The 72,089-nt window shown below is 37.9% G+C and overlaps 5 protein-coding genes and 1 long non-coding RNA gene across 6 annotated transcripts in view; 1 reads left to right on the top strand and 5 right to left on the bottom strand.

Moving 5' to 3' along the window:
- Nucleotides 1-3,419, bottom strand: part of LOC104456110 (electron transfer flavoprotein subunit beta, mitochondrial) — a 3,498-nt gene extending 79 nt beyond the window's left edge. The window contains exons 1-5 of the mRNA XM_010070838.2: nucleotides 3,245-3,419; nucleotides 2,859-3,143; nucleotides 1,785-1,865; nucleotides 882-976; nucleotides 1-293 (exon numbers count right to left, since the gene is read on the bottom strand). The exon at nucleotides 1-293 is cut by the window's left edge and continues 79 nt beyond it. Of these exons, the coding sequence (XP_010069140.2) occupies nucleotides 68-293; nucleotides 882-976; nucleotides 1,785-1,865; nucleotides 2,859-3,143; nucleotides 3,245-3,313 (756 nt within the window). The 5' untranslated portion in view covers nucleotides 3,314-3,419 and the 3' untranslated portion in view covers nucleotides 1-67. The remainder of the gene's footprint in view (nucleotides 294-881; nucleotides 977-1,784; nucleotides 1,866-2,858; nucleotides 3,144-3,244) is intronic.
- Nucleotides 3,420-20,092: 16,673 nt separating this feature from the next.
- On the bottom strand, nucleotides 20,093-20,518 carry LOC104456109 (ethylene-responsive transcription factor ERF098). Its single transcript, XM_018860145.1, has one exon. The coding sequence runs from the start codon at nucleotides 20,516-20,518 to the stop codon at nucleotides 20,093-20,095; it is 426 nt and encodes a 141-aa protein (XP_018715690.1).
- Nucleotides 20,519-34,692: 14,174 nt separating this feature from the next.
- LOC104416101 (early nodulin-75-like) lies at nucleotides 34,693-35,298 on the bottom strand. Its single transcript, XM_039299544.1, has one exon. The coding sequence runs from the start codon at nucleotides 35,296-35,298 to the stop codon at nucleotides 34,693-34,695; it is 606 nt and encodes a 201-aa protein (XP_039155478.1).
- Nucleotides 35,299-38,406: 3,108 nt separating this feature from the next.
- LOC120286592 lies at nucleotides 38,407-43,101 on the top strand. Its single transcript, XR_005545230.1, has 2 exons — nucleotides 38,407-38,471; nucleotides 42,420-43,101. It is a non-coding gene; the product is annotated as an uncharacterized LOC120286592 (long non-coding RNA).
- Nucleotides 43,102-44,386: 1,285 nt separating this feature from the next.
- On the bottom strand, nucleotides 44,387-44,791 carry LOC104416100 (early nodulin-75-like). Its single transcript, XM_010027536.1, has one exon. The coding sequence runs from the start codon at nucleotides 44,789-44,791 to the stop codon at nucleotides 44,387-44,389; it is 405 nt and encodes a 134-aa protein (XP_010025838.1).
- Nucleotides 44,792-70,831: 26,040 nt separating this feature from the next.
- On the bottom strand, nucleotides 70,832-71,224 carry LOC104416098 (early nodulin-75-like). The gene has a single exon (XM_039299543.1). It carries the CDS (start codon nucleotides 71,222-71,224, stop codon nucleotides 70,832-70,834), a length of 393 nt encoding a protein of 130 aa, XP_039155477.1.
- Between the last annotated feature and the right edge of the window lie 865 nt (nucleotides 71,225-72,089).

The following is a 72,089-nucleotide window of genomic DNA, read 5'->3' as shown; positions in this document are numbered from 1 at the left end:
CATGAAGGGGTTTGCCATTTGGCTAGAATAATTACAGAAGCTGTTAAACTGGACATATGAGAAGGAATCAGATGACGCGAGCTTCGTCCTTCAACTTGTCAATTAGCTCATCGACGGAGGAGATGATGACCCCCGCTTTCCTCTTGGGTGGTTCCGTCACTTGAAGGACCTCCAAATCAGACTTCATCTCGACATTCAAATCTCCTGGGGTGTACTTCTTTATGACCTTGGATTTCGCTTTCATGATGTTGGGGAGCGTTGCATACCTTGGCTGGTTCAGTCTCAAGTCAGTGCTGCGTGAGACATATGATTCAAAGGCTGTCAGTGACGGAAGATTGAGCATACATAGGAAGGGCTAAAAAAGGCCAAAGACACAATCAAGAAGAAACCCACTGGTTCATAGAGTTGGAATTTACATACTGTAACTTCTATTGCAACAACAATCTAGCCCCAAAACTAGTAAAAGGTTTGCAACCCCTATCTTAATGAGTTAAGAGTTAAAAAAAAGGATATGTAGGTCCTTTCTTTCCTAAGGCTGTTTGGTTCTCATTGAAAGTGCAGAAACCAAACCGTTGTGTTGGTTAAATATATACTAAATGAAAAGTGACATTTAAATACTGTAGTTACCAAGCTAAATACACAATTGACAGAGACTTTTAGGGCTCCCAAAGCACGGAATTTTTCCATCCACCCAGAGTGATCTCCACACGGTGTTCTTTTTTTTTTTTTTTTTTTCATGTCTTGAAAGAAAACAAGGAAATTCATGATGCTAGGCACACAGTGATTGGTCAGGGTAGAGGAGGACACCTTGCTCAGAGAACACCTAGTAATTTCTAAAGATTCAGAAAGACTAAAAAGTACAAGAAAAACGTTGTTCTCACGTAATGACTGCTGGCAAGTCCAAAAGCACAGTCTCAATGCCACCATCCACTTCCCTATCCACAGTCGCAACTTGCTTTTCTTTGTCCAGGGTAACCTACTAAAAGGGCAGAAACAAATTATCAACCACAAAAAGCACCAAAATGCAAACACGAAAAGGACAGAGAGCAAGAGAATATAAAGAAAGATGTGATGAAATCTGCATAGACACAAATAGGAAATGTAGCTCGCCAGAAGTCAATTATCAGCATACTCAAGAAATCTGACAACTTTGATGTAAACTACACCAACTCCTGTATAACATTAGATATCTTTCTTCTTGCCAAACACCGAGATAGATACTTAACTGTCATCGGCTGAAAATTGGAGGATGGTATGAGCCACATATTTACAAAAGCAAAAGAAAAAAAAATCTCCCCAAACAACAAAATCAGTAGCAGAAGTTATAATAAGGACAACAAATGGGAACAATCAAAACAGAAGACAAATTAACCCCCTCTAGACATATAAGATTAACTGTCAAAGGCAAGTTTCAAGACAATGAAAAGATTCATATCCTGTGACCATACTTTGTTCAGTGGCAGGTTGCCCTTCAATTGGCTGATACATAATAACATAGAGTCATAGATCCCTCTAGACCTAAAAGATTGACCGGTGAAAGCACATTGCAAGAACTTGAAAAAGATGGATACATTAGTGACCTTAAACCACTCTCTCGCCGACACAAATTAAACATGTAAAGACAGCAGATGGGGGTTCACGAAAGGCAGTGTGGAAACAAGAGAAATGAGACTCTTACTAAAGAAAAAGACTATAGAGTCCTGAAGATTAATGTGTACTGAAGGGACAAAGTCCTAGGAATCTTACACAACCAAATGAAGGATCAGAATCATAGCAAATCTCACCTTAGAAGCAAAGGTTCCTTGTGGCCATTTCAGCAGCCCTGCAAGCATTTGCCCTGTTTGATTGCAGTCATCATCAATGGCCTACTCACAAATCAACATCATTAGCTCATACAGAATAGAAAGCATTATATACACAGTGAAGGAAGTATGTCAAATAGGTCAATGGCTTGAGACTTAACTCTAAATTGGTCATTTTAACAGATAATCTTATAAAATCAAATTTGGATCAAAAACAACATAAAGTACTTGATATCTCCAAATTTTTGCAACTTAGTCAAGATGAAGCAGTGAGAATTGCATCTCAATTTAAATTAATGCCCCAAGAAACATCATCATAATAGTTGTGGGGAACGCTTCATGACAATCATTCAGACAATTGAAAGCTGAACCTGACTCCCTTCTACATAACCTCTTCAAAAGCTGGAGGAAGATCTCAAATCCATGATGATATACAAATTTTAGGAACTAAAGCTAACAGCAACTCCAAACATCAAGGACCTCAGCAAAACCAAATAAGAGCCACGAAAGCCAAACAACATCCCATTCATAATCTTAGCCTCGATTTCTAGATAAAGCAAAGAACTTGTGAGTGGTTGAAAATGCTTTCCAAACATTATTTTGTCTTCTAAGACAGAAGATTGAAGCTTTCGCTTGCTAAGTTGTCTGTCAGACACCATTCCACGAACCGTGCTAAAAACTGTAGAATACCAACTGAGAGCCTCGGACTAATTTCCTTTCTCATGAACACCCTGCGCGAAACATGAAAGCAATCTCTCTCTCTCTCTATCTCTCTCTCTCACACACACACACACAGAATAAAGAACATTTGAAATGGACGTTAGACTTAGACCCATTCCTATCCAACGCATCATCATATCAAAGCATACCATCTTTCCTACCCAGAACCATGTCATTCTAGCAATCTATCAAAAAAATTTCTTAATTCAATACGATACAAGCTTTTAGCACAGTCGTTCATCTTCAACGAGCACCCTCCACCTCTCAATTTCCACTTCCTTTCGATCTCCAAAAAACAACAACAACAACATCAACAACAGGGCAAGAAACCCAAACCTGCTTGCCAAGAATGAAAAGCCCCGGCTTCTCGGCCTCCACGAGCGCCCTCAAGACCTTGGCGACGGACAGCGGGTTCAGACCGTCCTGGGACTCCACGTGGATCCCTCGGTCGGCGCCCATCGCGAGCCCCGTCCTCAGCGTGTCGACGCACTGGGCGGGCCCGATGCTGACGGCCACGACCTCCGAGGCCAGCCCGGATTCCCTGATCCGGAGCGCCTCCTCTAGCGCGATCTCGCAGAACGGGTTCATCGACATCTTCACGTTCTTGGTCTCCACGCCGGTCTGCGGAATCCACGGTATCAAGAAACCGGGTCGATCGAGAACAAAAACAAGAACGAGACCAAGAACACGAACAAGAACAAGAACAAACGGAGGGGGAGTACCTTGTCGGGTTTGACTCGGATTTTGACGGCGTAGTCGACCACGCGCTTGACGGCCACCATTATCTTCATGGGTCCTCCTCCGGCGGCGCTCCGGCGAGAGAGAGAGAGAGACTTGGAAGGAAGGAAGAGATGACTCGGAAGAGACAAGCACAGTATAAACAAAGAGCACAGTTTAGGTGAAATACGTGCATTTGGCGGATTTGCTTTGTTTTGATTTTTTTTTTTTGCCTTTTTCTTTTTCTTCAACAAAACTCCACGTGGCAATACAAGCGGGCTCCGTACATTTTTGGTGACTGGACACTATTATCTCAATGCTTAATATAAAAAAATTCCAAATAAAAATTCGACATCGTTTCCTCCGAAAATTATTCAAAGTGAATTTTATTTCGAATAAATATATGAAGTGATACTTAATGTTAAATAAGAGTTTAAGGGATATTTGATCTCAAATAAAGAATTGAACCCGCCAGTTGACCAATATTCACCCATCAGCGAGCACATGTATCTCATATGCTTACTGAGATTACAAGGCTGAGGGTATTTTCCTTCATAGGCATTTCTCTGTTCTTTTGCTTTTTTCTTTCTTCCTTTTTCACAATTTATCTTCTTCTTCTTGCCACCTCTGTACCAAGGCCCAGAGGTGCTCAACGCTCGCTCACTTCAGCCCATGTTGCGTAGAGTTCTCATTAAGTGGGCGGGATTTCCTTTCATTCAGTTGCACAACCTCAATTGTGCCTTTTGGAGAGATATGAAGGTAAATGAATTTTCTTCAATGCCCAAAATGCCCGTTATTGTCGATTGCATCTATTATGTTTTCTTTGGAGTAACCTTCTAGCCAATGGTGAAAATCCCTTTGAAGTTGTGGTAATTGAGATTTATAGTAGTGAGATCCCTTTGCTCCATATTTGTCCATTCTCTAAGTGTTATTTGGTAGTGCCGTGGATGAAGTTAACAATTAGGGGTATGCAAAGGAATTGGAAACTGCCCAGGTCACATAGAGTGGGAGTAGGAGCTAGTTTTGGTATTTCCCACGGAGGGCGGCTACTCTACTATAAGAGAGAATTGATCGAGAATCAGTAGTTTTTATGGAGACTGGTTTAGTTCTTGGTTCCAAGTGTGGAACCACTCCCTTGGACCAGATTGGGGTGTGTGTGTGTGATCCCTCTGCTCCATATTTGTCCATTCTCTAAGTGTTATTTGGTAGTGCTATGGATAAAGTTAACAATTAGGGGTATGCAAAGGAATTGAAAACTGTCTGAACCATATAAAATTGATCGAGAATTGACAGTTTCCATGGAGACCAGTTTAGTTTTTGGTTCCAAGTGTGAAACCACTCACCTGGACCGAATCGGGGTGGGGGAGGGTATGTGGGTGTGCGTGCGTGCATGCGTGCATGCGTGCATTACCTCTCCTCCTACTTCCTAGTCTGTCAATTAGTAACATGAGTCACTAGACTTGAAACATAAATCTAGCCGAAAGTGTAAATATTGGGCATAAATTGAGCCATGGAATCAACTCAAAACAAATAGTCATATGAAGAATGGACAAAGCATCCTTAGGTCCATCTTTTAAAATCCTCCACTTCTCTAAATAGTTGGGAAACGAACCGATAACCAACCATCACCTCATGACAAATATGGACTCCTTGTATGAAGAACAAAGCCACCAAAGACGAATCTTGCATTAACCTCAGCTTTGGTAGCATTGACACAATACATGTATAAAATGTCATGAAAGATGTAGGTGACATCTTTGAGAATTTAATTTTTTTTTTTTTTTTTGGTGCTACATGCCAGCATTTCCAACCATAGTTGATTTGTTCTTGTGTAGTGCTCTAATGCTAACCTCTTGGCATTTGCATGGACAGTATGATTTTGTTCCTATTTTGAAGAGGTCCTTTAGGATGCGAGTATCCTTGTTGACATGCCCGAAGATCCTTCAAGGCATTAAATTTTGTAGTAGTGGACTGGTTTTATAGACATACTTGGGAATTGAATCGAATTAACAGTTCTGTTCTAGAGTGGATCCATATAACCAATATGTGGTTTTCGATTCCAATTTTTAAGAACTAGTTCTGAGGGGGTAGTTCTCAAATTCATGGTGGAAACTGCCCACCTTGCAACTAAGCACCCATACTAACAACAATGACGAATTCATTTGCTGAGTTTGAGCGTCAAGACAACATTGACGAGGACAATGATGGCTTAAAGAGGAAGTGGCCATTGTTGTGAGCAAGATTGAGCGATGGTACAAAGGCTAGACAACGAAGAAGATGAATAGTGAGAAACAAAAAGAGGAACAAAAAGAAATGCCTCTATATTAAATTGTCCCTAGCCATGACGTCGGAATAAGCACCAGAGGTCCATGTGCTCATCAATTGGCATGGATGAAATTAGTTTTTTAGCAGGGATATGTTCATTGGAAATCCCAAAACTTATTATATTGGTTCAATCGAGTTTGTCCATTAATCTCATCCAATTTGACTAACGGCAAATGCTAAGTGACTTTTTTTTTTTTTATAAATATTATCTCTTTCCTACATGGCGATGAGGTGGCTAAATCACAAAATATAAGATAAAATGACGTTGTTTTGGTCTAAATTCGATTTTTAATACTACTTTTATTTAATAAACTAATTAAAAAAAAAAAGGTGGAGAAGTTAGGTGACTGGGGTTGCAAGCCCTCACCACCATTGCCCCCACCATTGTTGGGAGGGGCCGACGAGAGTGAGGGTGAGTCGGCAGGGGTCAAGGCCTGACCAGGGGTTGGGGACCCTCGTTGATGGCAAGTGAGGGCTTAAGGGCCCTCGCCCTATTTGGACAAGGGTTGGGGGAGGGCTGCCACCCTCGCTCGGCCCTCGCCTATCTCAACGAGGGTTGCTGGCCCTTAGTAACCCTTGTCAACTAAATTTCACACTCGCTGGCCCCTCCCAATGCTGGTGGGGGCGGCGGTGGCGAGGGCTTGCAACCCTACTTGTCTAACTTCTCATTTATTTTTTTTATTTTTTTTTTAGGAATTTATATTATTTTTTATAAATAAAATTAATATTAAAAATCGGATTTAGACCAAAATGATGTCGTTTTAGTCTTATATTTTATGATTTAGCTACCTCATTGCCACGTATGAGGGATATTATATTAAAAAAAAAAAGTTAGCATTTTCCTTTGGCCAAATTAGACGGAGCTAATGAAATGACTCGATTGAATCAATTTGAAAAATTTTTTTACTTGATTTTCTTGACAAATTTTAGTACTTCTAATGAACATATTCCTTTTTAGCAAGAGAGTAGAGATGGGGATTTCAACAAAACAGCATAGTTGCAATTTTCCATCATCTTCTAATTTACAACCTCTCAACTACGGTAAAATCATGAACAAAATGTTCGTGACGCCGATAAAGAAGTTGCTACATGGACTATCTGGAATTTTGGCCTCGGAACGACACGTTTACTGAGCGAAAATGAAATTGTTCTCAATTCATATTCAGAAATTCGAATAACATACTATAAGATGAACAATGCGGGAAAATTATCCGACAGCATACATATGTATCTTTGGATTTCTTTCCTCAAAATCAACCGGAGGGGACCTCCAAACAGCTTGTGTAGGAAAAATTTCCCATAAATGGAATAGAGTAAGTTCAATAAATTTAGGTCCACGCTTTTTCCACTCTTATTTTCACTTGAACACTCCCTTTCATTAATATTTTGACTATATTATCCCCCTACGAGGCCTACCATTTAGCATACTTCAATAGTCAAAATGATGTCCCTCCTTTTTTTCTTTTCTTGAGGTCCAATCTTCTTTTCTGTTGCAAGCAATTCTTTTCTTTCCACACCTTTATGTCTAGCAACAATAACAACTCTCTTGATGTCCAACTTACCAAATCAATAATAAAGTCAAAGCATAACCTATTCTTCCATCAAAACCACATATTGATACCGATGGCTTATCTTATAGTGATGTGGGGGCTTTTTGATCCAATGTAAATAAAAGGTGAGGTGGCCATGACACCAACAAATCAGCGACGATGACTTGATTTCAGATAGCGAAATAGGATCGTGGCTTGATTCAAACTAACCCACCAAACCTGAAAAGACAAAAATGAGAGAAGAAAAATCTGAATGGATGACTAACTAAAAAAATCAACGAGAATAGAAAAGACCTGGTGGCGGCTTTTGTGTATTGAAGATGGTAACAGAAAAAAATATCTAGGTGGGTGTTTTCTTGTCGTGAGCGTCTCTTGTTCGTATGCCATAATTTCTTCTTTGGCTATATTCTTGGTGAGCTCTCTCCGTCGTCCTCTTGTGTGGGTCCCCATTGACCAATCTCCGAGCATAAAATATATGTGGCTCTTCCTTCACTAAAAAAAAACTTTTGAATAATGGTTTCTTGTGCTGCGCAACAACAGCCATGCATTCCTCACTCATGACACAAGAGGCTCCAATAACCTACTTAGCATCGACACGGACACGCGACACACCGACACGTTATATATTAAATATATTTTTATATAATAATAATAATAATAATAATAATAATAATAATAATAATAATAATAATAGCGCAGAATTAATTTACACAAAAAATATTAAATAATATCATTCCTTATTTTAATTTGTTACAATAATACATAAAACTTAGAGGAAAAAAACATTGTTTAAAGAAAAATGCTGAAATGATATTTTTAAATTTATTTATTTATCCTATATAGCATTTTTTTTATTACTTCTTTCATAGTAAAAGACTTTTAAAAAAACTAAAACAATTTTAAAAAAAAACAAAACTGAAAAAAAAAAAAATTGACCTGTGCATGTATATTTATAGCAATTTTATTACTTCTTTTATTACCTCAAATATTAGAAATTTTTAAAATTGATCCCGTGCGTGTTGGAATCGCATGTTGGAATTCTGGACTCGTGTGTCGGAACGTGTCGGAGAGAGTTGACCACGTGTCGGATTTTTCGACACTCATTGACCGTGTGTCGGAGCGTGTCGGGATGTGTCGGGACGTGTCGGACACGTGTCGGAGTGTCAGACACGACACGAAAACTTTCGGAGAGTGTCTGTGCTACATAGCCAATGACTTGGTTGACTTCGGTGATGATAGTTGTATACTCGTGTGGGAGCAACCACTTAGTGAGGTCTTCGTGCCTGCAATTGTTGAATAAACACTAGCAGAATATCCACTTGTTTTTACCATAATGAGAACATTGCCCATATGATACTTCCAGTACCAAGATCAAACCTGTGTTTCCTTGCATAGTGATTAGGTTCTACCCACCAGACCCAATTTCATTTCACTCTTCTTCCTTAGCATCACAACCACACCAAAATGAGAAGACCTTTAACCATCCCTTGACTAACAATGCTATACCAAAAAGCATTGTTGTCGGTAGATGTCAAAGGCCTGAAAATAAGAGGATCACTCTTGAGAAGAGACTTGAATAAGAAAAAGTAAGGTGGGACCCATAAAGAAAGAAAAAAATAAATCAAACAAAAAGAGGGGAAACACTTTCTTTTCTTTGGTAGAGTTTAATTGAAACATGCTAAATGATAGTCACGCAAAAGGTAATATAATCAAAACATTTGTAAAAGAGAGTGTTTAAGTCAAATGAGGAGTGGAAAAATCGTGATCTAAATTTAACGTAACAATTCATGAAATTTTCAGATTTACTTTATTCTAGTACAATAAGATGTACCTGGCAAAACAAGTAATAAAAGTCACAGTAATTGCAAATAATCATTAGCTAGCTATGCGATTAGTAGTTGTAATTGTGTTTTTGTTGTAAAATTTCTTGACTATCCTTTTGCATTAATTCTTTTGGGTTTTATGGACAGACGTGGGGAGTGGTTATTCCTTAAGTTTGGCTTGATTTTCATTTTAGTGGACTTAGCATTCCTATCTTATGATATGTCTCATTTGATTATGTAATGATCCATCAACCCGATGAGCTCGTGCAAAAATGGCCGCGACAGCTGGATGTAGAGAGAGAAGTAACATTAACAATAGGATTTTCTTAATATAAATGGGACGGCACTTTGATTTGAACACATGATTTGCTAGATCCAAATCAAACACTTAATCACTTGGCTAACATTAAGGCCTTTCACGTTAACAGCTACTTAAGTTCTACATAAATTAAGATATAAGAGATAATAAGTACTATAATCTTTTAAACTTAATGACTCCACTTTTTGTCGATTATTATGTTCCTTTTCAATATGATTGTTTTATTATATACATATCCCGTGTAATAATCTGCTTTTTGGCACTAAATAAAATTTTCACTGCTATTTTATTTCGTGGCTTCTTTTATAAAGTCACCAGGTCAGGTATTTCTTTTGTATTTTTATTCTAAATATAGTGGGTTTGCCCTAGTGTAATGAAGGCCGTGAAATAAACAAGAACATTCATATTTTTAGGAAAATATTTTATAAATTATTTATATGCTTTAATGGTTCACTTTTTTTCTTTTTGGTCAGGAAATTGTTTCACTTTGGGACGGATGACATAAGCAAGAAGAAAAGAGAGACACAAATCATGATTAATGGTCCTAATCTCCATGGCATCATTAATGGAGGCATGCTGCTGAAAAGTCCAAACGATTTTACAGAATTGAGAGGACGCATTGGAATAGCGTCTTCAAAAAGCCAGTCGCCTTGACCACCCACAGCCACCTTTCGGGAGAGATCGCGCCTGACGACGACAAACAAGGCCGTCGATAGCTCCTTTTAACCTTTGCCAACGATCCTTTAGATGAATTTTCAGTTAAAATAATGTCATTATTATTTTACTTAAGTCACATGGGCGCAATATCATAATTATTTACTTTCTAACATCCATGTAGGTAAATTTTTAGTGATTTTCATTGACAAAACTTTGATGGAGAGTAAATACATCACATAAGTATATGTTTGTGATTTTTGATGTCATAGAAAAGTTTAGGATAGTGTATCACAATGAGCATAGTTTATAGTTTTCGATGGCTTTTGCTCTTTAATCTTTTGGGTTATGAATAGACCCAAGGAATGGTCATTCATTAAGTTTGGCTTGATTAATTAGCATTCCAATGTCATGATATGTCTCATTTGACTAAATAATTATCCATCATCATGACGAGCCCGTGTAGAGAGAGAAAGAGAGAGAAGTAAAATTAGCAATAAAAATTCGTTAATATAAATGGGTGGCACTTTGATTTGAACACATCATATGCTAGATCCAAATCAAATACTTAATTACTTTGTTTACATTAAGGTCTCTAATGTTAACAATTACTTAACTTCTATATAAATTAAGATATGGGGTTTTAATACAGCAAAAAACTCAAAACTAGTACATCTATGATAATTTTATCTCAGACTAATTGTTTGACCACAAAAAATCTTGAACTAATACTCTTGTGACCAATTTATCCAAAACTACTTAATTTTTTTATCAAAAAAATTACAAAACCGGTACATTTATGATAAATTTACTATCCATTATATCAGAAAAAACTCTAAATTGGTAGACTTATGTCAAACGGATGGCAAAATCCCAAATTGGTACACCTGTTAACTGCCACATGTCATCTGACCTAACAAATTGATGATAAAATTTAACGGAAAATGACAGAAAGTAAATTTGTCACAAGTGTACTAGTTTGAAGTTTTTCGTGGTATTAACCATAAGATATAAAAGATAAATAGTTGTGCTAACAAACTAATTATGATCTTTTAAACTTAATGACTCTGCTATTTATCAAATCTGATGTTCCTATCCAATATTATTGTATTAGTATATGCAAAGTTAGTGTAATAATCTGCCTGTTGGCACTAAGTAGAATTGTCAGTGCTATATTATTTAGTGGCTTATTTTACAAAGTCACAAGGTCAGGTTTTTTTTTTTTTTTTTTTTTTTTTGTACTTTTATTCTAAACATAGTGGGTTTTCCTAAGTGAAATAAAGGCCACGAAATAAACAAGAACATCTATATTTTAAGTAAATTATTTTACAAATCATCTATATGTTCTAATTGTTCACTTTTTCTTTTGGTCAGAAAATTGCTACACTTTGGGAGGGATGATATTAGCAAGAACAAAAAGAGAGAAAATCAGGATTAATCGTCCTAATCTCCATGGCATCATTAATGGAAACATGCTGCCGAAAAGTCCAAATGCTTTTACAGAAATGAAGGGAAAAATCGAAAGGTATTCGAAGGAGGGTCGTCAAAGAGCCGTCGCGTTGACCGCATACAGCCACCCTTCAGGGTGCATTGCACCTGACAGCGACCCAAAAAAGAGGCCGTCGTCGGCTCCTTTCTACCTCTTTCTAAGCATTAATGAGAAAAGCTTTAACAGTGAAGAAAGGATAAGTAAAGTGGGACCCACCATGAAAGAAAAAGGAAACCAAACAAAAAGAGGGAAACACATTTTTTTCTTTGGTATAGTTTAATGGAAACTTGCTAAATGATGGTTAAAAACACTTGTGGAAGGGAGTGTATAAACCAAATAAGGAGTGGAAAAGCGTGACCCTAAGTTTATTGTAATGGTCCATAAAATTTTCAGATTTACTTTATTCTAGTACAATTTCATTACAAATTAGTAATGAAATAATGTACTTGACAAAATATGTTATAAAAGTCACAGTAACTGCAAACAATCGTTTACTAACTATGTGATTAGTAGTTGTGATTGTATTATTGTTGTGAAATTTCTTGACTACGTTTTTGCATTTATTCTTTTGGGTTTTATGGATAGATCTAAGGAATGGTCATTCCTTAAATTTGGCTTGATTTTCATTTTAGTGGACTTAGCATTCCTATCTTATGATATGTCTCATTTGATTAAGTAATGATCCATCAACACGATGAGCCCGTGCAGAAATGACCACGACGGCTGGATATAGAGAGAGAGAAGTAAAATTAATAATAGGATTTTCTTAATCTAAGTGGGATGTCACTAGGATTTGAACACGGTATCTGCTAGATTCAAATCAAATGCTTAATCACTTAGTTAACATTAAGGGCTCTTTCGTTAAAAACTACTCAAGTTCTACACAAATTAAGATATAAGAGATGAAATGTATTATAATCTTCTAAAGTTAATGACTCCGTTATTTATCAGTTCTTATATTCCTATTCAATATAATTGTTTTAGTATATACAGATTCAGTGTAATAATCTGCTTTTGGCACTAAATAAAATTTTCAGTGCTATTTTATTTAGTGTCTTCTTTTATAAAGTCACCAAGTCAGTGTTTGTTTTGTACTTTTATTCTGAATATAGTGGGTTTGCCCGAGTGAAACAAAGGCTGTGAAATAAGCAAGAATATTCATATTTTTAGGAAAATATTTTATAAATTTTTTACATGGTCTAATGGTTCACTTTCTTTTTTTTTGGGTCAAGAAGTTTTTTTTTTTTTTTTTTTTTTTCACTTTGGGAGGGATGATATACTCAAGAAGAAAAGAGAGACACGAATCAGATGATATGGCCCTAATTTCCATGGCATCATTAATGGAGGCAGGCTGCTGAGAAGTCCAAACGATTGTACAGAATTGAGGGGACGAATTGGAAGAAATTCAAAGGAGGGTCTTGTCTTCAATAGCCGTCGCCTTGACCACCCACAGCCACCTTTCCGGGTAGATTGCACACGTAAGCGACAAACGAGCCCGGCAGCTCCTTTCACCTTCGTCAATGTTACATTAGATGAACTTTTAACAAAATAACATCGTTTTTATTTTATTTAAGTCACATGAGTGCCATTTCATAAGTATTTACTTTTTGACTTTTATTTAGATAGATTTTTAATGATTCTCATTGATAGACTTTCAATGAAGGACATATGTATCATACAGACATAGATTTGTGAATTTTGATGTCATAGAAAAAAAATTAAGATAAATGCGTCTTAATTGATATAAGTTAGGGTTCTTGGTAGCTTTTGCTCTTTATTCTTTTGGGTTATGGACAGACCCAAGGAATGGTCATTGCTTAAGTTTGGCTTGATTTTCATTTCAGTGGAATTGGCATTCCTTTCTCATGATGTGTTTCATTTGATTAAATAATGATCCATCATCACGATGAGAGAGAGAGAGAGAGAGAGAGAGAGAGAGAGAGAGAGAGAGAGTAAACTTAGCAATAAAATTTGGTTAATATAAATGGAAGGCACTTTGATTTGAACACATGATTTGCTTGGTCCAAATCAAATGCTTAATTACTTAGTTAACATTAAAGTCTCTTATGTTAATAATTATTTGAGTTCTATATAAATTAAGATATATGGTTAATACCATGAAAAACTCAAAACTGATAAACTTGTAATAAATTTATCTTAAACTAATTTTTGACCACAAATAGCCCTGAGCCAGTATTTATGACAATTTTACCTTAAGCTAATTTTTTGACCATCAATAATCTAAACATTGGTACATTGTGATAGATTTACCATTCGTTAATCTACATTAAATTGTATTAATACTACAAAAAAAATCACAAATTGGTACACTTATGACAAATGGAGTACAAAACTCTAAATTGATAATCCTGTCAATTATCGTGTGTAATCCAACTTAGTAATTTAGTAGTGAAATTTATATGAAACTAACGGATGGTAAATTTGTCATATGTATCAGTTTAGGGTTTTTTGTGATATTTAACCTAAGATATAAGAGATAAAAAGTTGTGACATTTAAACTTAATAACCCCACCATTTATCGATTCTTATATTCCTATTCAATATGATTGTTTTAGTATATGTAAATTCAGTAATCTGCATTTTCGCATAAATAGAATTTTCAGTGCTATTTTATTTAGTGGCTTCTTTTGTAAAGTCACCAGGTCAGGTATTTTCTTGTACTTTTATTCTAAACAAAGTGGGTTTGCTTGAGTGAAATGAAGGCCGTGAAATAAGCAAGAACATCTATATCTTTAGGAAAATAATTTTCAAATTATTTATATGCTCTGATTGTTCACTTTTTTTTATCAGAAAATTGTTTCACTTTGGGAGGGATGATATCAGCAAGAACATAAGAGAGACAAAATAGGGATTAATCGTCCTAATCTCCATGGCATCATTAATCGAGACATGAGGCTGAAAAGTCCAAATGATCTTGCAGAATTGAAGGGATGCATTGGAAGAAATTCAAAGCAGGGTCTTCAAACAGCCGTCGCCTTGACCACCCACAGCCATCTTTCCGGGTACATTGCACCCGACGGAGAGAACGAGGCCATCGATCGCTCCTTTTACTTTTTGACAAGGTTCTTTGGATGAGCTTTTAGTTAAAATAATATATATATATATATATATATATATATATATATATATATTTTTTTTTTTTTTTTTTACTTAAGTTATATGGGCATCATGTCACAGCTGTTTACTTCCTAATATCTATGTAAGTAGATTTTTAATGGTTCACATTTATAGAAGTTTGACGAGGGATAAATGTTTTAAATATCTATATATCTGCGTTATATCATAGAAAAAAAAGTTAGGATAAATTTGTCACGATAAACATACTTTAAGGTTCTTGATGGCTTTTGCCTTAACCCAAGGAATGGTCATTCCTTAAGTTTGGCTTGATTCTCATTTCAGTGGAATTAGTATTCCTATCTCATCACGGGTCTCATTTGATTAAATTATGATCCACCATCACGATGAGGCCGTGCACGAGAGAAAGAGAGATGATTAAATAATGATCCACCATCACGGTGAGGCCGTGCAGAGAGAGAGAGAGAGTGGCACTTTGATTTGAACACATAATTTGCTAGATCCAAATCAATGCTTAATTACTTAGTATACATTAAGGTCTCTTATGTTAATAATTACTCAAATTCTATGTGTGTGTCTATATATATAGGGTTAATACCACAGGAAACTAGTATATTTGTGATAATTTTATTTTAAACTAATTTTTTTACCACAAAAAATCTTGAATCGCAACGTTTGTGGCAAATTTACCATAAACTAATTTGTTTGATTACCAAAAATCCCGAAACTAATATATTTGTGATAAATTAACTTTTCATTAGTTTTTATTAAATTATATTAATACCACAAAAAAATCATAAATTGGTATATTTGTGACAAACATAGGATAAAACCCCAAATTGGTACATTTGTCAACTGCCACGTGTCATCTAACTTAACAATTTGATGTTAAAATTTAATAGAAATTAATAAATGATAAATTTGTTACAAATGTATCAGTTTAGACTTTTCCGTGATATTAACTCTAAGATATAAGAGATAAAAAGCTGTGATAGTAAACAAATTATGATCTTTTAAACTTAATGACTCCACTATTTATCAAATCTTATGTTCCTATTCAATATTATTGTTTTAGCATATGCAAAGTCAGTAAAATTTTCAGTGCTATTTTATTTAGTGGCTTCTATTATAAAGTCACCAGGTCAGGTACTTTTTTTTTTTGGGGTACTTTTATTCTAAAAAAAAGTGGGTTTGCCTGAGTGAAATAAAGACTGCGAAATAAACAAGAACATCTATATTTTCAAGTAAATCATTTTACAAACTGTACGTTCTAATTGTTCTCTTTCTCTTTTGGTCAGAAAAGAGAGGGATGATATTAGCAAGAACAAAAGAGAGAAGATCGGGATTAATCGTCCTCATCTCCATGGCATTATTAATAGAAACATGCTACTGAAAAGTCCAAACGCTTTTACAGATATTAAGGGAAAATTTGGAAGAGATACAAAAGGAGGGTCTTCAAAGAGCCGTCGGCTTGACCGCGCGCAGCCACGTTTCGGGGGTAAAAAGGGGCCGTCGACGGCTCTTATTAACCTCTTTCTAAGCACGTGTTCGACTGTTCCAGCCACCCTCGTGTGTTTTACCGGTCCGATTGCTTGTGCATCAAGTCATAAGTTTCAACGATCGCTGTCGTTCCCGCGAGTTAGCAATTCGATCGGGAATCCAGAATATGGAATGAAAGACGGATTATAAAAGCGTGCTTCTTCCCACGCGGCCATGCAGGAAGAAACCGCATGGAACGCGAGAACCCAAGAAGAAAGATCGAACACGAAGAAGGACGGGGAGGAGGAGGAGGAGGAGGAGGAGGAGGAGGAGGAGATGGGGTGCCTCGAGTGCGATACAGAGGCGTCCGGAGGCGGCCGTGGGGCAAATACGCGGCAGAGATCCGTGACTCCACAAGGCGCGGTGCTCGCGTCTGGCTCGGGACTTTCGGCACGGCCAAGGATGCGGCTCAGGCCTATGACCGTGCCGCGTACGCCATGAGAGGTCACACTGCTATCCTCAATTTCCCTAATGAATTCCCTGTAGGATGTAAGGCAGGTAGTTCTTTGCCGTCGCTGTCCCTGTCGTCTTCTGCTTTTTCGTCGCTGAAGACGCGAGGCGGCACGCGAGGCCGTGATAAGCGGGTGGTGGAATTTGAGTGCTTGGACGATAATTTGTTAGAGGAACTTCTTGAAAACGAAGGGAAAAATAGCATGGAATGAAATGACTGTTCTATGTTCTTGTCGTTGCAACGTTGGGTTGGCCATGATTACACAGGAGAGGGCTTCACTAGTGTTTTGTGCTTTGAATATATTTTCTTTTTTCATTTTTTTTTGGGTGCTTGAACGCAATCCATTCTTTATTCAAGGCTCTGTTTTTTTTTCTATGTTTTTTTTTGCAAATATTACAAAAAAAATGTTTGTATATTGGTTTATGTATCCGTGTTTATACATTAGTCAAAAGGCGCGAGCTATAAGATCTAAGAAAAATATTGGAGTGAATGTGAACACAGAAGTACAATTATAGTCTATTATATAATTTTTTCTTATAAAAAAAAACCGACTACGTGGACCATTTTAGTACGATGAGTATTACTTTGTTTTGTCCACTTATTCTAGAAACTTTTTTTCTTTGTTTGATTTGTCCACTTATTCTAGAATCGTTTTTTCTTTGTTTGAGATAATTGCTCTTGGTGATTGCCCTTCTTCACGGAGGCTGCTCTAATAGTTTTAGGCCAGAAAGAAATTTCTAGGGAATGCCCAAAGAGGTAGTCAAATTACACTTGTTCGTCTCGGATGAAAAGTAGCAGCTCTCAGAAGAAAATATCATTACGGCAGTTGATATCAAGATCCTTCACCGATTATTAAAAGCCTTGAATTATTCTTTGAATCTCAACCTAATTTGTCTACTTTGAATATCTCTTACTAATGCTATATTTTGAACTAATGATACACCCGAAATGCCTGCTTTGTAGCCTGTTTTTGCTTTGGTATGAGTGTTCTTTCTTGGCACTCGAAAATATATTATCTCGGAAAGTAGGAATTGTAAGATTTGGTATCTGGAAACAAAGCAAATTTCAACATCGAAAGCGGTCGAAATGCATGGTCTTAAGGGCAAATCTACGACATACTACTCTCATTAAGAGTTGTTTAATGCTTGTAGTATATGATTTTGGAGCTTGTAGTTGAATATTTCTCGTGTATGGTCGCAAATTTGTGATCACATGTAGGAGGACAATGAATGTGCGTGCTGAGAATATCTCAATTAGTATTATGCCGATCTCTATTAGCTTTTAATCTGCTAGATTACTCACTTGATTCCTGGTGTCATCGTTTATTCGGATATTTAGGTGAATATGTAACTTAGGTTAGTCACTTCACGTTGAAATGTAGGTTCAAGAAGGGGAAACAGTTGGAGCGTTTATATGCCTCAACCTGAAGAGTAATGCTATTTACTAGGGACAAATTATGAAAAATTACTATTTACCTCACGCAATACAAGAAAACATTTAAACAAGTTAATCTTATTGAAAAATTCACTAGAGTTTCCCGCATAAACTGACTAATTTATGAGGATAACTTTAGGATTTCAACTATTTTACATTCAACCAACACCAGGAATCACATTTGGAATGCCTTTTTCTCTTAAAAGAAGCTGGAACAAGCTTTAGAGGATAGGTTTGTTGCTAGATTCTAGAGTGAAAAAGTCAAGATTTAGGTCCCATGGGGTGTGTGCAGTTGATGGTGCTACTTCAATCCCACCCGTTTGGCGTGGCTGCGAATCCTTCGGGCATCTTGAATTTCACCGGAGGTAACGGCGGGGGCCCTCCTAGCATTCCATGAGAAGTATATCTGCCACAATCAGTGTAAGTCAGAACGACGCGGATGTCCCTCACGGTTAAAAGAAAAAGCATAAATGTAGAGTCGGGAAATGAAGGTCAAGATATAGCCAAATAACCCATTTTATCACAAATTTACTGATGTACCCCTTGCCTTCCTCTCCCTCGCTCTCTATATGTCTGTGTGTAGAACACCACCAGCGACTCAGCTCGTGGAGGTCGCTTGCCTCAGGCGTTATCCAAGGTAGCTGAAGGCGCATCCACAAAAGTACTACCTTATGTCAAAATGATCTATCAATAGCTTTCTGTACAAACTATGTTGTCCCTAAGAGTGAGAATGCCTAGACTTCCTTAGATGTATCGCGTCTGTGCGCGAGTGCACACACATCATAACCACAAAACATGTGAGTTTCACCTATAAACATTGATGGCTCACATGCTTCGGGCTCATACCCACCCGAATCACCTGAGAATTCTTTATGTGTACTGCATCAACGAGATCAAATCCACTTTTGGAAGAGCACTAGTCTTCGCTTTTGGAAGAAAACCATTCTAATCACTAAAGTGACAATGCTGTAGATTTAAAGGCCATATTGGACAGGTAAACGTGGAAACGGTTCACTCTGAAACCCTACCACTCTTGCACCAGCTAGAGGGTACAATTTTCACTCATTTTATGATTCAATCTGCCTCAATATCATCAAGAAAAAAATCGCCGCCATAAAATTTATCCATTAATCTTTAGCAGATTCATGTAAACCTTCTTAACATCTAGTGAGCACTGGATCTCTATATGTTTCATTATGACATATTTTATACTAAGGTATATATATATTGGTGATTAATGTAGCTGGGGATGAATTAATGTTTCCTCTCTCTATTAGCTTTTTTAACCCCTACACTATAGGGGTTTGATATTAGCTCTCAGCTGCATTCAAAGGTGACAAAGCCGGCATTTGGTCGATCCATCTAAATTACTCAAATCAAAGATTCTGATACTATTCGATTTGCGTCTAACACCAGTATTGCTATCCCCAGCTGGAAAATTGCTGCAATCAAACACCAAGAACAAACTACACTACTCTCGTCTCCAGTTGTGCCTAAGACCTTTTGGTGTAATCAGAATATGTGTATTGAGCTCCTCTTTCTCCATTAATTTGGATTGGCACAAGGGATCTCTTTCAAAGTGGAAATACATTAATGTAACAAACCTACAGCTAAAGAATTTTTCCTTTTCGTCTCAAGAACCGGCTAAAAACTCCCACAAAACCATGTCTTTTATAACAAAATGTCTTTGCGAAATTTAATTTAAGCGATGCAATGAAATCTTCCGAGTTTCATGCTCTAATATCAAAGAAGCTCATTAAGAGTGTATCTATCGGTGCACCAAAAGACTTTTCCAAGTGGCTTTTAGACTAGGGCATTCCTTTTCTTTTTGTTGGTTCCACAAATTCGAAGTGTCGTAATATGCTTTAACCTCACGCTCAACAGTTTGGAATAATTTGGATCGATTGGTTGCTATTACCGTCATTTTTGCATTTTTTTCCTCAGTAATTGGCAGTCACCACAAAAACCCTAATCACCCAAAGTGAAGTCAGAAATTGAATTGGCTTAATTAAATGCCTAAAAGCTCCAACCAGAATCAAATTACGAGTTCATGGATCCAAGACTCACACAGACTCCATCATCACTTACTAGTATGGCCAGTAGCGGTATGACCATTACTGGCAATGATCATCAGGAGAGAGAGAGAGAGAGAGAGAGAGAGAGAGAGTACCATTCACTTGTTTTTCCCCTCTTCTTGTTCGAGGAGATCCTCAAGAACCTTGTCATCCAAGCACTCGAACTCGAAAACTTCTTTAGCTTTCTGACTAGATCTACTTATCTCGCGACGAGAACTCTCCCCGTAATCCCCAGAGGAGGACAATGATTGTTCAGGAGGATGCGCAGATTGCTCGTATTCAGAGTAATCCTCACTGGGAAAGTTAATAATAGCTTGATTACCCCTCAACCGTATCGCGGCGCGGTCGTAAGCCCTAGCAGCTTCTTCCGCGGAATCGTACGTCCCAAGCCACACTCGAGCTCCATGCCTCGACGGATCTCGAATTTCGGCCGCGAACTTCCCCCACGGCCGCCGCCTCACTCCTCGATAGCGAACCGATCCTCCTTTTTCTTCATCTTCCTTCGCCTTTTCAGGGTTCTCCATGCGATTGCCCTTTTTTTCTTGTCCTTTCGAACAGCAACAGAATAAAAAAGAAAAAAGAAAAAGAAAAGGAACGAGCAAGCTGAAGTTTGAATTATTGGCCTTCTTCTTTTCTTTCGTTGGATTTGCTTTTTGTGGAGGAGTTTCAAGGCGTGCCGCGCTATGCTAGCCCGGTAGGTAATAATATACATGATGAGTGGCAGAGTTCTGTAATTTAAGCTATTGTCAAAGATGACGTTGATGTTCTCTGAAACGTGGATTGACCATTAGTGCTTTCAACGTTCCCGGACTAAGTCCATATTCACATGTGATGATCTGCTTCTCGGAAACTTCATACAGGTGGGAAATCAGACTCTTCGGGACCATCTCTTCTGTGAATTCAACGTTGTTTGTGGCTGCTTGTTGAATTACTGTTGACCGCTATTTGTGTTTCTGTTTGAATGACAACGTGGTCGACTTCTAGCACTTCCTATCTTTTGTCTTCTTCATGTTTCCACATTTTGTCCTCGTTAGCTATGGAGTTGGATTCAAATTACCCACATTGGTCCAACTCGATCTAGATCACTTGAATCATCTATATTCATTGAAAGAGAATTTGACACGTGATTCGGAAATTGTTCTCTATAGATATATTTAAGATTATTCCCTGCCAAGAGGACGGGTCTTTTTCCAAGAAAGGCCCTTGCCCAACCTCCTATGTTTGCCTTTCGGGCTTTTAAGGCATAGGCGAGCCTATTTGCTCATGATCACCTCTAGCTACCTAGATGGAATGTTAGCAAGTTGATTTGGTGGTTGGAGAACCTAGGATGTGCCTTGCGCCTAACCCCTGCTATAAGGATGTTACCGAAGAAGTAAAGAAAAGAGGGTGTGTAATTGATTAGAACTATTGCATAAGTAAACGATCGAATAATAAAATAGATAAAATAAAGAAATAAATCAGATATCGGATTTTACATGGTTCGGTCGACTTGGCATATATCCACAGAGAAAGCGGCAAAAAAGCGATATAATAAAGATTACAACCTCGCTCGAGTCCTTCAAATACCCTTAGTGTTTTCCAACTTCCAATTACACCAAATAATTGACACAATGTTTAGCCATATTATTCTTTATGAAATAATTTCCCAATCTCACAAAGGAGTTCACAAGTCTTACCAGAAAATTTAATTAGCTTCAACATTAAATTGCTTCAAGGTGTAATAAAGTAAGAAAACTTTCAATTGATTGTATTTTTGTGACAAGTTTAAGACTTTATGCTTTTGTCCCTAATCATTGATACCTCTTAACACAGCTACTCTTGACATATTTATGGATAATGAGAGTAATAACCAAAAAAAGTTGAAAAGTGATTATAAGGAATTGAGCTTGAGACATCTAACTTTGATATCATCTTAAAACTAAGGGTCTGTTTGTTTAAAAGAAAACTGTCGTTGTAACCTTCCAATAAGTAATCCACCAAAAAGAAAGCTAATGGATTACTTAGCCCAAAAATTTAGCACGAACTCTCCCAATTTCATACCGATTACAACTTTTTTTTATTTTAATTTGAAATAAATTTATTTCACGTAAAACTCAAAATTTGGAAAATATTTTCTTAAAAATGATTAGTTGTTGCTTAGAAAAATTAGATAATAGAAGATGTTTTTATTATTGACAACAATTTTATGTAATTATTTTCATAGGTGAAGGAAATATTTTACATTAATTCATTTTTGTAAGCAATGCAAGAGATCATTTTTCAAAAAATATTTATCAAATCTTGAGTTTCCATGAAATAAACACACCAAATTAATTTAATATGCAAATTGGTTTATTCAGGAGTAGCCATTAATCAATTGTTAATAGATTGATTGGACACCTAAGTCTAGTGTGGAAAAGCACTTTAATTCTATGCACAATAGATTCATGGATCCAAAGACTTGATGACGCTAGATAAATGAAATGTCATTTTGGTACATTTTCTCTTTATTTCAAAAATATTTTGCAAGCAATCTTTGTTAATTTTAACTTAACCCACTAACATGCAAGAGATGATCATGTGGGTGTGTATACAACAATTTAACAATCAATAATCAAAGCAGTAAATAAATTGCTAGACATAGGGCAAGAACATAAGCATCTCAAGCAAGAAAAAGCCCATAAATTACAGTGCATCAAATGTTCAGCAAGATATTAACTAGAAAATGCATGCATGTCTTAAACATTATTTCTAAATGCAACGTCATTCATTTTTTTTTTTTTTGGGGTTTTTCTTGTTTAACATGACTATGACTTAATTTAAATGTTAACTATATGAATTCTAATCTAACATGCATTGATTCTAAATGACATGAAAATTATATCAAAACACAATGTGACTTATATGCAATTTAATCTAAATTTAACATGAATAAATTATCGAACTAATGACATGTGCCATGACCTAATTTTAATGACCGGCAAATATTATAAACTAATCTAGCATGATATGCAATTTAATTTATATGATTCTAAATGTGTAATAACTAAATGAAATTGAAATTATGACATGGATATCATGATACAAATATTTTGACATGGCATGTGATAACATGGCAACGATGCAACTAATTCTACATGATATGCTTGTCATGTAGTATTTTCTTTATGGCTTTCTTTTTAAAGTAAAAAATAGGAAATCACTAAACTTGTGATTGCTTAATTTAAATTAGTAAATAGATTAAATGCTATTCTAAATTAGGAAATTTCTTAAATTACTACATGCAATTCTAAATTAGGAAACTAACACGAATACAAATCTATACTAACATTTAATTTATTTTTTTAGTATTTCTTAAAATAAAAATGTTTCCTAAATTTGTAACATGCAATATAAACCCATATAGTTCAAAGGGAAAATTCCAAAAAAGGGTCTCAAGTGCCCTCATTTTCTCAAATAAGGATCCAAAGTAGACATTGTTTCAAATAAAAATCTAAAGTGTCATTATTTTCTCAAATAAGAGCCTAAAGTGGATATTGTTTTAAATAAATGCTCGAAGTGGTTATATTTATTTCAAATAAAGGCTTGACTTTCTAGCGGTCAATGACATTTTCGTCATTTTCTCTTTTTTCTTTCCTTTTTTTTAGTTCTTCTTCTTTCTTCACCGGTGGTCGGTTGGCCAATGGCGATACCTACAGAGGGCTAGACCAAGGTCACCCTCACCTGATTCAATGAGGGCTACTCTTGCCGACCACAGGCAAGGGACGGCCTCTCTTGGGCAAGGCAACCTTCACCCTTAGGGAGGCTGCCATTCACAGCTGTTAGCGAAGACGACCCTCGTTATCATGGGATTTTCAATGAAACAAATACACCTAGATATGCAATTATCTTCTTTAAAATTTTATTTAATTAATTTTATCACGCTTGTAGTTTATAGCCCAGCAAAGATGAACAAATGATAAACTTTTGAGTTTTTTTTTTTGGTCGGAAAAGCTATTTATTGCATTCATGAAATACGATAATTACAAAACGTCAATGGGTAGTATTCAGCACATAAAATTTCTGAGAGGACAAAAGGAGGGGCATATCGCCAGTGTTGAGGGAGGGATTGGGTTCTATGAAGCTTCGCAATCAAATCTACTACGTTGTTTGCGTCCCGCGTGCAGTAGGCGAGCGTCGTCAATTTGGACTTGAGAAGAAGGCTTTTGCATTGTTCCACTATGGGCTTCACATTCCATGGAGGTGCGGCCCGCCCCGCTATGCTTTCTTGTGCAGTAAAACAATCTGTTTCACAAACCACTTCTTCCTGCTGTACTTGAGCGAACACTTCTTCTCCCACGTGCATTTGCTTTCTGGACTTCAGAAACTCCAACCTGTGCAAGATGGCTAAGGTTTCGATTTGAACAGGGGAGGAGGCTTGTACCTGTTTTGCGAAGCCGTCGATGAAATGCCTCGCTCGATCCCGCAAGATGCTAGCAACCGAGCCTACCGATTCGCCATTTACCAAGGAGCCGTCAACGTTAAGTTTCAGCCTCCCTTCCTCTGGCGGTCTCCATTTTCTCTGTAAGTCCTGGTTTGTGGAAGTCCTAGTCTATGGGTTTTCCATCCTCTGTTTTGAGCTGCCATCTGTTGAAATTCTAAAGATATGCTTGCGCTAGGTCCACGATGGTGTTCGGATTCAGTTGTTGTGCTCTGAAGATGGAGTTATTTCGAGCTTTTCAAACAAACCACAGCACCATTGCCACCAGCTCTCTCTCAGGTAGGGCTCAGTTACCTGCAAAACTTTCCAATAGCCATTTGTCAAACTAGGTTATGAAGTTAGATTTGCAAATAAGATTGATCCGTGGATCTATCCATATGTTCTTTGTCCATTTGCAGAGGAGGAACAAATGTTCAGTAGTCTCTGGACGTGTGTTGCAGAGCGAGCAAATTGGGTCAAGTAACACCTTCCGTTTGTAGAGATTCTCCCTTGTCGGGATTGCATTTTGGCAAATACTCCATATAAAGATGCGCATCTTAGGGGGGATAGCTAGACTCTATATCTTTGTCCATAATGTTCGAGGAGGCTGAAATGATGTTGCTGCTCTGTGCCGTTCTGCTTTTGTTGCTTGTGCACATGCTTTGTTAGATCCACTTTTAACCGTATATTTCCCCGTTCGGTTACCCTTCCACACTAGGGTGTCTTCCTTCTCGTTTGGGCTTAATGGGAGAGAGAGAATTTCATTTGTTACTTTGTCTTCAAATAGGTTCAGAACCTCAATTTCTTTCCATCCCCTGTTTTCATCATTTATAAGTTCAGCCACCATTATGGGATCGTCTTTATTTGCCGAGCCACCTATCACTCCAAATTCCAGCCATTTATCCTCTCGTATCTTAATTTGCTTGCCATCACCTACCCTCCATTGAACCTCATTTTCAATAGCTTCTCTCCCCACCATAATGCTTTGCCAACCCCATGATGGGCGCTGCCCTTTGCTTGCTTTCCACATATCTCCATTTGGAAAATAAACTCCTTTGAAAATTCTGCTCCATAAGGTTGTAGGGCATTGAGATAACCTCCAAGCTTGTTTTCCCAGCATTGCATTGTTAAAGTTTATTAAATCTCTAAACCCTAACCCCCTTCATCCTTCCTCATTTTCAATACTTTCCATTTCTTCTAGTGCAGCCCATTGCTTGTATCATTTTTCTTCCACCAAAAAGAGGAGATTCTTCTTTCAATTTCTTTACATATGGAAACAGGTAATTTGAAGATCGACATGGCATATTGAGGAAGGGCTTATACAACACTTTTGATTAGCGTTTCTTTACCTACTTTAGACAGAAGTTTCTCTTTCCAACCCTCCATTTTCATGTCTACTCTAGCTAAGATCCAATCAAACACCTCTTTTTTTTAGCGGCCCCAGTCCATTGGAATGCCAAGATACTTCCCTGTTTTGTCCATAATCGGGACTCTGAGTTCATGTGCCATATTCATTTTCAGATTCAAAGGACAGCCGCTGCTGAAACTCACTTCGGATTTGTTGAGGTTGATTGCTTGGCCCGTAGCATAACAATACTAATTGAGGACAGCTGCTAGATTTTGGCATTCTGAGATAGTTCCATCCAAGAAGAATATAGAATCATCGGCAAAGAGAAGATGTGATAGGGTAAGGCAATGCGAATTTAATGTTATGCCTTTTAAGCTCTCGTCTGCCATTGCCTTGTGCATCAACCATGATAAAACATTCGAAACTAGTATAAACAGGTAAGGTGAGAGAGGATCACCTTGCCTTAATCCCCTAAATGGTGTAAAATAGTTCATAGGCTCCCCATTTACTTTCACACTAAAGGTGACTATTGAGACGCACTGCATTATCATCCCTACCCACCTTGAATCAAAGCCTAGTTTCAGCAAACATTCACTCAGAAAATCCCACTCCACCCTGTCATACGCTTTTTGCATGTTTAAGTTCAGAATGGCTTGAAACTTCTTTTTTTCTTTTCTTAATTCTGAGCTAATGAATAACTTCCTGAACTATTAAAATATTGTCTTGTATTTGCCTCCCTTGCATAAAGGTGCTTTGTTCAAGAGTAATAATTTCTGGGAGCCATCTCTTCAGCCTATTTGCCTGCACTTTAGCTATGATTTTATAGCTGAAATTACATAGGCTAATAGGTCTATACTGATTTATACTTTCTAGATTTTTGAGATTCGGTATTAGAGAAATATGGGTTTGGTTTAGGGTGGGATCAATAGTATTTGTCTCGAAGAAGCTCCGTACTAGCAGAAAAACTCCCTGCTTGAGTACCTCCCAATTGGAAAACTGCCTTTTCTACTTCTCAATTGTTACAGCTTCCATTAGATGTGTGTTCATTTCTTCATTGACTGGATTGGGGCATTGATTTAGGACTGGCTGGAAATTCCTCCTTCCCACGGTTTCATAAAGTGTTTGATAAAAATCTCTTATGTGTTGCTTAAGCATATTTGGCTCCCTACACCATGTGTCATCATTTATCTTCAGCATTGTGATTCTATTTTGTTGTCTTCTTTGCACTATTGTGGCGTGAAAGTACTTTATGTTTTTGTCTCCCCATTTAAGCCAATCGATGGGCGCCCGAAGCCCCCAATACTTTTCCTCCTGTTTCCATAAAACTTCCATTTAATCGACAATATGCTGATATTCCTCTTTGCTGTAATTTTCTGGATGCCTATTAGTGAGCTCTGTTAATCTTCTCTTTAGCTCTCGTATGCGGATGGCTGCATTTGTGAATTTTGTCTTGCTCTATTTTGCTAGTTCTTTCGAGACTTCTTGCACTTTGTTTGAAAAACCGCTTTCATTGAAGAGATTGCTATCCCATGTTCTCTCTATAAGCTCCTTACATTCTGCTTCTTCCATTCAATAAGTTTCAAACCTGAATTCTTTTTTCCGTTTCTGACTTTCTGGGTGCAGCACTAGTAGAAGTGGGTTGTGATCTGAACCTACAGCTGGGAGAGCTTGCACTTTCGCATTTGGAAAGGTCACCCGCCAGTCCATGGTACATATGGCTCAGTCTAGTATTTTTTTTTAAACCAAATCCTCCCTTGCTCTATTGTTTGCCCAAGTATAGGCATAGCCTTTGCTTTCGATATCCATTAGGGCACAATCATTCAAAAGGTCACGAAATGCTACCATGCGGTTATAATCTGCTGCCCTTTTTCCTACCTTCTCCCATGCGTATAAAATTTCATTAAAATCCCCTATACAAATCCATGGAAGTAGGTTCTGTGTGTGAATTTGCCTTACTTTGTGCCATAAGAGTATCCTCTCCCCATTGTTGGTAGGAGCATAGATAAAGGTAATTCTCATAAGGCATCCACTAGTCTTATCAATGCATTTGACATCTATGAAAGATTTGTTGTTGGACTTCACTTGAACATCCACATCTTCACTCCACATAAGTGCTAAACCTCCTGCAATGCCTTCCGGGTTCTCTATGATTCTGTTTGGGAACTTTAGGCGTTTTGCTACATCCTCTACCATCGACTCCTTGTTCTTAGTTTCCATTAAGAAAATCAGTGTGGGCCTTTCAAGAACAACTAATGCTCTTAGCTCTTGGAACATCAGGGGGTTGCCCAGCCCCTGACAGTTGCAGCTTATAATCTTCATGACGTCTGCGGTGGCTTATTAGGGATAGCCACCAAAGCTCATTCCTTTCATTCCTTGACAATCTGAACTGGTGTTTCTAGCAGCTCCATATCATCAATGAGTAAAATGACATTTTCTGCTGTTCTTTTCTATTTTTTTAGTTTTGTGGGTCTTCAAGGTTTTTTTGCTAATGCTGTCCTCCGTCTGAAATATACTTTAGGAGGGTCAATACTCATGATCTGCTTCCCTTTGTCTTTTTTTCCTTGGTCCACAATTGTGCCTTCAATCAGATAGTTAGAAGAGTGACAATCTGCCCTTTTCTTGTTACGAGTAGTGTTAGCCTGTTTCTCTTGGTTGATTCTCACTTCTTGTTCCATTTATGTTTCTATTGCAAGCATCTCAAGGATGACTTCTTCAACTTCAGCATTTGTCTCTATTTTGCCATAGAAAGTTTCTCAATAAGGGCTGTGATCACGTACTTCCGCCTTTAGCCAAGGTCCGTATTTTCCTGCCTTATTTTCTGCCCATTTAGTCTGTTCATAGGGAATTTCCTCACAATTTGTAGCATAATGACCGATTCTCCCGCATGAGTAGCAGTAATGGGGGAGTTGTTCATACTTAAAATCCACCCATAACTTCTTAGTTCCTATGTCCAATATAGCCCATGATTTCAAAGGTAAATTCAAGCCCAATTCTACCCTCACCTTTCCTGCTTTGTTTGGACCATTTCCTTTTGCCTCCATCTGTATTTCCACAACTCGTCCCACTCTCTCAACCAAGTCAGCAACCACATCCTCTCTAAACCATCCTGGAGGTATTCCTCCCATTTGAATCTAGAAATCACAGCAAGAATAATCATAACAATGCTCTGGGATCTCTGGTTTGCATTGTTTTAGGACTAGAAAGTTACTTGCAAAAGACCATGGACCTGTTTTGAGAATTCTATCTTTCTCTTCCTCAGATTGAAAAACAAAAGAGAATAAACCTGGCTCTTTTTGTTGACAAGCAACTGTTTCTGTTTTCCATGCCTTCTTCATCGTGTTGGTGAAGGCTAGAAAGTTAACATTAGGTTTGGAAAATAGCTTGCCAAACAGAGTAAGATTACATTCCTGCCTTTTGATAAGCGGGATTTCTGTCGAGACCTCAACAACATCACTAGCAGCCCAAAGATCTCCTAAGCTTTTACATAGAGCAGCTAATCGTAATTCGTTCTCATTCTCACCTTCCATTTCGCCGATTTTCAGGTTGTCTCGCTACCCTTGGTCGACACCGGTCTGAGTCTGGGTCACTCTTCTTTGCCTACCTTGACAGAGAGCTGAGGCCACTTATCTTAAATGCCGAACACCAGACTGGGTTTCTCGATAGAGGCTGGGGTTGGGTTAATCGATATTGTTGGATCTTCTTGTGGGTATTGGTAATGCTGAGTATCGGTTTGGGATGGTATTGAAGGGGGCTCTGTTGAAACTGGTTTTGCAGGATTTAAAACAATGGAAGGGGATAGGGGTGGAATAACTGAATATGGCGATTCTAGTAGCTGAAAAGGAGAAACCGTGGAGAAGCTCGTAATGTGGAGAGGAAAGAGTTGTTGTTCGTGTTTGGGTTTTTGGTTTTTGTAAACGGGAATCTGGGGAAGTAGGAGGTTAGGGTTCTGGAATTGGCTTACCAGATCTGAAGTGCACTCAAGGCTAGCGAGGGTGAGCAGCTACTCCAGCATCATGGTGGTTGCAGGGAGCGATTTGCGCTGAATGCCATTGAAGAGGAAGGGGAAACTCTGCCCTAATGGGAGAGAGGAGCTCTCAGGGAGAGAGAGACATCTTTTTTCTGATATTGGTTTTGAGTTTGATTGATATAAATTATCATGAATTTACATACTACTTTTTGCCCAATACTTTCTTTCTTTCGAGAGTATCTTGGTAGTAGCCTATGGAATGTGACCCGATCTTTGAAGCACACCATTGGTAAAAGATCATGTTCATCATGTGTACGCTCGACATATGTTGTGCGTTTTGACTTCCAAATTATATGGAGGTACTTTGAAAAATGTTTCCTCATCATCACTTCAACATTAATGGAGAAACTTGTCAAGATCGCTTCTCTAGAGAATGAAGAGACTAAAAACTATTTTGGTGACCATTCCATACTCAACAAAGGAAGAATGAAACAACACAGTGAGATTAGAATTCAAATTGATAAGGTGGAACCATGATTTAAAATGAAAAGGCTCTGTATCAAATAAAGCTGCAAAAAGAATACGGATCTATCAAGAAGGATAAGGCGCAAATTCGATGGGAAATGGTCATATATCCAAGCTTGTTATATAAATTAAATTGCAATATGTCATTGAGAGGTCCCGTTTCTGGCGACTTGGTGTGCGTATTGTCCATATATTGATTACCCATTATAATTTGGGAAAAGCTCAAATGTTATATGACATATTTATAAAGGTCCATTGAATATTCACATGGTCATGCAAAGATCTAGAGCTAACAATTCATGTCGTGTCATGTCGTGTTGTACTAATTGTATAGTGTCAAAACAGTGATATAACTTGTCTTAACACATTTCAACACAAATCCTACTGATAAATGTGAGTGATTAGGGATTCTGAATTGATTTATGTCTTCACATTCATCCAAATTGTATTATGGAATTAGGGATTCTAAAGTTCTATGTCTTTTGTTTATTTTTTAAATTTTTCAGTATAATGGAACCATCTAGATATTGATTTAAAACATGTTAAAACATATCTAGTCATGTTGTGTTTTAAAAATAACAAGTTCACATGTTAACTTAAACAAGTCTATTCATGCTTAGATGATTTTAATAAGTCAACTCATGTACATTGATATCTAAATTTTTGCACAAAGATCATCTTTACATATTTCGGAAAAAATTAGAACTTGTTTTTCCATAAAAATATTTAATGTCAAATTTTTGTACATGAGTATGCCGTCCTTTTATTAAAGATTGCAATCTTGATATAATCAAAACTCAATTTAATATTTATATATTTGATGAAAATGTCATTATCAAAGGTCACATCAACCATTACTAAATGAAAACGCACTTCCAAAAGCCGGAATTTGGTCGTGTGACTCGTACTTCACCGTTCAGCCAACATTTGGCAAATTTAAAAACATGAATTAATTAACAGCCATGGGAAAAGGAAGGACGGCTGGGCCGCAAGGGCGGCCGCGCCACCAAGCGACCAGACCATTGGGCTCACTGTGTCCATGGCCTTTCCCCATGTACACACACACACACACACACAGAAAAAAGAGAAGGTCATGTGCTCGTGGCCCTTGCCATCGCCTGCAAGACCCAGCCTTCTGTGTGGCGGGGAGGGCCACTTACCCTCGCCGGTCACAGCTTGCTGCTGCGGATCTTAGCAACGGCCACCCTTGCCGTCGATGTAAAAGATAAATTAGAGCGAGATAGTGTTGGCACAACGCAGAGTAGAGGACGCATTGAGGTCGAAGTGTCTTAAACTGTCAAATCTCTACCTCTTCGCTAACAATTCTCTGGTAGCCTTCGGATGATTACTCTTTAATAGGTTTTGAATGATATCTAGGGAGTGTATGATAATCATTTTATTTTTAGCCAAAATAAATTTTTAGTATAAAATTATATTTTGAGCATAAATAAGAAGTAAAAAGTTTATTCTTTTCTAATTCTTGAACAGAAATAAGAAGTAAAGAATATTTTCAATGCTCGCTCTCGCTACTAGCCGGTTATCAACTTGCCGTTGCCGTCACTTGCCACCTCTTGCCGGCTGCCTCCCGCTAGCTATTTCGTGTTGTTGCCCACTATCCGTCGTCGGTTGCCTCCCATTGTCGACTACTGGGGAGGTATAAATTTTGTATTGTTATCAAATGAATTTCTGTTCTGAAAGTAAAAAATTTGGTGTCGTTATCAAACACTAATTTTTGCTCTCAAACTTGTAAGGAAATAGAAATAAGAAAATTATTTTTATCAGAAATTGTGCCCACAATTGGCATCATTCGCACCCTTAAATTATCCGCCGTGAGTCTCTCTCCCCTCGCAATCTTCGCAATCTTTCATTCTACTTCGTTGAAATCGCAGCCCTCTCATCCTCGTAAAAGCAGAACGGTTTCACGTTCAAATGCAGCGTCTGCACTCTCTTTTTTCGCTCGTGAGGAGCGTATGGGCCGATCCGGCAAGGACAACCCAACGGTGATTTTTCACGAGGACAGCCCAGCAGCGATCTGGAGAATCACACGCCGAGCCACAGCGACCCGTATCATCGAATTTAATACGTGAGCAGTACGATGTCTGTCGTTTTCTCATCACGAGCTTCAAGCACGTGCTCCGGTCGATTGGTATGCTAAAGTTGCCCTGGCCGCTAGCAATAGCATGGTCACATTGGGGCAGCGTACGACGATTTTGGTGCGCATATTGAAAAAAAGATATCTGACAGAATGAAAGTGTGGTGCGGACCCATCGTCACGTTTCTTTTTCTTTTTGGTCAGAAAGTGTTCTGCTTTTCGATTTCAAGGAACCGTGTGAGTACACAACAGGCATTGGTAAATCTCGTGACAATGTGCATTTACAGCTCATTGACTAAGACAAGTACCCGACCTCTACAATCAAGATTTTAGTTTTTACGGGATAATAACCCAAAAAGTTAGACACGTGTTATAGGGATACCGATTCTATCTAACACTTTAATTTTGCTAATATAATTTTAAATATTTTGATAGTTTGTTAATGTAAATAATTTTTTCAATTTTTTCCTTTTTTGTTAGTTTTCCCTTTCTTTTTTCTTTTTGTTTTGACTATGATTAGTGACCCTCCCTAGATTTAGGCACGGCAGCATCTCCTAGACTCGGTGAGGGTGTCTTGACCTCACTTGTGGCCAGCAACCTTCACCAACCACCATGAAGGCCTGGGATAAAAAATAATAATAATAAGAAAAAATAAAAAATAAAAAAATTTAGAAAATTTATTAAAAATTACAAAAATGATCAACATCAAGGTTGGTTATACCACGGGAGATGATTGGTATCTGCATTAGCAATTTATGGCTAAAATTGGCCAGAAGAATTATATTGATAAGTTGTTAAAAATTTTAGTATTAAATTGATCAAATTAAAATGTTTATAATTGAATTGATATTTTGTACAAATAATTTTTTGACTTTTCCTTGCACACTTTTACTAGATTAATAATATTTAACTCCTATCCCGATGAAAGCGCTAGCGACCTCTACTATCAATTTGAAATTTCTCATAGCTTGTCTCTTTCTTATAAGATGTCATGATTTGTGATTTATATTTTTCTAGTAGACTTTTTACCGGCTAACAAACTTAAATTCTCATGCCATTCGGTAATTCGATAATTCTCATAAAAATTTCAATGTTTTATGATCCATATAAAAACATATATTTTAATGCGAAAAATATATTGTAAGCGGTTAAATTAAAGGGAACCACCTCGTGTCAAGAAGGGTTATATGTTTCTCCGTATCCCATCTGACTGTGAGACATTAGACACATGCAAACTCGTATACATTTGTTTCGTGAAATATAAATGATTTTAAAAATATTTTCCGAAAAATAATTAATTATATCGCTTATAATGATTAATCAATAAAAAAATAGTTTCATCATTGATAATAATTTATACCTAAATATTTTAGTGGACGACGAAAATATCATTTGTTTATTTATTTTCTTTAAGCGATATAAATGATCATATTTAGAAAAATATATTTCAAAATGTGAGTTTTTTCTACAAAACAAAGGAACCCAATAAAAAAGTGTGCAATGTCCATGTTTGCAATCAATTTCCTACGAGGCTACGACCAAGAATACTAGAAAAACACGACTCTATTAGGAAAGTGACATTTAATCATTTGATATCACAATATCATACATACGTAGTATCATTTGATCACTCAAGTCTTTCTTATTTTCGGATCTTAAAGCAATTTACCATCCGCATCCTCGCCCCGTCGCCCCGCTTCTTGTTCCTTTTCCCCATTTTTCGTGGGGAAAATTTTGTCTCGTTCGGGGCATGATAGCAACAGGGGAAAATAATTTCGTTTTTTATAATCAGAACACAAAAAGAAGATCCCAAGCATTTTTTAGCTTATAAAGAGAAAAATGAAAAGAGAGAATATGTTTGCTATGAAGCATGTAGAAGTATGCCAAATAAGAAGTTACTAACACAAAGAGCGAATCGTTCAAATTCCTGTGTACGACGCTTAGAAGATAGATACATGTCTCGTGCACATTAACTTGTCCCAAATCTAGTTGGTCAGACGCACTCCATACAAGCCTTGACCACATGACGACGAATTACATGAACGAGACGACATCGATAACATGAAAGCACGACAAGGTGATTTAAATCCAAGCTCTTATTCTAGTACACCACATACCATAAATACGAGCAATGCCGTCGCCTACTTGCAGTACGGTACTGGTATTTACAATCTTTACTTCTCTATTATATTGCTCAATACGTTCTGCACAAGCTATGAGACAAACTTGGCCACTTCTAACTAGTTAGAAGCTGGTGGGTTGTGAGGTGGTTTGACAGTTGGTGGCTTGTCAGAGTCCTCAATGCCCACCGTCCATGGTGGCCAAGGTTTAGTCCGTGGGAGGTTTCTTTTTCGGTGGTGGCTTCTTCATGAAAGGCCTGCCACCATTTGAGGTGGCCAGAGTTTCGTCGTCAAGGGTGGTGGTTTCTTCCGTTGGAGGTTTCTTTTTTGGTGGTGGCTTCTTGCCACCATCCAAGGTGGTCAGGGTTTCCTCATTGAGGGTGGTGGTTTCTTCTGTTGGAGGTTTCTTTTTGGGTGGTGGTTTCTTCTTGCCACCATCCTCATCAAGGGCGGTGGTTTCTTCCGTTGGAGGTTTCTTTTTCGGTGGTGGCTTCTTGCCACCATCCAAGGTGGTCAGGGTTTCCTCATCGAGGGTGGTGGTTTTTGTTGGAGGTTTCTTTTTCAGCGGTGGTTTCTTCTTGCCACCATCCTCATCAAGGGCGGTGGTTTCTTCCATTGGAGGTTTCTTTTTCGGTGGTGGCTTCTTGCCACCATCCAAGGTGGTCAGAGTTTCCTCATCAAGGGCGGTGGTTTCTTCCGTTGGAGGTTTCTTTTTCGGTGGTGGTTTCTTGTGAGGTTTGCCATGGTCGGCAAGAGTGGCAGTGGTGAGCACCACTGTAAGCAGGAAAAGCACAAAGATGGTTTTTGGAGACATATTTTCTGAGGTTTCTGCATGGTGAGAAGTGGAGTCGGTAGGTTATTTATAGAAGGATTGGGCCTATCTCGTCTTGACACGTGCCGCTTGATTTCCTTTTGAAATATTTTCATTCACATAGCGGTTTATTTCAAGATAAGGACACTGAAAAGAGAAGGGTGTCCCACGCACTGAGATGAAAAGTTGGACTTAGCTAGTGTTGATTAGGGAAGTTGTAATCGGGGTTAATGTTGATTGGGGAAGTTGCAATTGGGGCAGGTAAGTAAGCTGGACCGTGCTCTTGATCTCCCTCGTGTAGTGTGAAATGTAAACTGGATATGTTTGATCTCAAGGAAGGTATGCATTAGCCAGCGGTATAAAAGTGATCCCACCTTTGAAAGTTAGTGTCGACGAACTTGGTCGATCAGGGCTTTAGTCTTTAGCTGTCATCATGAGAGCAATGCATAGAAGGGCCAACTATGTATAAAAAATGGAAGCAGAGATTCCTAATGAATGGAGTAACAAAGACAATATAAAGATGCCAAAGAAACCCCCTATCTATATAAGTCTGACGTTAGCAGTTACGAGATGATTGTGAAACTATTTTCATCATTCTCATACTCGTTCCTATTTCACACTTTCAGAATGTGACACTTAGGAAGAGCAAGGCAAATGTGAGATGGAGAAGAAAGCTATACTTTTGAGCAGTACAACCGACTAATTATATTGTTATCTTTATTTGTAACTCAATTAATGTTGCTTTATTTTATTTTATTTTATAAACTCTTATCTATGACTAACTTGTTTCTCGAAGATTATTATTACATGTTCCACCTGATGCACATATTTTGTTAAGATTTAGATTTGAATGTCATAAATAAGTTTATGGAGCAAAACAACTAAGTTTAACTAGAATATGAAATTTAAAAACTTCCACTGATTAACAACCGAGGCTCGTATATTAGGACTTGCTAAAAAAATGCTTATGTTTCTTTTGTAAGAGTTTAAAATATAATTTAAGCTCCAAAATAAATCAACCTGTTAGTTAAGAAGATTTTAGAAAAAGAAAAATAAAAATGAGAGGAAGCGGCAATCAGGAGCATTCGCGAATTACCTGCAAACCGCCATGGAAAAGGACAAAAGAAGGACTCGTGGGTCCCATCCCCAACCCTATATTCTCCAAAAACACCTTACTCATGCTCTGGATTTACGAAAAACAAAAAGAGCAAGGCCGTGTTGTGGGCTATGAACATCGCAACCCTCTCATTCTCTCTCTCTAATTGCCAAATAGCCATCTTATTCGGATTAAATAACAATTTTTCCATGCCGAAGGAAAAGCAAGTGATTAACTAGGGGCAAGCACCAGTGTAGGGATAATCCGATTGATCCTAATCTATCTCCTAAGGCGAGCGGGTTGATCATTGGTTTTCATATCACCGGATCCTCTATTATAGGAGTTCATCTTAGATCTTAAAAGTTTAGGGTTAGTATAGCTCGAATCATAATATGTAATATATATTAAATATTATATGCTTTTGTTTACTCTAAATTCTAAGGCCTCCTCTTTTGTTTTCTTTGCATTTTAGTTTGTCGTGTAAATTAGAAAGTAGAAAAAAACATAACCTTAATTTGACCTAAAAGAAAGGAAAAAAGAAAAAAGAAAAAAGAAAAAAAGAAACCCCCTTAACTCACCTCGGCCTTAGTTGCTTGCCTTGGTCTTGCTCGCTTGCTAATCACTCGCATCTCTTTGCTCGCCTCGCTTGCCTTTCTTCATTTGCCCGACTGCTTGCCTTTCTTGCCTCATTTTGCATGTTCATTTGTAAATTTCTATTCTTACTTGATCTTATATTTATGTTTTATAGGTATTGGTGTTTGTAGTTTTATTGTTTAATGTCACATTGTTAATGGATATGTAATTTGAAATAGTACGTTTGTCTTTTTAAGGAATACCAAAAGTAAAACAAAAAATAATTTATTGGTCCGCTGGAATTAGATTAGACTTCCTTGGTCTTGGGCTCAATAGGGTTGATCTTTGGTCTAAAAAATTGAGAACTAATACCGTGCAGATTGACCCCTAAGTTAGATATTGGACCAGCTCAACATGGATCATACTCACCCCTAAGACTTACCCATTTTCCATACTTAGCTTAGAGGCTCGTGCAACGAATCTCTACATACTTTTGCAGGAAATAGAACTATTTTCGCTCTTTCAACAAGGACATTTTTCATCCCAAAATGCATGAAATAGAGGGACCTCGAATTGAGCTACCAAGCCCTAAGCCACCGTGGCGACTGGCGAGGACGACCTATGCCCTCGGCACACCCCAAGCGTTGTGCGCGTCTCCTCTCCCTCGGGCAGAATGCATCGTAAAACTGCCTTGCTGATTGCCAAGATTAGCCAACGCAGACTCATCGTGAAAGTAGCGACCCTTTCACCTTTTGCACGAAGATTAAACAGCAACTGTTGCAAGCGATGAGTCACGCCTTACGCTCACTCAGCATTTCGGAAGATTTCTCAAGCGACATAATGCTCTTGATAATGGTTAACTATTGAAGCTCACTAGATAACTTTAAAAAATGAGGTCGGCAATACTTGGTCGCAGGGACTGTCGGCTCTCTAGATGCGACGCTCGTGGAGTGTAATCTCCCACGTACGTGGAGAGCAGAGCGGAGGGACTTGCAAAGATAAGACACTAGAAAGAGAGTAAATGGCTAATGGCGATTTCGAGAATCACAGATTGGCAGCAACAATGATTGCCTCTGCAAAGTTCGTCATGCGAAGCACATGATGTTTGTCCAAATGCGGCGACCCCTCGAATTTTCGATGAGACAATGGCCGTGGTAGTTATGTTAGTGTCTGCCGACGGTTTTCGCGAACGCATAGAGCCCCAGTAAAAGCCGTCCACTGATGACCCACAGAAAAATATTGCGTATCCAATGTGTATTCCTACTGTTTTGGGGCCATCCATGTCACGTGAGAATGCGAGGTGAAGGAAAAAAAAAAACAAAAGATTCATAGGTGTTGTTCTTTAGTTTGAAATGGGGTTGCTTGCTTTCGTCCATAAGCGTCTTTGTTCGTGCCTTTTAATATATGGTCCCGACTTCTGTGTTTTGGTCGATTTTATTGGTCTTCCCCTTCATATTTTATTATTGGCACATGATATTTAAGCCAGGAGTCTCGATCATAGCTTCAGGTATGTTAAGCAGATTAATATTATTTTCTGTTTAGAAAATATTAGGATGATTAGATATCGCTCGACGAGTGGCATGCTCTTTAATTGGGTTGATAGATCGTGATGCATGGGGACCTTATAGAAGTCGAGAAATTTTATTACGGAGAGAATGGTAGATAGTCATGCTTGTGTGTATTCTTTTTGGTGAGTGTAACTGGATTTGCTCTAGCTTTGATATTTCATTACACTTTTATTTGTTTTATTCCCCAGATAGACAATGCAACTACTATGTTTGCTGATATGATCTTTACATCGTAATGATGCATTCCAGCTTCTTCCGTTGGAGGTTTCTTTTTCGGTGGTGGCTTCTTGCTGCCATCCAAGGTGGTCAGAGTTTCCTCATCAAGGGTGGTGGTTTCTTCCGTTGGAGGTTTCTTTTTTGGCGGTGGTTTCTTGTAAGGTTTGCCATGGTCGGCGAGAGCGGCACTGGTGAGCACCACTGTAAGCAGGAAAAGCACAAAGATGGTTTTTGGAGACATATTTTTTGAGGTTTCTGCATAGTGAGAGGTGGAGTCGGTAGGTTATTTATAGAAGGATTAGGCCTATCTCGTCTTGACAAGCGCTACCGTTTGATTTCCTTTTGAAATATTTTTATTCGCATTGCGATTTATTTCAAGATGAGGACACAGAAAAGAGAAGGGTGTCCCACGCACTAAGATGAAAAGTTGGACTTAGCTAGTGTTGATTAGGGAAGTCGCAATCGAGGCTAACGTTGATTGGGGGAAGTTGCAATTGGGGCAGGTAAGTAAGTGGGACCATGCTCTTGTTCTCTATCATGTAGTGTGAAATGTAAACCGGATATGTTTGATCTCAAGAAAGTTATGCATTAGCCAGCGGTATAAAAGTGATCCCACCTTTGAAAGTTAGTCTTGACGAACTTGTTCGATCGGGGCTTTAGTCTTTTGTTGTCATCATGAGAGCAATGCATAGAAGGGCCAACTATGTATAAAAAATGGAAGCAGAGATTCCTAATGGATGGAGTAACAAAGACAATATAAAGATGCCAAAGAAACCACCCTATCAATATAAGTCTGAGTTAGCAATTACGAAATGATCGTGAAACTATTTTCATGATTCTCATACTTGTTCCTGTTTCATACTTCCAGATTGCAACACTTAGGAAGAGCAAGATAAACATAAGATGGAGAAGAAAGCTATACTTCTGAGCAATACAACCGACTAATTATATTGTTCTCTTTGTTTGTATCTCAATTAATGTTGTTTTTTTTTGTTTTTTTGTTTATAAACTCTTATCTATGACTAACTTGTTTCTCTAAGATTATTATTAAATGTTCCACCTAATGCACATATTTTATTAAGATTTAGATTTGAGTGTCATAAATAAGTTTATGGAGCAAAACAACTGAGTTTAACTAGAATATGAAATCTAAAAACATCCACTGATTAACAACCGAGGCCCGTATATTAGGACTTGCTAAAAAAATGCCTATGTTTCTTTTCTAAGAGTTTAAAATATAATTTAAGCTCCAAAATAAATCAACCTGTTAGTTAAGAAGATTTTAAAAAAAATGAAAATAGAAATGAGAGGAAGCGGCAATCAGGAGCATTCGCGAATTACCTGCAAACCGCCATGGAAAAGGACAAAAGAAGGACTCGTGGGTCCCATCCCCAACCCTATATTCTCCAAAACACCTTACTCATGCTCTGGATTTACGAAAAACAAAAAGAGCAAGGCCGTGTTGTGGGCTATGAACATCGCGACCCTCTCATTCTCCCTCTCTCTCTAACAATTGCCAAAGAGCCATCTTATTCGGATTAAATAACAATTAACTAGGGGCAAGCACTAGTCTAAGGTTAACCTGATTGATCTTAATCTAGCTCCTAAGGCGAGTGGGTCAATCACTAGTTCTTAGATCACTAGATCCTTTACTATGCGAGTTCATTCTCGATCTTAAAAGTTTAGAGTTGATCCAATCTGGACCAATCTTGTACATAATATATAACAAATATTATATATTTAATATATTATCTATTATATGCTTTTGTTTACTATAAATTCTAAGGCCTCCTCCTTTGTTTTCTTCGCATTTTAGTTCATCGTGTACATTAGAAAGTTGAAAGAAACATAGCCTTAATTTGACTCAAAAAGAAAAAAAGAAACCCCCTTCACTCACCTCAGTCTCAGTTGCTTGCCCTAGTCTCGCTCGCTTGCTAATCACTCGCCTCTCTTTGTTCTCCTTGCTTGCCTTTGTTCATTTGCCTCACTGCTTGCCTTTCTTGCCTCACTTTGCATGTTCATTTGTAAATTTCTATTGTTACTTTATTTTATATTTATGTTTAATAGGAATTGGTGTTCGTAGTTGATTGTTTAATGTCGTATTGTTAATGGATATATAATTCAAAATAATACTTTTGTCTTTTTATAACTAGATTAGACTTTCTTGATCTTAGGTTCAACAGGGTTGATCTTCTATCTCAAAAATTAAGAATTAATATCATGCGGATTGACCCCTAAGTTAGATGTTGGACCAATTCAACAAGGATCATACTCACTCCTAGGATTTACCCATTTTCCATACTTAGCTTAGAGGCTCGTGCAAGGAATCCTTACGTACTTTTGCAGGAAATAGATTTTCGCTCTCTCAACAAGGACATTTTTCATCCCAAAATGCATGAAATACATGAACCTCGAATTGAACTACCAAGCCCTAAGCCACCGCAGCGACTGGCGAGGACCACCGATGCCCTCGGCGCACCCCAGGCGTTGTGCGCGTCTCCTCTTCCTCGGGCAGAATGCATCGTAAAACTGCCTTGCCGATTGCCAAGATTGGCCAACGCAGACTCACCGGGAAAGTAGCGACCCTTTCACCTTTAGCACGAAGATTAAACAGCAACTGTTGCAAGCGATGAGTCACGCCTTACGCTCACTCAGAATTTCGGAAGATTTCTCAAGCGACGTAATGCTCTTGATAACGGTTAACTATTGAAGCTCACTAGATAACTTTAAAAAAATGAGGTCGGCAACACTTGGTCGCAGGGACTGTCGGTTCTGTAGATGCGACGCTCGTGGAGTGTAATCTCCCACGTACGTGGCGAGCAGAGCGGAGGGACTTGCAAGGATAAGACACTAGAAAGAGACAAAACGACTGCCCCCAATGGCTAATGGCGATTTCGAGAATCACAGATTGCCAGCAACAATGATTGCCTCTGGAAAGTTCGTCATGCGAAGCATATGATGTTTGTCCAAATACGGCGACCCCTCGAATATTCGATGAGACAATGGCCGTGGTAGTTATGTGTGTGTCTGCCGACGCTTATCGCGAACGCATCGAGCCCCGGTAAAAGCCGTCCACTGATGACCCACAGAAAAATATTGCGTATCCAATGTGTAATCTAGTGTTTTGGGGCCATCCATGTCACGTGAAAATGCGAGGTGAAGGAAAAAAAAACAAAAGATTCATAGTTGTTGTTTTTTAGTTTGAAATGGGGTTGCTTGCTTTCGTCCATAAGTGTCTTTGTTCGTGCCTTTTAATATCTGGTCCCGACTTCTGTGTTTTGGTCGATTTTATTGGTTTTCCCCTTCATAATTTATTATTGGTACATGATATTTAAGCCAGGAGTCTCGATCATAGCTTCAGGTGTGTTGAGCAGATTAATATTATTTTCTGTTTAGAAAATATTAGTATGATAAGGTATCGTTCCACGAGTGGCATGCTCTTTAATTGGGTTGATAATTCGTGATGCATGGGGACCTTATAGAAGTTAAGAAATTTTATTACTGTGAGAGTGGTAGGTAGACATGCTCGTGGGTATTCTTTTTGGTGAGTGTAATTGGATTTGCTCTAGCTTTGATATTTCATTACACTTTTATTTGTTTTATTCCCCAGATAGACAATGCAACTACTATGTTTGCTGATATGATCTTTACATCGTAATGATGTATTCCAGCTTCTTGAGAGAGCAGTTAAAGAAATCTGGATTCTGCCACTGGAAGCTTGAATGAGCCTTAAATTTGGGTTCAACTCGAGTCACGAGGTGAAACTTGGAGACTTGGCAGATTAACTGCAAAGCAAGCTCATTTAAATCAAACTCAGAGAGATTGCTTACTTGTAATTATTTTTAACCTATACACATTTGTTCCCGTTCGTGCTCCCGGGATGTGGAAGTTAAACTGATCGAGTTCAGATATTTGGATCATTAGAAAGTAGAAATTGGGTTATAGAGGAGGAAGGAATACCTTCATACCTAATTAACCCAAAGGGACCACCTTCTTCAATTTGCGTTGTGGCATGTGAGAGCCCATGGATGGGATGAATTACCTGCTTTGGGGCTCTCTTCATCACAATCTTATGGTGCACCCTTTCTTCTTTTCTTGGCGAGATGGAACATGGATTTGATGCTCTCATCCTGGATCTACCTCCTTGTCAGATTCCTCAATGATTACTGATGGCTCCTCGATATTTTGGATCCATCGTGTTGTCAGGGGTCTGCGGGCATAAACCCTTGCTCTTCTGTAGAATCTTGTTCTTACAGTATTATCTGATGATGCCTGCTAGGTAAACAACGATGCACTCAAAATGCACCTGAAGCAAGCTCAACAAAGTTTGTATGTCATGCCAGTAGTCTCATTGCCTTCATGTGTAATTGTAGGGTGATCCTGAAAGCCGCTCGTACAAATGCAATATCGCATTGATCTTTTTGTTTTTGTGGGCTAAATATTCTTGCGATTCAAATGGAAACTAGGTCCCTGGCATAAAGCAGAATTCGGAAGTCCTGGGAGAATCAAACTTCTTCCGTGGGACGATCCTTGCATGTTGTTGAATCATTTATGTCGCCATGTGAATGAGTTTTTTCCTGTATAAGAGAGTTGCTTGGCTATTGTAAATGGCAAGAGGATAGAATTTTGCTGAGCGTTTTATCCTGCAATAGAATTACAGTGGCTAAAACTCAATGACACAGTTATGATATACGCCGGAATTTAATCAACGATGAGATATCCAGAAACGACAGCTAGACTATGATATAGGTTTAAATACAATTGAAAGGTAAAAAAGTTCGTTCGTTTTTGTGCAGGGAGGAGGGCTTATAGTACACAAACACTGGTATTTATTACTGCCTATAAGCAGATCTTCAGCGGTTCTAGCCATGCTTTCACATCTCTGGAATTTCTCGCTCCAAGCCTTCACGTTGCCACAATTTTTCATCCCGGGATGGTTATTCTTTAACATCATATCTTGATCCTCCACTTCAGCTCGTTGAACAATGAACTTTAGCATGTTCGTCGGCATCTTTTGCTAATCAGCAACCAACAGCTATCTTATGTCAATAATTGATCATAGTCATTGATAAGCATAGCCATTGACAGGAGTTCTTGCGATTGGTATGGCCATCGATAAAGGCTTACGCGTTGGTGTCTCACAAATGGTCACGCCTTGTCCAAGTTATATGTTTATCTGAATTAGTATTATGCCAATGACTTAGCTAATTTTTGGTGTAAACATAAAGAGAAAAGTGAGGAGTGAATATATTTGAATGGACTGCTTTTAGACATTCTCGGCCAACCATTGTCGTAAGCCTTTAATCACATCAGGATAAGATGAAAGTTATTATCAATGACTGGCATGTGCCCATTTCACTGCTATGAAACACCTACAATTATGTGAAAGGAGAAGTTAATAACATAAAGAGCGAACCACTCATATTCAAGTCTCCAATGCTCAGAAGATGGATACACGTCTCATGCACATTAACTTGCCCAAAATCTAGCTGGCTAGACCGCATGACTACGAATTACATGACAACATGATATCGATATCACGAAATTGCAGTAAGCATGACCAACTGATTGAATCCAAGCTCTTATTCTAGTACACCACGTTCTGCATATGCCATGAGACGAACTTGGCTACTTATGATTAGTTCAAAGGTGGTGGCCTATGGCCACCACCACCAGGTGGCTTGTGGCCACCACCACCAGGTGGCTTGTGGGCGTCCTCAACACCCGTTGGAGGCTTGTGCTTTGGTGGTGGCTTTATCGGCGGAGGCTTCTTCTTGGGAGGCTTGCCACCGTCCAAGGTGGTCAGGGTTTCCTCATCAAGGGTGGCGGTTTCTTCCATTGGAGGTTTCTTTTTGGGTGGCGGTTTCTTCTTGCCACCATCCAAGGTGGTAAGGGTTTCATCAAGGGTGGTGCTTTCCTCCATTGCAGGCGGCTTATGCGGCGGCTTATGGGGAGGCTTATGCGGAGGGCCATGATCGGCAAGAGCGGCTGTGGTGAGCGCCACCATAAGCAGGAAAAGCAAAAGGATCTTTCTCGGAGACATGTTTTCTACGGTTCTTGCATGGTGAGAAGGCGGAGTCACGATAATTTATAGTGGGATTGGACCTATCTCACCTAGACACGTGTCGTTCAATTATTTTTGAAATGTTCCATGTGCGTTGCTATTTTCTACGTTTTCTGCATCTTTCGCTTTGCTTTTTTCCACTTCTCGATGGAATGGCAAATAATGGTACTTCTGTGGAGCCCGTGATGCATGGGCCCATTGGCCCCGAGTTGTTCCTCAAATTTCCGTTCGAGAATTTTAGCTAGTTGTTATTTAATAAAGTTCATAGGCAAATATCGAAATTGTTTGAGGTAATGTCAAATGGAATTTTAATCGACCTAAACCAGACATGTTTGATGCGTTATGCATTCCCATATTCCTTCCTGTTCGAGGTTTCCAGAATGCAAGGTTGAGGGAGAAAGCCCACCATTTACGGATCTTAAATCTAAATAGTATAACCTATCAGTCATATCAACCAGTCATCTTGATCAGCTTTGTATTTCACTTTTTGAAAATTCCTAACTATGGTCGACATTGTTTATTCTCAAATAGGGGACTTACGGGTTCCATCTCAAATTCATTTATTCTCTGAAAGCACCTTGACTAAGAACAAGGCCGTGTTTAAGGCTAAGAACATCGCGATCCCCTCAATCTCTCCCACTGGGGGCCGTGGCTTCTCTCTGTCACTTTCCAAATAGCCATCTTATTGTGATGAAAAATAACAATTTTGCCAGGTCGAAGGAAAAGCGGGTGAATTAGCCATTTTTCATACTACATTAGAGGCCCGGAAAATTTTCCAAAAAGTTATAAATTTATCGATCTTAAACTTTTTAATGATTTACTAATCTAATTTTTCTAGCTAATTTTATTTGGCAATCACTGACATAAAAGCTAGTTATCCTATGTGACATGACTGTAGGACGGTTGGTAATCACGTGAATAATTTTTTAAAATCAATTTTATTTTCCTTTCTGCCTTTGGTGGTCGCTAGCCTTCGGTGAGGATCAACCTTGCTAGCCTCAAGCAAGGTCAAGCCTCAACTGCAGCTAACAAGATTGAACCTCATTGGCCCTTGCATATGGCTAGTCACTAGCCATTACCGAGGCTCATTGACTAGCAGAGGGAGAAGGGAAAAAGAAGTAGAAAGAATAGGAAAATAAAACAAAAATTATAAAAAAATAAAAGAAAAAGCAAATTGTCAATGCTTGTCAGCCAACATAAATCAAAATGATTATATTCACAAATTGTCAAAAAGAAACTAGCCAAAGCAAAAGGTATAGGAGTGAACTGGCACCATACAATAAATTTATTACTTTTCTCCACTCTCTTCGATGGAATACATCGTGACAATGTCCTATTAACTGCTTAGGTGAGTGAACGTGAATACATCGTGAAGACAACAACCCTTTCACCTTTTTGCAAAAGATTAAGTAGCCTCTATTGCGAATGAATATGTTTTTATTGCTTCCGAGAGTGGAAAAATCTTTTCTCTCTCCCTCTCTTTTCTTTCTATCTTCTTCTTTAACCTTTAGCTATGGGAGAGGATTTGAGTTAGTCTCACGTCCCCTTCCTCTTGTTGATTTTGTTTGAGTTTTATTATTCTCTTCTTTCTTTTTCTTCTCTTCAATTTAGATTTGGGAGCTCTATTCTCTCAATTTGAGAGTTTGAACTCTCCTGATCAAATTTTAGATCTTGGTGCTATTCTCTCCCAATTTAGATCTGGAAGTTTAATAAATATGCTTTTAGGGATTTGATACCTTTTTACTTTGTTTGTATATAGGTTCTCTACTTTCAACTTCAATGATGATCGCAAGAATCTTGGCGTTTCATTAAATCACGAAAATTTGGTCATCCACATGTTAAATCTATGTTTATTCAACCTATTTTGGTTGTCTCTGTACAACGATGGTATAGAGAAAGTTGAACTTAAGTGTCCACTGTCAATTGACAATGTCTTAGTTATTGGAGAATGAATTTTCAGTGTTACTTATTACTAATAAAGATACGAAATGCGGTAATCTACCACCACTTATTTTGCTTGACAGATTTATTCTTTTTAAATGAGTGTGTGCTTAACTTTGTAAATGCTCCGTTGATCCTTATTATTTTCAGGATTTAACTCTATTTTTCAGATTTATTTTGTCCCGAAGACTACGTACTTCTTAAGTATCTTTTTTGACTAATGAATATAATTTTCTTTTGCGAAGAAAAATGTGATGAATCACGTCTTAGACTCACACTACACAGAAGATTAGTCAAGACTTGGACTTTGCTTAGTCCATAAGCAACGATAATGATTTATTATAAGTAAATAAAGCTAACTAGATAACATTAAATATGAGGTCGCGATCACTTGTCGCAGTGGATTGGTTTTCATCTAGACGTGACACTCGGGGAGCGAGGGGCGGGGATTTGCAAGAATAAGAACTAAACGACAACCTCTATAGCTAATGACGATTCTGAGAATCACACATTTTCCAGCAACCGTGACTTTTTTCCTCCAAACTCATCATGTAAAGCATATGATATTTGTCCAAATGCATCGATCTGTCGAATATTCGATGAGACAACGCTGTGATACTTACATTATTTTATTACATCGACTATACACATCCAATCCCACTAGAACCCTCCATGGATGACCCACAGGAAAATATTGGATGTACAATATCTATTCTAGTGTTTTTGAACCTCCATGTCACGTGAAAATGTGAGAATATTGAAACAACAAAAAAAAAAAAATTAAGAAATTAAATAGATTGGTGTATTCTTCACTAAGTTATAATCGAAATATACAAAGATCCTATAAATCTATTTTCTGCATTATTCTTAACTTTGTATAAGAGCTACACGATCTAATGTGCCCACGTTGCACTCCCAAGTGCACCACGGCACACTAGATCTGGCCTCTTATGATTTTTTTTTTCTCAATAAGTCCTAATATCGTCTAATCAACGTTGATTTCGGGCATTGTTCTTATAGTCCTATGGTGACATCAGCTCCTCAGTCAGCCTATTTTGTTGTCACATAGAGCCGCCTCGTGCCTCGACAGTAGCCTTCTGTTGCAACGACAATCTCTGACCGTGTAGCTTGCACAACAGCCACGACAATCCATAATAGCCGTGTAAGCAGCCGTGTTAACGGCAACCGTTCCGGCAATCGACTAAGCATTTTTCGGAATTTTTTTCTTTAATCCAGACTCAAGCTGACTTCTATGCACATTTGAGTTTGAAAGGATGTTAGATATAATTATGATATTTTCTTATATTGAAAATGATTAAGATGTTTCTATTGATTATTCATATTTCTCAAGATTTCGAGTATTTCTCCATTTGATTATGTATATTTTGATTAATATTTTATCTTATATAATTATCTAATAAAGTCTATAAATGATTGATGTGTTCTTCATTATGATATTATCGAAATATACAGAAATTCCTTCAATCTACTTTTCGGATTATTCTTAACCCTATGCTTGGTCGTATCTACTTTTATGAGGGTAATTGTATTTGCTTTGACTTTGATGCTTGCTTAGATTTTTATTGGATTCATTCCCCATATAATGATCTGATACTCATTAGACAGAAATGATAACTCCCATGTTTGCTAATATGATATTTACATTGTTATGATGCATTCCATTTCCAACTTCTTGAAAGAGCAGTTGAAGAAAGTGGTGATGACTTTGGATTCTGGCTCTGGAATCTTGAAGGAGCTCTGAATTTGGGTTTAACTTAGAGTCACATGGTGAAACTTGGATCCTTGGCAGATTAACTACAAAGCAAGCTCATTTCAATCAAACTCAGAGAGACTGCTTACTTGTAATTATTTTAAACCTATACCCATTCGCTTCTGTTGGTGTTCGCAGAATGTGGAAGATAAACTGATCAATTTCAGATATTTAGATCATGAGAAAGTATAAATTGGGTTATAAAGGAGGAAGGAATACATTCTTCATACCTCACTAACCCAAGAGGACCACGTTCTTTAATTGGAGTTCTAAACCTATTATATGATCGTCAGCCCAGTTCTAAAATTCTTAATTTTACCATTTTAGTCATAAAGATTTGCATAAAATTTCAATGTAGTCTTTTCAATAAATTTTCATTGGAAATCAATAGGACAACTAGCAATATTGAATTGCCACGTCAACAATTTAAGGTGATGTTGTGACTTTCCCGAAGGTGAACTTCCAATAGAAAACTAATCCATTACTAAGCATAATGCTCCACACATGCTCTTCTAAGCACTACCAATCACAATTGGATACTCATTTTAATATTGTAACTTATCTTACATTTTAGAGTCATCATTGTTGACACTTGATTTTTAGTCAACATATAGTTAAAAGTAAAAACTCAAGATTAAGGTATCTGATCATGACGGAACCTATTGCTCAAAGCAAAAGTGTCATTTTTCATTCTGTTTTCTTTGGCCTGTCAATTGTAGGTAATTTCCTACTCGTTTTTAACAAAACAACCAAAAAGTCATCTTTGGCCATTCTAGACCAAGGTTTAATTTGATGGGTTAACATTCAATTTCATCATTGGCCCTTGCTCTAATTTTGTCATAAAGTTCATACCACCATTTTAGTATCAATTTGGATGCATTAAGTCATTATTAACATGAGTAATTAAACCAATTGAGATCTTATTCTATGAATTAGGTTCAATTTTGGTCAATCTAGTTTTTAAAGGTGGGAGTTGCACAAATTGCGCTAATCGCATAGAAATTCCAAATTCACGGCATTAAGTTTAAGTGTAATTTTCAATATTCTTGGATTAATTAAACCAATTAAAATTAATTGAAATGTTTTTGAAAATTTTAGTTGGTTTAATATTGGTGATTTTGGACCGTTCCTCTTCAAATTAGCTTATTTTCATTTCAAACTGGATAGGAATTCCTTAAATTGCATAAAATTTTGCAAAAACTAGCCAAAATCGATCAAACCAGTCAAAACTGATTCAGACTGATATGACCGATTCGATTGTTCACTAGTAGAAATGGCCGGTTTGGCCATTTTTTGATAGATCTGCGGTGGCCAGCAACCATCATTGACAAGCTAAGGCCATGGCCGACTCTCCCATGTCCCTTTTGCACAAAATTACAAATTCACCATAATGAAATTACAAAATTGCCCTCAGATATGTGAAATTATAAAAATGTCCCCGATTGCCCTTTAATCACAAAATTAATCATGATCATTCTTTAAAAGTTCATCATAGCCCTTCCAATTGACATGTACACATTATCATTTAGTCATAAGCAAGCTTAGTGCCTCAGTAAGTTATTTAAGCTAGGAAGATTGAATCCTAGCCATTGGATTGATCCAAGGGCTAAGATTTGATCTTGCAAGGAGGTATATAAGCCATTTTCCCTCCAAAATGCAAGGGGGGCTTGTATTTTAGATCCATTCTCTCTCTCAAGGGTTTGAATTTTAAATCCATTCTCTCCCCCCTTTCTCTTGCTCGGCCACGCCACTTCACCACCCCCTCACCACCGCTTGTTGGAGCCACTTCTAGTGAGTCCACCAGTGCATTGATCATCATTAGTGTTGGAGAAATCTTTCTGGAATATTTTGAAGCTGACAAAACGTTTCTATCAGTCTGGTCTGAAGATTTGCAGACTCTGCTATTAAAGTCTGAAGATCTCCGGACTGCCAGACTCAAGACTCAAAATCTATTCTGATTGATAGTTTCTAATCCGTTGAAGAAATGCTATCCAGAACTGAGTGCTTCTCTAAGGATTTGGTCTTATTGACTGGAGAAGATCTCTTGGCTAGATAAGACATAACGGATTCCTTTATTCAAATCAAGAATGATTAAAGATCCGATGATTGATGAAGTATTCCTAGAAGGTTCTACTTATGGAAACCAAGATCCTGATTGTATGGGCGAGCAAGATTGATGGGCTATCGACATGTTCCTTTAATAGCTCGAATAATCTTCCTAATTGATTCTGTCCAACGGGAGGATTGGAATAATTCATTTGGTAAGTGCCAACGGGTATGATGGCACAAAGGAGTATAAAAAGAAGACGTTCCAGTTGTTCGAGGTGTGCACGATAGAAGAATTCCAAAGTCTGAAGCTCTTTGATTCTTAGTCAATTCATTTGCTGAGCGAAATCTTGTACACAAAAGAGAGTCTATACTTTGAGAGACCTTGAGGAAGTGTGATAGAATATTTACACTATGGAATCAAGGGAAAGCAATGCTGTAATATCTCTTTTGTTCATAGTGAAATCTAGCTAGTAGGTTGTCAGTGCAGAAGAGTGGACGTAGGCTTGGAATAAGCTGAACCACTATAAACCTTGTGTTCAATCTTCTCTTCCTTACTCTCCGCTTACTTTGATCATAGTTCGATTTGTTAACTAAAGGAGAGCTTCCTTTCTGTTGTTAGTCCAGTATTGCTTTCATATCTCGAGAAATTATTTAAACACCTATTCACCCCCCTCTGGGTGCTATTACTAGCTATATCAATTAGCCACCCCTATCATCGGTCACAACAGCCATCCGGCCTCAAGACCGCTTGCCTAGTTTTCTTTGGACGCCAATCATCGTGTTCATCGCTAGTGTTGAGACTGATGGTTTCAACCGCTCGTTTCGACGATTTGTGATGATTTTTCGATGAATTCCAGCCTTACTGACATTCCGTCGCCATCCGTGAGGTTGATCTTGTGTCGTTATAAGTCTTGTTTGATGCTAGATTGCCCTGTACAAGGTCAATTCTCTCGATCAGTTCAGCTTGGCGCCGATTTTTTGTAATCCAACAACTTCAACGACTATTCCGAAGCTATTCTGGTGTCCTTAGCTGGTGTTGGACCTCCCTCGGCATGTCCTAAGCCCCGTTTACAGTGACCTTAGCTCGATTGTGCTTCGCATAGAGATTGACTAAAGTAAACTTCTCGATCTTGAGCTGCATGAAGTGAGATTGCCTTATGCAATCGGTGCTAAAGCTAGACCCTAAGATGATGTTCTACGATTGTATTGATGATCATTGTAGCTTAGAATGGCTATAGATGATGGATGATAGCTTAGAATGGTTTGTATTGATGATCTGCTTGATTGATTGTCTATTTTGTAATTCAGATGGCCTGATTGGACTGATCTAATAAACGTCTTCATTTGAGCTTGATAATGTTGTTTATAGGTTTTGAGATCCTCATGAGATTCAAAGCTGGTTTCAAGAGCTTTTCATAGACGTATTAAATGCATAAGTCAGACCTCGTTTGCTATGTTAAAACTTGTTCGTGAGTAGGGCAATCTGTTCTGGAATATGTGTTGAGGTTAACCCACCTACTCGATTTGTTGTTTTTGTATGATTTTTTTGTATAATGATTTTGGACCTAAATTGGTCATTACATCTAGTTCTAATCACGTAAAAATTTCATAGAATTTCCAAATCGTTTAGTCAAATTAAACTCATGTTTTTTAGGCATAAATCTTTAAACTCTGTTTCAGACTTGACCTATTTGCTAGCTATCTTCATTTGAGCTGGAAAATGATTCCGATTGCATTTGAGGTCTTCTAAGGATTCGTATGAGATATCATTAGCTTTCTTTTGATACATTGTTTGTATGATTTGAAGATCATTTACTAGGTCTAACTTTTTTACTAAACCGAACAGCAATCTGGAAAATTTTCCTGTTCTGTTTTCGTGTCCGGTTCCGGTGACCTTTGTTGTTTGTCATTGTCATACAATTTTTTTGTGGATCAAATTTTAAATCAGTGTCTTCTTGAAGTTTATTCACAACATATAAAAATTTGAAAGTATTTTAGTATCATTTGGTATGGTCGATGGGTCATAGACTGATCGTGTTTCCCGTTGCAATTGCTATTGTGATTTGTCTCTCCTGAATGATCTGTGCAGATATTGTGATTTTTTTATAAATTCATGTAAAATGAATTTGCCTTAGATGTCTTCATAAAAGTGATAGGACATTGTATATGTATGTTTTGTAGAAATTTCAGATCGAATGGATCATTTTTAGATGACGCAAATGGCTGTGAACTATAGACATATGCTTCTGTGATGCTCTATTTCTAGAATGATATACATGAATTCTCTGATTTTTAGAAATTTGTGTATGCTGAATCCATTGTGGATGTCTTCATGAGATTTGTTAAGAAAATATTAAACTTCATTCTCATAAATTTTCAGAAAATAAAAACTTGTTTTGGTATTTTTACCAACCTCTCTAAAGTTGCAGGGCTTCTGCGAAATCCATTTTCCTGGCTTGACTTTTGCTTGTTCTGAAATTATTATAAATTCATGTGATGCCAATCTTGAGAAATTTTCTTCAACAAAGTTGTTTGGTATACCCTAAACTTTATTTTGATACTAATTTTGTTAGATTTGACGCTCGTTTAATGGTCCAAGGAGCCCAATTAGTGTGTTGACATTATCCTTGCCCGGGTTCTGGAATCCATTTCCCAAGGACATCGAACTTGCTTCATTCCTATAAAATTGTTATCCTTACTTGTCAAATGGCTAAAACTTTATAATTGTTTTCTTAGGGACTTGTTTGCCATGAAAATCTCGAAGATTCAAATATGGAGATACCAAAACGACAGAAAAATCAGTCTAGTGTCAGTTGACGAGAATTTTGTAATTTAGTGGAATCACCTACGTTTAGCTACATATCTTGGTCAAACCAATCTATCTCTAATTTCTAGTTGACTTATATTTGTGTCGTAATGATCTCAGCAGATGAGCACGGTCGAGTAGCCGATCCCTGGTCAAATTCTCAAGTCTATTACGTTAAATCTCCTTAATGACTTCCCCAGATAGTCTAGTTATCTCACCAGTGATCAGCTCTGAGAGTAGCACTATAGTGCGTCGATGAAAGACCCGATTTAATTTAATTGAAAAAAATATTGAAAATTCGGGATGTCACAGTTTGTGTTAATTGGAGAACTCATCTGAAGTTGTCGTTCATATGTAAAATTCGGATTTTACATCCGTTTGAGGGGTTGTTTGGTGTTTCATTTGAGATTTCCATTCGTACAAACCATTTGAATTGACTTTATAAACAAATGCTTCTAAACCTATCCCTTGGGATCGTAATAGCTTTGGAGGGATGGGTCGTGATAATCACTAATCGATTATAGGCGAATTAGACATTTAAGCAAAATGTTGGAGTATATTTTACTTTGACAAACCAAAGATTAATGGATTTGGGGATCTGATTACGCTAGATTAATTTAGGGCCATTTCAGTACATTTTCTCTTTATTTCGAAGATGTCTCACATGCAATCTTTATCAATTTTTATCTTATGCCCACTAACATGTGAGGGATGATCGTGCTGGTGTGCAATTAATAAAGTAACACCCATTAATCAAAGCAGTAAATGGATTGCAGAAGATTTAAAAATGTGGATGCACTAAACAGAGAAATATAAATCACTATTCATCACCATGAGGTTTTGCAAACTATAATTAGGAAAATATGCAAACATTCTGCATGAATGGTATTCATGATTGTGCATGAGTTAGTGACTAACAAACATTCAATCTATTCTAAATTTGTTTATATTTTTTTCTCTTTTAACTAACATGCATAATTTAAGAAAGTGTGAAAATGACTAATTAAACTGCACTAATTAAAAGGCTAGATGGCATGAATGATGTGATCACATGACATACATGATGAGTTCTAGGTTACACGTTATGAAATTAATTAAAAAATATAAATAAAATGTCAATGAAATTTAATCCTAGATGACAAGTGACTCTCTAAAAATAGTGCAATATGAAGTTTAAAAAATTGATATTCCTAACTAATACAATCTACATGGTATAATCTAATTCAGTTTTTGTTTTTTTTTCCCTTTTATTAATTAACAAAAGGCAAACAACCCTAAAAGTCTACAAAATAAAAGAATATGTATTGATTCCTAATCATGCACTAACTAAATTAACATGTATGACCCAAGTTATTGTAGGAGCTAACGATACAACCTAGAGATAAAAAGATTGCTTTGAAAACTTTGTCAACTTTTCACAAAAATTAGTAGACGCTAAGTAAAGATAAATTTGAGCTAAAATTTGAAAACTTGTGAACAAACTGTGTTCTTATGTAATTAAAGAGAGAGGAAAATAGCAGCACACAATAGTATATAGTGGTTTGGCGTTATCTTCAAACCTATGTCCACCCTCCTAATTAATAGCCACAAGTTGGGCTAAATGGCAGTGATAATTGGCTCAATAAGTTATACACAGCACACACACCAATCCCTTCAGATGATAAATCACAATATTAGGAATTTAGGTAGTGCTATCTATTGATACACTTGATCTTTTACATGATGACAAGATAACAAGATTACAACACTCAAAGTAATACATGAATAAAATATTTTTGCTAAGAACACAGATTCAAGCAGTTTTTGTTCTTTTGTATATTGCATCTCTAACCTGTGGATTCAAAGATATTATCTTTTAATCTATATTCAATCTTTCCTTTGAAGATGCTTTGGAGTAGTAAGAAGCTGTTAAGAGTTTACTACTGGTGTTGCTGTCTAAAGACAGTGCTATCCATACAACCATTTTTCTTAAACATTTGCTGATTACCTAAGAATAGCTTTTGCCGTTGTCCTATCACTATAGCTTCTGACAAGGCTGGCAGATGGCCTTTTCTCTGATTCTCTGTGGACTTTTGGTTTCCTCTGCTATGTAGGCTATATTTATGAGCCCACAAACACTTTGTTGTTGAAACATCACTATTGACCTGATATCAATAGAATCTATGCAAATATTGACATATGCTGATCTTTAGATCCATTGGTGTTGTTTACTGAAAAAACCTATATGACTGATCTTCACCCAATGAATCAGACTGTGGTTATCACGTAATCCATGATAGTTTTGCAAATACCGTAGTAAATGTCACGTCCCGAATCTTCGAGCCCGTGCCCATCCCTTCTTAGTCGATTAATAATGACGTCTCAGAACGCATCGCCGACCCATTCATTTTAATGCGCATGTGGAAGCAATTAGTAAATCCCCAGACAACAACAAGATGTGATAGAAAGGTAGGGCCAATTTTTCACAAAATATATTTTTATAAACACACGGATTTATATATAGAAGCCTACAAAAAGGGATCGGCTATCAACCAAAAAAGAATTGTCCTATGACTAACTAGTTAGACAAGATCGCCGATTTTTTAGGTTTCACCTTCTAAACTTTGGGCCTTGGGTCCTCCACTACTGTCAACTAGGGACCTGAAAATGATATCCCACAATGGGATGAGACTACGTCTCAGTAAGTTCAACTCCCTAAAACTCGACTAGGAAGAAAATACGCCCAAAGGGCTATCTAAGCACAATCACGAGTCAGAGGACTTACCTTAGCCTTAGTTCCTTTTTGCAAATCAGTACAATTCATATCACAACCAATCACTTCACAATAAATTTATCCAGCCATATCGAATCATCGATTAATCGACTCAATTGATTACATGACATCAAGATCATTCATCGGCCATCTCAATTAATACTATCTATAAAGTCCGATCATAATCCGTAACTATTTACTTTAAGCCAATAATAGATGGTATAGCTCACCAGAAGTTGCCTCAAATACTTTATAGTATATTATTTATGCTCACTAGAAGTTGCCGCAAATATCAATATAGTATATTATTTATGCTCACCAGAAGCTACCACAATTATCAATATAGTATACTATAACTCATCAGAAGCTGTCACAATTATTAATATAGTATACTATAGCTCATCAAAAGCTGCCACAATTATTGATTATGATCGCATGATCAGATCATCATTTTTATCATTCCCAATAAAAAAAATACTCGTATGTGGGTACACGGTTGACCTTAGCCAAAATATAATATTTTCACACTTGAAAATCCCACTAATTTCACTAATCCTTAAACTCATTTTTGGCATTGTAAACCGACGCCCGGTGATTTTCTAATTAATTACCAAAATTAATTATTTTTGGAATAATTTCCCAAAATACAAATCACACAAAATCAACATGAATTAGAGCTCAATTAAATAAACATACCACACTATTGCAATCAGCATAAAATTCCTGTCACTGGCTATCTCGGTCTAATTTCCGAAAAATAAATAAATAATTAAATAATAACGAAAAATAATAAATAAATGCCAATAAATAGCAAAAATGCATACTTAGGCCCGTAAAGCCTAATTGGAAGCCGAGATGGGCTCGGAAAATTACCGAACCACTCTAGTTAAATACTAGAGTTTGTCTAGGCTCTAATTACACTACTCTAATCACCTAACATGCAATCTCAGCTAATTAAATCACTAATCTAATCAAATAACCACCTAATCCATGCTTAACCTAAACTAATCAATCCTTAAATGTCATTAACTTACTAAGCGATGATTAGTGAGTTAAACCCACTTAATTGACGATCCGCTCGGACCAAAACGATGGGGACATGGAGGGGCTCAATAAACTTCGAAGCGGGACCACCAAGTGAGGCCGAGACGGGTCTGAAAATGGCCTCGCAAAGCCCAAAACCCTTGCTGGTTTTGGCTTCAGCTTTGGGCCCAAGGAGCTGCAACGATGGCTGGTTCGGGCACAGCTCAGGCTAGGTTCGGCAGCCGCGGTTGGTGGTGCAGGCTGTGACTGAAACGGCATGAACTGGGCCGAGTTGTGGCTGCTGGACTTGCTGGAACGGGGCTGTAAATGGACTGGCCGTGAAAGTCTTGGGCGGAAGAGAGAGCTCGACGGGTGCTGGGCCTTTCGATGAGTGGATCACGGTCACGGGCTGATGAAGTTCGACTAGTTGACTAACAAGCATGAAACGAAGAGGAAAGACGGACGTGGGGACAGCTTTGGTGGGGGCGTTGATGGGCTGCTGCCGTTTTCAATAAAACCGAAAAGGAATAGAAAGGGGACTGCAAAGGAATAGACAAGCTGGTGGCAGCTTCGGTGAATTGCTGCCATGGAAATGGGACAAAAGAGAGAGAAATATTGTGGGGCAGCTGGCGAGGAAGAATTGAACGAAAGAGACAATTGAAGAGAGAGAGAAAGAGAGAGAATTGCGTGGATGAGCTGGGTCCACTGAATTTGGTGAAGGAGGAAGGTCGGTCAAGGAGCAAGAACATGCGAGAGGGAGATACGTGCATGCAAGGATAAGAAGAAATAAAAGTCAAAGATAAAAAGCAAAGAGGGGACTAGCATGCAGGGCTGTCGGTTTGGGGGAAAAGAAAAGGGAAACGTGCGATTACCAGAGAGAGGAAGAAAGAGACCGAAGGGGGGGTGGGTGGACAGTAAGCATAGGGGAGAGGTTGGGTGAGAGGAGGAGGAATTTAAATAAACACAATTATATTTTTAATCAACTTCACAACAAGAATAATTGGTCATCCAAGGCCAATTTCAACGTCAACTTGCACAATTGAATTCTAAATGAAGACCAAGATAAGACAATCCCTCTATCCCATAAATTTCCTTCAAATCCGAATTCTATTTTCTTTTTCTCGAAATCCGATTTCTGAGCAAACCTCTTCGATTGAGGTCCAATTTTGTTGAAAAAAAAAAACTCACACAACTTCCTTTTGCCAAGTAGTTCACACACGAGGCCAAAATCCCTTCCATTTGGCCAATTCGAATTTCCGTTAGTTTTCCGAATCGTTTGAATCGATTTTCCGTAAAAATCCAGAACTTGCCGAAAATTCCTCAAAAGATGAGTTGACGTTCCTAAAATGACTTGTGACATGACAGAACTTTCAATTTTTGAAATCGGGTTTAAGTTTGTAGTTAATTTCAATCAGACGCGATTTTAGTGTGACCTAATCTATCGGGTAGCTTTTATGAATTTTTAATGCAATTGACCCATGGTTGATTTTCTTTGAGTCACAACATACCTCTTCGACACATTGGAGACTCTTGGTGGTTGTGAAAATCTCGAGGTTTCAAATACGGACATAGGGTGCCGAAAACGATAGAAAATCGGTCTAGTATCGATCAATGAGAATTTTGTAATCAGGTGGAATCACCCACACTTTGATCACACATCTCAGTTGAATCGACCTATTTTCGATCTTCGATCGATTTTTTTATTATGCCGTAATGACTATTGTAGACTAACATGGTCGAGTGATCGATTCTTGATCGAATTCTCCAGTCTATTGTATTAAAATCCTTTAACGGCTTCACCCAGTAGGCTAGTTATCTCATGAGTGGCCAACTCAAAGAAGAGCACCATAGGCGCGTCGATAAAAAGTCCAACTTATCTAATCGAAATCAGAACCTGAAAATCAGTATGTCACAGTAAATTATACTAATGATAGTTTTGAAAATCTTCAAAAAACACTTTGGGATTTTTTTCCAATAGTTACTACATGAAGATACAATCTAAAACCTATGTGCAAGAAGGCATATTTTGAATGTATGTATGCAATCCTAAGTCAATTAAAATTAACCATAAACTAATTTTATAATGCAATCTATATGCAATATTATTTTTATTCTACTTTTATTGAAATTAAAGGTTTAGGACCTTAGACTCTACACGTGAACTAACATACAAATGCTATATAACTAACAACTAAACGAGGCAAAGCTAACTTTTTCTTTATATGCATTTTTCATGCTATATGAAAATATGCAATGCGGATAATGTATGCAATGCAATTAACAACTAAGACTATCTATATGATATGATTATCAAAAGATTAATTTTAAGTGATGTGCATTATATGGTATGAATGATATGAGACTAATTAACTTTAAATATACATGCAATCTATATGATTCTAAAAACAATTTTTGTCTGGTTTTTGTTTAATGAAAACTATAGATTACCCTAAATCCACATGCATTCCAAAACTAACATGCAATACTCTAACTATGAAATCTCTAAAATGTGAATTATGAAAGTGCCTTAATTCTAAAGATGTATGTGACATGTGACGTGTCATATTTACATGATGAATATTAAATCTCATGAGGTACCAAAATATACGTCTTACCCAAGTTTATCATAAAAATACAAAGACAATATTTCGGTACAACAAAGGTTGGTACGAAGACTGCTCCAAGAAAATACAGCCCTAAATAAGGGAAAAGATCCATCTTCTATGATAGCCTTGCCCTAGTAGATATTTCCTGCAAAGCTTATTCAATCAATCACATATATAAAAACACACATTAAAATCGTGGATGGTGCATGAGACGATATTAGGGAACCGACCATTGGGCTTAAACCGTTGGCCTTAAAGGTCTGACGCCTTAGTATGCCTTGACTAATGTAAAAAGAAAAAGTATAATTAGCATAACCTAAAGTGTAGTTACTAACATGCATTGTTTGATATAATGATCATCATATAAACATGACAAAAATGAACTCACCTTACACGAAACCCACTGTAGCCAATGAGGGAAAACACAAATGAAGCAAGGACCAATGGTGATGGTCGAGCAAGAGACCAGTGAAATGGATTGCTTCGGATGGAGCAGCGCAAGCCAACAACTTGACAGGACCACAGACTGAGCCGAAGGAAAATCTGATCCGGTGGTGATCGACCTAGCGTTGCTCAGGCCGTAAAGGACACCGAGGATGCTGGCGTTTGCGGGAGTGAATCAGTAAAGCACCACGGAAATCTGCAATAGGAAAACAAAAGCTACCGGACTTGTTGGAAGTGTTGAGAGAGCGCCTCTGAGCTCTTGGACTACCACCACACGTGACGCCGTGGGCTGAGATCCGGCTTGGAATGGGCTGGTATATGTCGGGCAAGGATGTGGATTGTCGACAAAGGTTCGTAGTCTCTGAGAAAGATGAAGAACTCAAACAAGATCAAGCGGTCGACTCTGAAGAACATTTGTATTCCAGTATGGTGATTATATCATTGTAACTCTGTACAATTGAAACAGAAAAGAATACAATTCCTCTGTTCTATCTTCTAAGAACAATCTTACTTGATTTGCTTCAGCACTTTGATCTTCAGCTGTCAACTATTCTTCAAATCTTCTTCTTCAAAACAGAGATTGCTCAGCATTTGTTGATGATCCAAATTCTCTTTTCTCTATGCTTTTCTCTTCTCTTTTCCCCTATATCTATTTTTCTATATCTTCTTATGTAAAGCAAGAAGAGTATTTATATCTAAGAATTTAACAGAACTCGGTTACAAGGGAAAACCGAATACAGCAACTACTTAACAGAAAAGCCTAATTGACTACGCTTATGACTTAGTGATCCAAGTCATTTATTATTTGAGCATCTCATTCATTGATGTCGATCCAGGCTGGTCTTCCTTATAAGATCTTTGCCGTTGATTAAATCTTATGACTTGGCGATCCAAGTCATTTGCTTTATCGCCAAGTCCTCTGCTTTTGATGTATTGCCAAGTCCTCTGTTTCCGTTTTTCCAACACGTGCTGTTTCCATTCTTCTACAGCATATTTTGTTCCTTTATACTTAACATCCCCCCGCAAATTGGGAAGGGGGAGGAATCCCATTCCCAATTTGGTGCGAAGAGACAGATGAGCTGAGTGGGAGAGTGACTTAGTGAATATGTCAGCTACTTGAAGATGACTTGGAACATGTTGGATAGAAATGGAACCAGAAGACACCTTTTCACGAACAAAATGGAAATTAACTTCTATGTGCTTTGTTCGCGCATGCAAAACAGGATTGGCTGTGAGGGAAATAGCTGATTTATTGTCACAAAACAATGATGTAGCTTGTGCAAGAGGAATACCAATATCACGTAGAACAAAACTGATCCAGGTTAATTCAGCTGTTGTAGATGCTAGAGCCCGATACTCTGCTTCTGTGGAAGACTTTGAAATAGTAGATTGCTTCTTGGTTGACCAGGAAATCAAATTAGAACCTAAGAAAGTGCAGAATCCTATAGTAGATCGTCGAGTAGTAGGACAACTTGCCCAATCAGCATCTGAAAAACCATAGAGATTTGTCAAACTGTTGGAATGAAGATAATATCCAAGATGAACAGTTCCTTTGACATATCGTAAAACTCTTTTTAATTGATGAAAATCTGCCATTGTGGGATGTTGCATCTTCTGACAGAGGAGATTTGTTGCAAATGCTAGATCTGGTCGAGTGATAGTCAAGTATTGAAGACCACCTACCAAGCTTCTGTATTCAATAGGATCTAGCAGAGGAACTTCAGCATTGGCCATAGCAATTGACCGTAGTGGCAAAGGTGTAGAAATTGGTTTGCAATCTGTCATATGTGCCCGTTTGAGTAGGTCGACTGCATATTTTGTTTGACATAAGAACAAGGTCTGTAAAGTACGTTTAACTTCAATACCTAAGAAGTAGTGAAAATATCCAAGGTCTTTCATATGAAAATGAAGACTAAGATTCTGGATTAATGCAGTTAAGAGCTGAGGAGAGCTTCCTGTTAGAATGATATCATCAACATAAAGAAGCAATAACACTGTATCCGACTCAATATGGAGCACAAACAAAGATGGATCGGCTGTACTACAGAAAAAACCAATTTCAAGAAGGAAGTTGCTAAATTTGTCAAACCAAGCTCTTGGTGCTTGTCGAAGTCCATATAACGACTTGTGAAGAAGGCAGACATGGCTTGATTTTTGAGGATGAATGAAGCCAGGTGGCTGTTCCATATAAACAGTTTCATTTAAGTCTCCATGAAGAAAGGCATTCTTCACATCAAGTTGATGTATTGTCCATTGTCTTGTGAGAGCTACAGAGAGTACTATGCGAACTGTAGCATGTTTCACAACAGGACTGAATGTCTCAGTAAAGTCAAGTCCTGCTTCCTGATGGAATCCTTTGGCTACCAAACGAGCCTTGAGTCTTTCTAGACTACCATCTGGTGCGAGCTTGGTCTTAAAGACCCACTTACAGCCTACAACATTCATCTGGTCTGTTCTTGGAACCAATGTCCAGGTATGATTATCATACAGAGCATTCATCTCTTCTTGCATTGCATTGTGCCAACCCTTATAAGCTAATGCTAACTTGATGGATCTTGGTTCCATAGGAACTCGATACTCAGCCAAGCAAGCATATTTTGGATTTGGCTTAATAATACCTGATTTGAGTCGGGTCTGCATAGGATGATTACCAAAATTTCTCTGAGAAGAAGATAGATCAAGAGTATGTTGTTCTATGTCAGGACTATTATTGATAGGCAGAGTACTTGAGAAAGATGAAGAACTCTGACCAGATCGAGTTTCTGTGATAGCATCATTCTGCCTTGGTGTTAATGGAGTATCTTGAAGCTGCATTGATGCTGATGAAGTATGTTGGTGCATCTGTTCATTGTCATAACTATCCATATTAGGATGATACTGACTTCTTCTTACTGACTGATGGGAAATACTTTTGCTTGTTGTGTCAGTGCTTGAGGATTCGAGCAATTTTACTCCTTCAATCCACTGTCTATACAAAGGAGTATATTGACCATACTCATTGATCACAGTTTTTGTGAAGGGAAACAATGTTTCATCGAAGATCACATGTCTACTGATATATATACGATTATCAGTAGGCACAAGACATCTATAGCCTTTATGCAAATCACTATATCCCAGAAAAACACAGGTAAGGGATCTAGGATCGAACTTATGTTTTGAATATGATCTTAAGCATGGATAACAGGCACAACCAAACACCCTCAAATGATCATATTGTGGTTGAGTGTTATGAATCTTACTATAGGGTGTATCCATTTTTAGTTTTGGTGTTGGAAGTCTGTTTACAATGTAATTTGCTGTAACAAAAGCATCCACCCAAAACTTCAGTGGGACCTTGGAGTGATATATCATAGCCAATCCTAATTCAACAATATTTCTATGTTTCCTTTCTAAGACTCCATTCTGTTCGGGAGTGTGAGGACAAGATAGATGTTGTTTTATTCCACAGCTTTGCAGATGTTTTTGAAATCTCCTACTTACAAACTCTCCTCCTCCATCACTTTGGAAAATTTTGATCTTGTGATTGTATTGTCTTTCAACTAACGTCCCTGAATCGAACAAAGATATCAAAGAACTCAGATTTCAACTTCATTGGATATAACCAACTATATCGTGAGAAACTGTCAACAAAAATCACATAGTATCTAAACTTTTGAAATGAATCAACTGGTGAAGGCCCCCAAATATCACAGTGGATCTTTTCTAATGACGAAGTTGATATAGAGTTTGACAAAGGAAATGATAGAGCTGTACTTTTTGCTATTTGACAGCTGCTGCAGATTTTTGAAGAAACTGAATTAACATGAATCAGTTTCTGATGATGTAGGTGATCCACTATTTGTGTATTGGCATGAGCCAGTCTTTGGTGCCATATTTCTGCATTGACTGTTCTTTGTCTTTGAGTGAAAATGGCTGCTGCAGTCCATGTATCGACTTGATAAAGGCCCTTAGTCTTCCTTCCGAGCTGAATTGTCACCTTGGTATTGTTGTCCTTTACATAAACACCAAGTTTATCAAAGATAAATGTGCAAGGATAGTCATCAGTGAGTTTAGACACAGAAAGAAGATTCTTCTTTATTTCTGGTACTATAAGAACATCATTAAGAGGTAATGTATTTACTTATGTTTTTAGGTAAGTGTTACCAATATGTGTAACAGGTAAACAAGATCCATTTCCAACCATCACTGTATCGAGACCTTGATATTTAGAAAGAGTTTGAAGAATACCAGGATTCGCACTGATGTGAGCAGTAGCTCCTGTATCAGGGTACCATTCACTTCCTTTTGGATCTTCGATATGAATTGCTGTCGAGCTGGGAATATCCTCTACTTGATAGGAATTGTCAAAGCGATACCAACAGCGGAGAGCATCATGCCCAGGTCGTTTACATATTTGACATTCCAATCTAGCAACCCCTGTGTCTTTCTCATCCTGCAAACTTTTCCTTGAGTTTAACAGAAGAGGGGGATAAGATTTGTTGTTTTGATACCTTTGAGAGTATGTGGCATAAGGTCGAAATCCCTGAGTAGCTGTAGAGAAGACATTCCTTTGTCTTAGATATTGATCTCCTTGCCCTTGAATTGCTGCATCTTCTCTGTAATTCTGATTTCTTTCAACATAACCAAAACCTCGTCCTCTATTACTAATAGCTCCGCCTCGACCAAAGCTACGGCCACCCCTATAACTTCCTCTCTGAGCTAGAAAACCAGAAGTTTGTGAAAGGTATTCTCCATCAGCATTCTCTTTAGGGTACATTTGAGACTTTCTTTGCCCGAGATAGGCCAAACTGGGATTGAACTGACTTCTGGAATAAGTCTTCATCCTTGATTCAAATCTCTCCAAATTGAGCTATAACTTCATCATAATCGAGTTGAGGCTTCAAACAATATATGGTGGTTCGAAGATTCTCATATTCTGACCCAATCCTTCCAAGTATACCAAAGATTTTGGTTATTTCATCCACTAGTTTACCAATAGCATTCAACTGATCACATATAGATTTGTATTCTCTGAGATAAGTAGAGAGGGTTTGATCAAGTTTTTGGCAGGACTGTAATTTTCCTCTAAGTTCGAACTCCTTTGCTATTGATTTTTGTGTAAATCGTTTTAGAAGAGACTGCCATACCTCAAAGGATGTCTCTAAACCAATGATTAGACTCAAAATGTTCTCAGAACAGCCCCACTAATCCATGATGATATCAACTGATCTGCTCTTGTCCAATCAGCGTAATCAGGATTAACAAGTTCTGAGTCACATCCTTCATCATCATTTTGCAACATTCGTGGAGGAGAAATAACATCACCATTAACAAAACCAAAGAGGTCTTGACTCTTCAGAAACCTTTGGATTTGAGCTTGCCACAACAGAAAATTATCTTCGGCGAGCTTGATTGTGACAAAATTCTAAATGTTTACGTGGATTGGAAAAGGATATTTTGGTGTTTTTATTGCCATTGCCACAAACTTCCAGTTCAAAACAAGCTATCAGACAATCAACCTACTGCTCTGATACCATGAGAAAGATGAAGAACTCAAACAAGATCAAGCGGTCGACTCTGAAGAACATTTGTATTCCAGTATGGTGATTATATCATTGTAACTCTGTACAATTGAAACAGAAAAGAATACAATTCCTCTGTTCTATCTTCTAAGAACAATCTTACTTGATTTGCTTCAGCACTTTGATCTTCAGCTGTCAACTATTCTTCGAATCTTCTTCTTCAATACAGAGATTGCTCAGCATTTGTTGATGATCCAAATTCTCTTTTCTCTATGCTTTTCTCTTCTCTTTTCCCCTCTATCTGTTTTTCTATATCTTCTTATGTAAAGCAAGAAGAGTATTTATATCTAAGAATTTAACAAAACTCGGTTACAAGGGAAAACCGAATACAGCAACTACTTAATAGAAAAGCCTAATTGACTACGCTTATGACTTAGTGATCCAAGTCATTTATTATTTGAGCATCTCATTCATTGATGTCGATCTAGGCTGGTCTTCCTTATAAGATCTTTGCCGTTGATTAAATCTTATGACTTGGCGATCCAAGTCATTTGCTGTATCGCCAAGTCCTCTGCTTTTGATGTATTGCCAAGTCCTCTGTTTCTGTTTTTCCAACACGTGCTGTTTCCATTCTTCTACAGCATATTTTGTTCCTTTATACTTAACAGTCTCGAGGATTGAGATGAGGCATGGCGAGGCTGCTGGGCTTGTGAGGAGTGAGGAGACAGGTTCAGCAGTTATTAATTACGGCTAAGCAAGTGATGAGTGCAGGAGCTCGCAGCAGCACTGCGCGTCCCAGGGAAGCTGGGAGCGTTGGGCAATTGGTGGGCATTGATGGCGAAGTGGGAGGAGGCTTCATCGGCCACGAAGCTAGGTGGGTGAGTCAATGGCAATAGCAGTTGGACGTCAAGGCAGTGGATGGCGGGAACTCAGCAAGGGGGTGGCGACAGTGTGCGATGCGCGACGGCAAGGCAATGGCAGTCACAAAGAAGAACCAGCCTCTCTCTATTTCCCTCATCTTTTCTTACCATCCTCTTCCTCTGTGGGGGAACGTCCACATAGATTCCATGGGATTTTTTCTCGAAGCTTATGTCTTTCCTTCTGTCATGTCAATTTCAGTTGCCCCAATGTTTTGGGCGCAGTTGAAAACGCGAGCCTGAATCACGCTTTGCGTATGAAAAAATTAGGACGAGTCACATGACGAGTTGGTTGATGGAAATTAGTGATCTTGTCTAAGATGACACTCCATACAGACATATTATCTACTAAAAGCAATGAGAATGAAAAAATTATGCAATGCCAATTATTTCATTTAGAGATCGGGACCAACTCCTAATTTTTCCTATGCAATAAGTGACTAATTTTGGTTGTCAAAATTGAGATATTAATAGGTAAAAATTGACCAGAAGGATAATATTAGATTTTTGTGCAAACACTTAGGACTAAATTAACAAAATTGAAAAGTTTAAAATTGAATTAATATCCATACAATAAGTATAAGACTGATTGGGATAATTTTACCCCTTTACTTTGGCTTGTGGCATGTGAGAGCCCATTAGATGGGATGAACCTCCAATTTTGCTTTGACCTCAATTACCTGCTTTGGGGCTCTCTCTTCATCACAAGATTGATCATATGGTGCACCCTTTCTTCTTTTCTTCGGGGTGGGCATGGATCCGATGCTGTCATCCTGGATCTAACTTCTTCTTGGATTCCTTAATGATTAGTGATGGCTCCTCGCGATTTTAGATCCATCGTGTTGTCAGGCGTGATCCTTACTCTTTTGTAGAATCTTGTTCATAAAGTATTATGCGGAGATGCCATGCTAGGCAAAAAACTATGCACTGAAAATGCACCTAAAGCAAGCTCAACAAAATTTGCATGTCATGCCAGTAGTCTCGTTGCAGTTGTGTAATTGTATGATGATCCTGAAAGCCGATTGTACAAATACAATATCACATTGCTTTTATAGATTTTGATGAGGGCCTTGCACGAGCATCCTAGAGAACTTGGTGAGTGAAACTTGCTCCATTACCGAGCTCTCATTTGCTTGCCTCAGAGCCATTCACCATCACCATTCGCTATAACTGTTAGAGCCTGGCCACAAGGATGATGCTCCTCCATCGAAACAAAAGCTCACAAAATTACGCAAAAAAACGATTTGGACAACATCTATCAGAACCTTGTACAACTAGCAAAGTAAGTTTGTTGATTCTACCCGAGGTAAGGGGTAGCAACTTTAGCTTTTTATCTATGGAAGGCTTTAGGCGTGCAGATATACTTTTCGCTTTTGAAGAGTGAAGATTCTTGCGATTCTAACGCAAATTAGGCATCAAGCAGAGTTAGGACGCTCTGGGAGAATCAATACTTCATCTGTGGGAAGATCCTTGCATGCTGTTGAATCATTTATGTCGCTATGTGAATGAGTTTTTTCCTATATAAGAGTGTTGTTTGGTTATTGTAAATGGCAAGAGGATAAAATTTTGCTGATCTTTTTATCCTTCAATAGGTGTGGGCGGGACAAATGATTTGTCATCAAGAGAAATTACATGAACATTTGGTATTTTATTGACTTTAAACCTTAACAAAAGAATAAATTAAAGAAAACGTTTTCAATTATCCTTCATCATCTCCCAATTTCGATTTTCTCTCTATGTACAGTTTAAAAGTTAGAAGATGGGTAAAGAGAAAGTATATCAAGATTTTATCACTTATTACGTTCAAACTTAGAAAAGGAAGAACTAGAGAAAGCATGTTAAATTATACTCTTCCCTAACATGACTTATTTCAATGTAGTTTCTTTAATACATCATGAACAGCAAAAATTTTGAGCCAAACACAGAATTCTGCAAAATAATCCAATGCTCTGCAATTCTTATTTGCAACTGTAGTTGTCCAATCGAATTAGGATAGTCTTCATGAGAGATCAATTTAATTGAAGAAATTAGTCGATTAGATGACCGAAATTAGATTAGCCTTCTATATGTCGAATTTAAAATGGATTTGATATATATTTAAATAAAAAAATAACCTTCTCATGGCTCGAACTTATCACTAGAAGGTTGGAATATATTAAGGCGCATCTTTTCTGGGCTTACATATTAGAGAAGCATTTCATCAACATAAGAATATGAACTCACGGACCCAAAACACGTACACTTTACAAATTACAATAGCTAAAACATGATGAGACTGAGATAGCTAGTATAAGCACCTAGAGGGGGGTGAATAGGTGCACAAACAATTTCTCGAGATACGAAAGCGATTCTAGGCAAACGATAGAAAAGAAAATACGATCAAAGTAAAGTAAAGGTTAGGGAAGAGAAAATTGAACACAAGATTTATAGTGGTTCGGCTTATTCCAAGCGTACGTCCACTCTTCCGCACTGACAGCCCACCGGCTGGATTTCACTATGAACAAAAGAGAAGTTACAGCACAGATTTTCCTTGATTCCACAGTGTAGATGTTCTACCACACTTCCTCAAGGTTTCTCACTAATATAGACTCTCTTTTGTTTACAAGATTTTGCTCAACAAATGAATTGACTAAGAACAAGGAGCTTCAGATTTTGGAATTCTTCTATCGTGCACACACTCGAACAACTGGAACGTCTTCCTTATATACTCCTTCATGCCATCATACCCGTTGGCACTTACCAAAGGAATTTCTCCAATCTACCCGTTGGACGGAATCAATTAGGAAAATCATTCGAGCTATTAAAGGAACATGTCGATAACCCATCAATCATGTTCATCCATACAATCAGGATCTCGGTTTCCATAAGTAGAACCTTCCAAGTATACTTTGCCAATCATCGGATCCTTAATCTTCGAATCAATTATGATCAAATAAATGATTCCGTTATGTTATATCCAGCCAAGAGGTATTCTCCAGTCGATAAGGCCACATGCTTAATGAAACATCCAGTTCTGGATAGCCTTTCTTCAACGGATTAGAAACTGTCAATGAGGATAGACTTTGAGTCTTGAGTCTGGCTGTCCGGAGGTCTTTAGACTTTAAATAGCAGAGTCTGCAAGCCTTCAGACTAGACTGATGGAAACGTTTTGTCAACTTCAAAACACTTCAAGAGGATTTCTCCAACAGAGACGGCTAAAATACATGCCTGAATTTAACTGACTATGAGATATCTCAAAATTACAGCTAGGACTATGATATAGGAATTGAAATATAATTGAAAGATAAGAAGATTTGTTTGTTTTATATGTGGGCAAGGGGAGGCTTATAGTAGACAAACACTGGTATTTACAGTACTCGCAACATAACTATCCGTAATCAGATCTCCAGCGGATCTGGCTATGTTTTCACATCTCCGAAATTTCCAGCTCCATATACCACGATTTTCCATCCATGGGTAGTTTTTCTTTATAATCGCATCATGATCTTCCACTTCTACTTGTCGAACGGTTAAATTTCGAGTGATTAATCATTTGACTGTTTATCTACACCTTTCAATCACCATCTTCCTCAGCCAATTTTGCTAATCGGCAACCAACCACTATCTATGTCAATAACTGATCATGGTCATTGATAAGCATAGCCATCGACAGGAGTTCTTGCGATCGGTATAGCCATTGATAAAGGCTTACGTGTCGGTGTCCCACCAATGGTCACACCTTGTACAGGTTACACGTTTATTTGAATCAGTATTACGCCGTGGACTTAGCTAAGTTTTTGGTGTAAACTGAAAGAGAAAAGTGAGGAGAGTATATATTTGAATAGAGTGCTTTTAGACATTTTTGGCCAACCGTGCCGTGAGCATTTAATCACATGAGGATGAGATGAAAGTTATTATCAACGACTGGCGTGTGCCCATGTCAATGCTATGAAACACCTACAATTATGCGAGAGAAGAAGTTAATAACATAAAGAGCGAACCACTTATATTTAAGTTTACAACACTCAGAAGATGGATACACACATGTCTCATGCACATTAACTTGCCCGAGATCTAGTAGGCCAGACTGCATGACTGTGAATTACATGACGAGACGTTATTGATAGCATGAAATTGCAGTAGTCATGACCAACTGATTGAATACAAGCTCTTATTCTAGTACACCACGTTCTGCATATGCCATGAGACGAACTTGGCTACTTATGATTAGTTCGAAGGTGGTGGCCGCGGCCTACGGCTATAACCACCGGGTGGCTTGTGGGCGTCCTCAACACCTGCTGGAGGCTTGTGCTTTGGTGGTGGCTTTATTGGTGGAGGCTTCTTCTTGGGAGGCTTGCCACCGTCCAAGGTGGTCAGGGTTTCCTCATCAAGGGTGGCAGTTTCTTCCATTGGAGGTTTCTCTTTTGGTGGTGGTTTCTTCTTGCCACCATCAAAGGTGGTAAGGGTTTGGTCAAGGGTGGTGCTTTCCTCTGTCGGAGGTGGCTTATGTGGTGGCGGCTTATGCGGCGGTGGCTTATGCGGAGGGCCATGGTCGGCGAGAGCGGCAGTGGTGAGCACCACTAGAAGCAGGAAAAACACTAGGATGTTTTTCGGAGACATGTTTTCTGCGGTTCTTGCATGGTGAGAAGGAGTAGGCACGTTAATTTATTGTAGGATTAGACCTATCTCACTTAGACACGTGCCATTCAATTATTTTTGAAATGTTTCATTTGCGTTGCAATGTTCTACGTCTTCTGTATCTTTCACTTTGCTTCTTTCCACTTCTTGATGGAATGGCAAATGATAGTTTTGTAGACCCCGTGATGAATGGGCCCATTGGCCCCGAGTTATTCCTCAAATTTCCTTTCGAGAATTTTAGCTAGTTGTTATTTAATAAAGATTCATAGGCAAATATCGAAATTGATTGAGGTAGTGTCACATGGAATTTCCATATTCCTTCGTGTTTGAGGATTCCAGAAGGCAAGGTTGATGAAGAGCATGACAAACGCGAGGTTGAGGGAGAAAGCCTATCCTTTATGGATCTTATGTTTAAATAATGTAATCGATCAGTCATACCGACCAATCATCTCGAGGAAATTTGCATTTCACCTTTTGAAAACTCCTAACTACGGTCGACTTGTTTCTCTCAGAGCCATTCTAAAATCATGTATCTGATGCAATAAACATTTTCTGAAGATTGAGACTCGAGTTATGCAAATAAGTTTTGAAAATGAAATTATTGGGTTCCACCGGGATATGTGACTCCAAAAATTCTATTAATTTTTTTTTTTTAATAATTGAGTCCTGTCTATTTAGACTTGTTTTAAATTAAAAGGAAACTGCCCTTTATTTTTTCGCGAAGGTTTAATATATTATTTGAGCTTCGAAATAAGGTAAGAAGATATGTGCAAAGATAAAATTGAAAAAAGGGAAAAAGTAAAAATGGTCGTAATATATTGCAGTGTAAATCGCCATCACAAAGGAC

Source organism: Eucalyptus grandis, chromosome 8, assembly GCF_016545825.1.
Source record: "Eucalyptus grandis isolate ANBG69807.140 chromosome 8, ASM1654582v1, whole genome shotgun sequence".
Classification (NCBI taxonomy): Eukaryota; Viridiplantae; Streptophyta; class Magnoliopsida; order Myrtales; family Myrtaceae; genus Eucalyptus; species Eucalyptus grandis.
Note: the sequence above shows the minus strand (reverse complement) of the source record. Positions and strands in the feature narration are given on the sequence as shown.

Coding starts and splice junctions, on each gene's coding strand:
- LOC104416098 (XM_039299543.1), bottom strand. CDS start 71,224: ATGTCTCCGAAAAACATCCTAGTGTTTTTCCTGCTTCTAGTGGTGCTC.
- LOC104416101 (XM_039299544.1), bottom strand. CDS start 35,298: ATGTCTCCAAAAACCATCTTTGTGCTTTTCCTGCTTACAGTGGTGCTC.
- LOC104416100 (XM_010027536.1), bottom strand. CDS start 44,791: ATGTCTCCGAGAAAGATCCTTTTGCTTTTCCTGCTTATGGTGGCGCTC.
- LOC104456109 (XM_018860145.1), bottom strand. CDS start 20,518: ATGGAGAACCCTGAAAAGGCGAAGGAAGATGAAGAAAAAGGAGGATCG.